Consider the following 72,089-nt stretch of genomic DNA (forward strand, 5'->3'; position numbering starts at 1 on the left):
TGGCCCATCGTGTCTGTGCCGGGGTCACGGGTTAGTGCGATAACTATGGCCAGAGGTGGGGAATAAGAACATAAGACGTAGGAGCAGGAGTAGGTCATTTGGCCCCTCGAGCCTGCTCCGCCATTCAATAAGATCATGGCTGATCTTGGCCTCAACTCCACTTTCCCGCCGGCTCCCCATAACCCTTGGCTCCCTTATCATTCAAAAATCTGTCTATCTCCACCTTAAATATATTCAATGACCCAGCCTCCACGGAAGAGAATTCCAAAGATTCACGACCCTCTGAGAAGAAATTCCTCCTCATTTCCAATTTAAGAGTGTCCCCTTATTCTGAAATTATGCCCCCTAGAATGAACGCCAACCCCTGAATTGCTGAATTACACATTTAAGGGGCGATACCAATTGGCCAGGGGTGGGTGGGGGTTCGAAGAGGAGGCCCGGGGAGTTGCATTCTGAATGGCACAAGCCCAATTGACCAGTGATCTTATTCCCATTCCTCAACTCTGCTCCAGTTGTCTATGGCAGGCTGGAATCCGAGCTGCTTTTCATACCCTGTTCCCTTGGCACTTCTCAAAAAAAAGTCTGCCAGTGTGCAAAGAGAATGAGGAAAGACATTCGGCTGCTCCATAAAGATAGAACCTCCATTTACCGCCTGTTCCCTCATTCCTAAATCACCAGGTCCACTGCCGCTGAAATGATTCAGGGTTTTTGCCTCTAACCGAGAACACTTATTAAACATTTATTCCAATATCAGTCAGTAAATCTCCTACTGTCTTTCAAAGGAAGAACGAAGAAGATGTATATAGATAAATATATATTTACACACACACAACTGTAAATATGCAAAAAAAATTATGCATTTAAATCTCAGAATATTTTGGAAAGAGAAAGTTAATTGGCAGGTTTTGCTTGTAATGGATTGCAAGGCCCAGCGCTCAAGACCTGCTTGTTTCTTCAAACAGTGATTTGGGGGGAGCGGATAGCGACAGCTTCCGCCTCTGGTCCCGACTGCCTGCCATTGATGCACTACTCACAGCCTGAGATTTCAGCCATCCATGGGCTAGAGATGAGAGGGAAAAAAATCAGCTAGGGTCCCTGCTGCTGTCTATTCACACATGCGTGTGAACATCCAACTTCTCTGTGCTGCTCACTACAGTTCAATAGCCTGGAAACACTCAATCTTGGCTCACACATGAAGAATGGACACTTGTTTGAGGGGTAGGTGGGTAGCACATGGAGCCTGGAATGAATTTGTGCCTTCGGGACGGGTGGGGGGGAATTAGCAGGGGAACAATTAAGTGTATAGGCTGGGGTCTCGGGCTGAGAGTGGCCCCAGGCTGGGGTGGCCTTCTCCATTATGCTTTAACAAATTCTTAGAATAGTGGATTAGCTCACTAGCAGATTCTACTGGTCAAAATGGAGCACCTGGGGTGGCCTTCTCCATTATGCTTTAACAAATTCTTAGAATAGTGGATTAGCTCACTAGCAGATTCTACTGGTCAAAATGGAGCACTACGCCTGTACCATACTAACTGGAATCTGCGTTTATCTTGGTTCCTGTCCACTTTTACACCATTGGGGCAAACAGCAAATTTTCACTTTGTTTACAGACCTTTGTTAAAAAAATGAATTCAAACTAATCAATGGGGAACTTGAGTAATTCTGAGGGAAAGAAGGGAAAGGGAGAATTTATATAGCATTGGTGATCAATGACCCTGCAATATCCCTATCCCCTCTGCCTGTTGTTAAAATGCTGGTTTATCATGTGTAGATTATCTCTTCCACTGTAATTGTGCTGCTTAACAGTTAAAAGATGATGTAATCAATTTATGTTGCTTGGAAAAAATAAACACATTTATACCGTTCGTTTATAAGAACATAAGTAGGAGCAGGAGTAGGCCATACGGCCCCTCGGGCCTGCTCCGCCATTCAATAGGATCATGGCTGATCCCAACCTAGACTCACGTCCACTTCACTGCCCGCTCCCCGTAACCCCTAATTCCCTTATCAGCTAGGAAACTATCTCCGTTTTAAATTTATTTAATGTCGCAGCTTCCACAGCTCTCTGGGGTAGCAAATTCCATAGATTTACTACCCTCTGAGTGAAGAAGTTTCTCATCTCAGTTTTGAAACGGCAGCTCCTTATTCTAAGATTATGCCCCCTAGTTCTAGTCTCACCCATCAGTGGAAACATCCTCCCCGCATCCACCTGATCAAGCGCCCTCACAATCTTATGTTTCGATAAGATCGCCTCTCATTCTTCTGAATTCCAATGAGTAGAGGCCCAACCTACTCAACCTTTCCTCATAAGTCAACCCCCTCATCTCCGGAATCAACCGAGTGAACCTTCTCTGAACTGCCTCGAGAGCAAGTATATCTTTTCTTAAATATGGAAACCAAAACTGTACACAGTATTCCAGGTGTGGCTTCACCAGTACCCTGTATAACTGAAGCAAGACTTCCCTGCTTTTATACTCCATCCCCCTTGCAATAAAAGCCAAGATTCCATTGGCCTTCCTGATCACCTGCTGTACCTGCATACTAACCTTCTGTGTTTCATGCACCAGGACCCCCAGATCCCTTTGTACTGTAGCACTTTGCAGTTTCTTTCCATTTAGATAATAACTTGCTCTTTGATTTTTTCTGCCAAAGTGCATAACCTCACACTTTCCAACTTTATATTCCATCTGCCAAATTTCTGCCCACTCACTTAGCCTGTCTATGTCCTTTTGCAGGTTTTTTATGTCCTCCTCACTCACTGCTTTCCCTCCCATCTTTGTATCGTCGGCAAACTTGGATACGTTGCACTTGGTCCCCTCTTCCAAATCGTTAATATAGATTGTAAAGAGTTGGGGTCCCAGCACTGACCCCTGCGGAACACCACTAGTTACTGATTGCCAACCCGAGAATGAACCATTTATCCCCACTCTCTGTTTTCTGTTAGATAGCCAATCTTCCACCCATGCCAATATATTACCCCCAATCCTGTGATTTTTTTTTTATCTTGTGCAGTAATCTTTTGTGTGGCACCTTGTCAAATGCCTTTTGGAAGTCCAAATACACCACATCCACTGGTTCCCCTTTATCCACCCTGTTTGTTACGTCCTCAAAGAATTCGAGCAAATTTGTCAAACATGACTTCCCCTTCATAAAACCATGCTGACTCTGTCTGATTAAATTATGCTTATCCAAATGTCCTGTTACTGCTTCCTTAATAATGGACTCCAACATTTTACCAACCACAGATGTTAGGCTAACTGGTCTATAGTTTCCAGCCTTTTGTCTACCTCCCTTTTTAAATAAGGGCGTTACATTAGCAGTTTTCCAATCTGCTGGGACCTTTCCTGAATCCAGGGAGTTTTGGAAAATTACCACCAATGCATCCGCAATCCCTACTGCTACTTCTCTCAAGACCCTAGGATGTAAGCCATCAGGTCCGGGGATTTATCCGCCTTAAGTCCCATTATCTTACCGAGTACCATCTCCTTAGTGATTTTAATTGTGTTTAGCTCCATAATCATCTTCCCTTTCTTAATTAATCTTTTAGTTATTCTTTGCTGGCTTTTAAATGCTTCCCAATCTTCTATCCTCCCACTAGATTTGGCTACTTTATATGCCCTTGTTTTCAGTCGGATACTGTCCTTTATTACTTTACTTAGCCACGGATGGCTGTCTTCTTTTACACCCCTTTTTTCTCAGTGGAATATATTTTTCTTGAAAGTTGTGAAATATCTCCTTGAATGGACACCACTGCTCATGTACCGTCTTACACCTTAATCACTTTAGTCAACTCTGCTCTCATGCCTTCATAGTCTCCTTTATTTAAGCTTAGTACGCTGGTTTGAGATCCAACTCTCTCTCCCTCCAACTGAATTTGGAATTCAACCATGTTATGGTCACTCATTCCAAGGGGATCCTTTACTAGGACATTTTTTATTAATCCTGTCTCATTACACATTAAATGGTTTTATTGATGAGGGCATAAAGCAGAATGTTTTTAAATTGTTTCTTCCTCTCTCCCCGACTGAAAGGGCTGACGTGACAAGTTACTGTTTGATGGCTGTCCATTCCTCATCAACGGATTGAACCATATTGTACCAGTCTGGTGTGGAGGGTAAATGCCAGCAGGGACCGGCTGATTTTACTAGGCCACAGAGGCACTGAGGGGAATCGTCGCACCCCAACTCTTGCCATGTCTGAGTTCAGGATACACGGTACAGGCTGAGGTTTGAATCTACACAGAAATACATAGCAGTTACAACACGGAAACAGGCCATTTGGCCCAACCAGTCCCTGCTGGCAGGCAACGACTATCTCCCACAAGAGAGAGTCTAACCACCAGCCCTTGACATTCAATGGCATTACCATCAGCGAATCCCCCACCATCAACATCTTGGGGGTCACCATTGACCAGAAACTTAAATGAACCAGCCACATAAATACTGTGGCAACAAGAGCAGGTCAGAGGCTGGGTATTCTGCGGCGAGTGTCTCACCTCCTGACTCCCCAAAGCCTTTCCACTATCTACAAGGCACAAGTGTGGAGTGTGATGGAATACTCTCCACTTGCCTGGGTGAGTGCAGCTCCAACAACACTCAAGAAGCTCGACACAAGCCCAAAAAATAAATTAGGAGAGCGAAGAGGGGGCATGAAAAAACACTGGCGGACAAAATAAAGGAAAATCCCAAGGTGTTTTATAAGTATCTTAAGGGCAAGAGGATAACCAGGGAAAGAGTAGGGACCAAAGTGGCAATCTGTGTGTAGAGCCGGAAGATGTAGGTGAGGTTTTAAATGAATATTTTGCATCTGTTCATTATGGAGAAGGACGATGTAGGCATAGAAATCAGGCAGCGGGATTGTGATATACTTGAACAAATTAGTATTGAGGGGGAGGAGCTACTAGCGGTTTTAGCGGGCTTAAAAGTGGATAAATCTCCAGGCCCAGGCGAGATGTATCCCAGGCTGCTGTGTGAGGCAAGGGAGGAGATTGCAAGGGCTCTGACACACATTTTCAGAACCTCTCTGGCCACAGGGGAGGTGCCAGAGGACTGGAGAACAGCTAACGTAGTACCATTATTCAAGAAGGGTAGTAGGGATAAACCAGGGAATTACAGGCCAGTGAGCCTAACATCTGTGGTAGGGAAATTATTAGAAAAAATTTTGAGACAGAATTAGTCTCCACTTGGAGAGGCAAGGATTAATCAAGGATAGTCAGCATAGCTTTGTCAAGGGGAGATCATATCTAACCAATTTGATTGAATTTTTCGAGGGGGTGACTAGGTGTGTGGATGAGGGTAGTGCAGTTGATGTAGTCTAAATGGGCTTCAGTGAGGCTTTTGACAAAGTCCCGCATTGGAGACTGGTCAAGAAGATAAGAGACCATGGGATCCAGGGCAATTTGGAACCTTGGATCCAAAATTGGCTTAGTGGCAGGAGGTTGTTTTTGTGACTGAAAGCCTGTGTCCAGTGGTGTACCGCAGGAATCTGTGCTGGGTCCCTTGTTGTTTGTAGTGTACATTAATGATTTAGATATGAATGTAGGAGGTATGATCAGTAAGTTCGCAGATGACACAAAAATTGGTGGAGTGGTAAATAGCGAGGAGGGAAGCCTCAGGCTACAGGACCATATAGATGGGTTGGTCAGATGGGCAGAACAGTGGCAAATGGAATTTAACCTTGAAAAGTGTGACATGATGCATTTTGGGAGGACTAACAAGGCAAGGGAATACACAATGTATGGTAGGACCCTAGGAAGGACAGGATCGGAGGGACCTTGGTGTGCATGTACATACATCCTTGAAGGCAGCAGGACAGGTAGATAAGGTGGTTAAAAAGGCATATGGGACACTTGCATTCATTAGCTGAGGCATAGAATATAAGAGCAGGGAAGTTATGGTGGAGCTGTACAAAATGCTAGTTCGGCCATAGCTGGAATACTGTGTGCAGTTCTGGTTGCCACACTATAGGAAGGATGTGATTGCATTGGAGAGGGTGCAGAGAAGATTCACCAGGATGTTACCTGGGCTGGAGCGCTTCAGCTTTGAAGTGAGACTGGACAGGCTGGGGTGGTTTTCCTTTAGAGCAGAGAAGGCTGAGGGGGGACCTGATTGAGGTGTACAAAATTATGAGGGGTATAGATAGGGTAGATAGAAAGGAACTTTTTCCCAGTAGCGGGGTCAATAACCAGGGGGCATAGTTTCAAGGTAAGGGGCAGGAGGTTTAGAGTGGATTTGAGGAAAAACTTTTTCACCTTAAAGGTGGTTGGAATCTGGAACTCACTGCTTGAAAGGGTGGTAGAGGCAGGAACCCTCACAACATTCAAGAAGCATTTAGATGAGCACTTGAAACGCCATAGCATACAAGGCTACGGACCAAGTGCTGGGGAAATGGCATTAGAATAGACATGGCTTGATGGCTGGCGCGGACACGATGGGCCAAAGGGCCTCTTTCTGTGCTGTATAACTCAATGACCATACACAACAAAGCAGCCCACTTGATTGGCACCCCCTCTATCACCTTAAACATCCACTCCCTCCACCACCGGCGTACCGTGGCTGCAGTGTGTACCATCTACAAGAGGCACTGCAGCAACTCGCCAAGGCTTCTTCGGCAGCACCTCCCAAGCCCCTGACCTCTTCCGCCTAGAAAGACAAGGGCAGCAGGTGCATGGGAACACCACCAGCTCCAAGTTCCCCTCCGTCACACATCATCCTGACTTAGAAGTATATCGCCGATCCTTCATCGTCGCTGGGTCAAAATCCTGGAACTCCCTAACAGCACTTTGGGAGTACTTTCACCAGACGGACTACAGCGGTTCAAGAAGGCGGCTCACCGCCATCTTCTCCAGGGCAATTGGGGAATAAATGCTGGCCTTGCCAGCGATACCCACATCCCATAAAAACGAATTTAAAAAACCCTGTCAAGCCCTCTAAGAATCTTATACCTTTCAATGAGATCACCTCTCATTCTTCTAAACTCGAGAGTATCGGCCCATTCTACTCAATCTCTCCTCATAGGACAGCCCTCTCATCCCAGGAATCAGTCTGGTGAACCTTCGTTGCACCACCTCTAAGGCAAGTATATCCTTCCTTAGATAAGGAGACCAAAACTGTGCACAGTACTCCAGGTGTAGTCTCACCAAAGCCCTGTACAATTGTAGCAAGACTTCCTTATTCTTGTACTCCAACCCCCTTGATAAGGCTAATGTACAATTTTCCTTCCTAATTGCTTGCTCTACCTGCGTTAACTTTGTGATTCATGTACAAGGACCCCTAAATTCCTCTGAATATCAACATTTACTAGTCTCTCACCTTAATTAAAAAACAAGTTCTGCTTTTTCATTCTTCCTACCAAAGTGGATAATTTCCCACTTCCCTACATTATATTCCATCTTTCACCTTGCCCAATCATTCAACCAGTCTATATCCCTTTGCAGCCTCTTTGCATCCTCCTCACAGCTTACTTTCCCATCTAGCTTTGTATTGTCAGCTAACTTGGATATATTGCACTTGGTCCCCTCATCTAAGTCATTGCTATAGATTGTAAATAGCTGAGGCCCAAGCACTGATTCTTGCAGCACTCCACTAGTTACACCCTACCATCCCGAAAATGAACCGTTTATTCCTACTCTGTTTTCTGTCTGTTAACCAATCCTCAATCCACGCTAATATATTACCCCAAATCCCATGAGCCCTAACCGTATGTAACAACCTCTTGTGTGGCACCTTATCGAATGCCTTCTGAAAATCCAAATAATACGACAGCCACTAGTTTCACCCTAATCTACCCTGCTAGTTACACCCTCAAAAAACTCTTAATAAAACTGTGTTGACTGCCTAATCATATTGTCCAAGTGTCCTGCTCTCGCAGCACAGCCAATTGTTCAGATTACTGAGAGGGTGTGGCAGACTTGCTGAGAGTTAATACTTTCAAGTGCAGTGGGGTGGAAGAAAATGGCAGCTTCAAACTGCCCTAAGGTTGGGGGAATGGGCGGATACGTGGCAGATGCACTATAATGTGGATAAATGCGAGGTTATCCACTTTGGGGGTAAAAACAGGAGGGTAGATTATTATCTAAATGGCAATAGATTGGGAGATGGGGAAGTGCAGAGGGACCTGGGTGTTCTTGTGCACCAGTCACTGAAGGAGAGCATGCAGGTGCAACAGGCGATTAAGAAGGCAAATGGTATGTTGGCCTTCATATCAAGGGGGTTCGAGTATAGGAATAGGGATACCTTACTACAGCTGTACAAGGTGCTGGTGAGACCGCATCTGGAGTATTGTGTACAGTTTTGGTCGCCCCATCTGCGGAAGGATGTTCTTGCCATGGAAAGAGTGCAACGGCGATTCACCAGGCTGATACCTGGAATGGCGGGAATGACCTACGAAGAGAGATTAAATAGTTTGGGCTTGTACTCACTGGAGTTTAGAAGATTGAGAGGGGATCTCATCGAAACATATAAAATTATGGCAGGCCTGGACAGGCTGAATTCAGAGAGAATGTTTCCAATGGCCGGGGAGCACAGAACCAGGGGCCACAGTCTAAAAATAGCGGGCAAATCATTTAAAACAGAGATGAGGAAGAATTTCTTCACTCAAAGAGTGGTGAGCCTGTGGAATTCCCTGCCACAGAGGGCTGTGAAGGCTAATTCAATAAATATTTTCAAGAGAGAATTGGATATATTTCTGAAGGCTAAGGGGGTTAAGGGTTACGGAGAAAAGGCGGGGACGGGGTACTGAACTGGTAAGATCAGCTATGATCTCAGACGAAGATCAGCCATGATCTCATTGAATGGCGGAGCAGGCTCGAAGGGCCGAATGGCCTACTCCTGTTCCTATCTCTATGTTTCTATGTTTACAGAGCAGCCCATCGCCATTAGGTGTTTACTGACTGAACCCATGACCGATATTAGCGTCTCCATGGGTTTTAAAGTTGGGGACTGGGGGCAGGGATGGAATTTTTTACTTGTGGTGAAGGATGTTTTTGTATCGTCTAGTAGTATCATCAAGATCTCCCAGGATCGATATACCACAGGTTAACTACAGAGCAAAGCACCCTCTGTATCCCAGTGCCCTGTGACTGCAGTATCTACAGGATGCACAGCACCAACTCCTGCAACCTCTAGCCCTGAGATGCATTGCCTTAGGAACACCAAGTCACACACCATCCTCACTTGGACATACATCACCATTCCTTCATCGTTGCTGGAGCAGTATCTTGAAATGCCTGGTGTAGCACTTCAAAGGAGCACCATCACCACAAGGACTGCAGCTGTTGAAGGAGAAGGCCCCCCACCACCATCACCATCTCAGGACAATTAGGGACGGATAATATAGGTAGCCTTGCCGGCCTGGCTCACATCCTGAGAATAAAAGAAATGTTGGCATTTCTCACTTTTAACCTTGGGTTACATTCCTCATTGTACTGAATAAGGGGGCGTGACCAGTAGGAACTATTTTCAACTTGTACCAAATTCATTTCAAGCATCCCTTACAGTCAGCAGAGTGGAGAATCATTCCATCAACGTGGGTATCAGCTGTGAGAAGTCCCAGAGGGGAAAGGCCAGTAGGTGACCCACTGCACCACCCAGTCCCAGAGGGTTTTATGAAAGGGAAATCATGTTTGACAAATTTGCTGGTGTTCTTTGAGGCTGTAATGAGCAGGGTGGATAAAGGGGAACCAGTAGATGTGTATTTGGATTTCCAGAAGGCATTCGATAAGGTGCCACACAAAGGTTACTACACAAGATAAAAGATCATGGGGTTGGGGTTGATATATTCGCATGGATAGAGGATTGGCTAGCTAACAGAAAACAAGAGTCGGGATAAATGGGTCAATATCAGGTTGGCAAACGGTAACTAGTGGGGTGCCGCAGGGATCAGTGCTGGGCCTCAGCTATTTACAATCTATATTAATGACTTGGATGAAGGGACCGAGTGTAACGTAGCCAAATTTGCTGATGATACAAAGATAGGTGGGAAAGCAAATTGTGTGGAGGACACAAAGAATCTCCAAAGGGATATAGACAGGCTAAGTGAGTGGGCAAAAATCTGGCAGATGGAGTTTAATGTGGGAAAATGCGAAGTTATCCACTTTGGTAGGAAAAATAAAAAAGCAAATTATTATTTAAATGGGGAGAGATTACAAAATGCTGAGGTACAGAGGGATCTGGGGGTCCTTGTACATGAATCACAAAAAGTTAGTATGCAGGTACAGCAAGTAATCAGGAAGGCAAATGGAATGTTGGCCTTTATTGCAAAGGGAATGGAGTATAAAAGTAGGGCAGTCCTGTTACAATTGTACAGGGCGCTGGTGAGACTACATCTGGAGTACTGCGTACAGTTTTGGTCTCCTTATTTAAGGAAGGATATATTTGCATTGGAGGCAGTTCAGAGAAGATTCATGAGATTGATTCCTGAGATGAAAGGGTTGTCTTATGACGAAAGGTTGAGCAGGTTGGGCCTATACTCACTGGAGTTTAGAAGAATGAGAGGGGATCTTATTGAAACATATTAGATTCTGAAGGGGCTTGACAGGGTAGATGCAGAGAGGATGTTTCCCCTCGTGGGGGAATCTAGAACTAGGGGGCATAAGTTCAGAATAAGGGGGCACCCATTTAAAATGTAAATGAGGAGGAATTTCTTCTCTCAGAGGGTCTTTGGAACTCTCTTCCCCAGAGAGCAGTGGAGGCTGGGTCATTGAATATATTTAAGGTGGAGATAGATAGATTTTTGAAAGGTGAGGGAGTAAACGGTTATGGGGAGCGGGAAGGGAAGTGGAGTTGAGGCCAAGATCAGATCAGCCATGAGCTTATTGAATGACAGAGCAGGCTCGAGGGGCCAAGTGATCTACTCCTGCTCCTACGTCTTTTGTTCTTATGACAGTGTGTGACCCAGTGTATCACCCGGTCCCAGAGGAGAAAGGACAGTGTGTGACCCACTGTACCACCTGGTCCTGATGGGAAAGGACAGTGTGTGACCCACTGTATCACCCGGTCCCAGAGGAGAAAGGACAGTGTGTGACCCATTGTATCACCCGGTCCCAAGGGGAAAGGACAGTGTGTGACCCACTGTATCACCCGGTCCCAGAGGAGAAAGGACAGTGTGTGACCCACTGTACCACCCGGTCCCAGAGGGGAAAGGACAGTGTGTGACCCACTGTATCACCCGGTCCCAGAGCAGAAAGGACAGTGTGTGACCCACTGTATCACCCGGTCCCAGAGGGGAAAGGACAGTGTGACCCACTGTATCACCCGGTCCCAGAGCAGAAAGGACAGTGTGTGACCCACTGTATCACCCGGTCCCGGAGGGGAAAGGACAGTGTGTGACCCACTGTATCACCCGGTCCCGGAGGGGAAAGGACAGTGTGTGACCCACTGTACCACCTGGTCCTGATGGGAAAGGACAGTGTGTGACCCACTGTACCACCCGGTCCCAGAGGGGAAAGGACAGTGTGTGACCCACTGTACCACCCCGTCCCAGAGGGGAAAGGACAGTGTGTGACCCACTGTATCAACCGGTCACAGAGGATGAAGGACATTGTGTGAGCCACTGTACCATCCGGTCCCAGAGGGGAAAGGACAGTGTGTGACCCACTGTACCACCTGGTCCTGAGGGGAAAGGACAGTGTGTGACCTACTGTACCGCCCGGTCCCAGAGGGGAAAGGACAGTGTGTGACCCACTGTACCACCCCGTCCCAGAGGGGAAAGGACAGTGTGTGACCCACTGTATCAACCGGTCGCAGAGGATGAAGGACATTGTGTGAGCCACTGTACCATCCGGTCCCAGAGGGGCAAAGACAGTGTGTGACCCACTGAACCACCCGGTCCCAGAGGGGAAAGGACAGTGTGTGACCCACTGTACCACCTGGTCCTGAGGGGAAAGGACAGTGTGTGACCTACTGTATCACCCGGTCTCAGAGGAGGAAGGACACTGTACCGCCCGGTCCCAGAGGGGAAAGGACAGTGTGTGACCCACTGTACCACCCGGTCCCAGAGGGGAAAGGACAGTGTGTGACCCACTGTACCACCTGGTCCCAGAGGGGAAAGGACAGTGTGTGACCCACTGTACCACCTGGTCCCAGAGGGGAAAGGACAGTGTGTGACCCACTGTACCACCCGGTCCCAGAGGGGAAAGGACAGTGTGTGACCCACTGTACCACCCGGTCCCAAAGGGGAAAGGACAGTGTGTGACCCAGTGTACCACCCGGTCCCAGAGGGGAAAGGACAGTGTGTGACCCACTGTACCACCCGGTCCCAGAGGGGAAAGGACAGTGTGTGACCCAGTGTACCACCCGGTCCCAGAGGGGAAAGGACAGTGTGTGACCCACTGTACCACCCGGTCCCAGAGGGGAAAGGACAGTGTGTGACCCACTGTACCACCCGGTCCCAGAGGGGAAATGACAGTGTTTGACCCACTGTACCACCCGGTCCCAGAGGGGAAAGGACAGTGTGTGACCCACTGTACCACCCGGTCCCAGAGGGGAAAGGACAGTGTGTGACCCACTGTACCACCCGGTCCCAAGGGGGAAAGGACAGTGTGTGACCCACTGTACCATACGGTCCCAGAGGGGAAAGGACAGTGTGTGACCCACTGTACCACCCGGTCCCAGAGGGGAAAGGACAGTGTGTGACCCACTGTACCACCCGGTCCCACAGGGGAAAGGACAGTGTGTGAGCCAGTGCTCCACCCGGTCCCACAGGGGAAAGGACAGTGTGTGACCCACTGTACCACCCGGTCCCAGAGGGGAAAGGACAGTGTGTGACCCACTGTACCACCCGGTCCCAGAGGAGAAAGGACAGTGTGTGACCCACTGTACCACCCGGTCCCAGAGGGGAAAGGACAGTGTGTGACCCACTGTACCACCCGGTCCCAGAGGGGAAAGGACAGTGTGTGACCCACTGTACCACCCGGTCCCAAAGGGGAAAGGACAGTGTGTGACCCAGTGTACCACCCGGTCCCAGAGGGGAAAGGACAGTGTGTAACCCACTGTACCACCCGGTCCCAGAGGGGAAAGGACAGTGTGTGACCCAGTGTACCACCCGGTCCCAGAGGGGAAAGGACAGTGTGTGACCCACTGTACCACCCGGTCCCAGAGGGGAAAGGACAGTGTGTGACCCACTGTACCACCCGGTTCCAGAGGGGAAAGGACAGTGTGTGACCCACTGTACCACCTGGTCCCAGAGGGGAAAGGACAGTGTGTGACCCACTGTACCACCCGGTCCCAAAGGGGAAAGGACAGTGTGTGACCCAGTGTACCACCCGGTCCCAGAGGGGAAAGGACAGTGTGTGACCCACTGTACCACCCGGTCCCAGAGGGGAAAGGACAGTGTGTGACCCAGTGTACCACCCGGTCCCAGAGGGGAAATGACAGTGTGTGACCCACTGTACCACCCAGTCCCAGAGGGGAAAGGACAGTGTGTGACCCACTGTACCACCCGGTCCCAGAGGGGAAAGGACAGTGTTTGACCCACTGTACCATCTGGTCCCAGAGGGGAAAGGACAGTATTTTACCATTCCAGAACTGGTTATTTTTGTTTCAGTGTTTTCTCCTGGAGTCTCTCTGTCGCTGATGTACAGTTCTGTGTCCCTGCATTACTTTGTTGAAGTGAGACTAAACAGTAGCAGGAGACTATTCAACTGTGCACGACATCACGGACAAGTCTGATCCCGTCGTCAGCCAACACCTACTCTCCAGAACGAGCCCTGGCTGTTCTCCCACCCCCGGGCCAGGGCACTGAGGCCAATAGCCCTACCCTGATGGGCGTGATAAACTCTCGCGCACACACCCACGCAGGGCAGGTGCTGGAGCCGGCGAGCAGCTCAGAAGGAGATGAGATCCAGTTTCTTCCATCTCACCTGCGAGGGAGAGGTGTGAGGGTGGGAGAGGGAGAGGTGTGTGGGAGGGAGAGGGAGAGGTGTGAGGGTGGGAGAGGAGAGGTGTGAGGGTGGGAGAGGGAGAGGTGAGAGGGAGAGGTGTGAGTGGGAGAGGTGGGTGGGAGAGGTGTGAGGGTGGGAGAGGGAGAGGTGTGTGGGTGTGCGAGGGAGAGGTGGGAGAGGTGTGAGGGTGGGAGAGGGAGAGGTGGGAGAGGGAGAGGTGTGTGGGTGGGCGAGGGAGAGGTGGGAGAGGTGTGAGGGTGGGAGAGGGAGAGGTGGGAGAGGGAGAGGTGTGTGGGTGGGCGAGCGAGTGGAGAGGTGTGAGGGTGGGAGAGGGAGAGGTGGGAGAGGGAGAGGTGTGTGGGTGGGCGAGGGAGTGGAGAGGTGTGAGGGTGGGAGAGGGAGAGGTGGGAGAGGTGTGAGGGTGGGAGAGGGAGAGGTGGGAGAGGGAGAGGTGTGTGGGTGGGCGAGCGAGTGGAGAGGTGTGAGGGTGGGAGAGGGAGAGGTGGGAGGAGAGGTGTGAGGGTGGGAGAGGGAGAGGTGGGAGAGGTGTGTGGGTGGGAGAGGGGTGGGTGGGCGAGGGAGTGGAGAGGTGTGAGGGTGGGAGAGGGAGAGGTGGGAGAGGGAGAGGTGTGTGGGTGGGCGAGGGAGTGGAGAGGTGTGAGGGTGGGAGAGGGAGAGGTGGGAGAGGTGTGAGGGTGGGAGAGGGAGAGGTGGGAGAGGGAGAGGTGTGTGGGTGGGCGAGCGAGTGGAGAGGTGTGAGGGTGGGAGAGGGAGAGGTGGGAGGAGAGGTGTGAGGGTGGGAGAGGGAGAGGTGGGAGAGGTGTGTGGGTGGGCGAGGGAGAGGAGAGGTGTGAGGGTGGGAGAGGTGGGTGGGAGAGGTGTGTGGGTGGGCGAGAGAGAGGAGAGGTGTGAGGGTGGGCGAGGGAGAGGAGAGGTGTGAGGGTTGGACAGGGAGAGGTGTGTGGGTGGGAGAGGTGTGAGGGTGGGAGAGGGAGAGGTGGCAGAGGGAGAGGTGTGAGGGTGGGAGAGGTGTGCGGGAGGGAGAGGGAGGTGTGAGGGTGGGAGAGGGAGAGGTGTGAGAATGGGCGAGGGAGAGGTGTGGGAGGGAGAGGGAGAGGTGTGAGGGTGGGAGAGGGAGAGGTGTGCGAAAGGGGGAGGTGTGAGGGTGTGAGAGGGAGAGAGGTGTGAGGGTGGGAGAGGGAGAGGTGTGCGAGAGGGAGAGATGTGCGGGAGGGAGAGGTGTGCGAGAGGGAGAGGTGTGTGGGAGGGAGAGGTGTGCGGGTGGGAGAGGGAGTGGTGTGTGGGTGGGAGAGGGAGAGACAGAGGTGTGCGAGTGGGAGAGGTGTGCGGGTGGGAGAGGTGTGCGGGTGGGAGAGGTGTGCGGGTGGGAGAGGTGTGTGGGTGAGAGAGGAAGAGGTGTGCGGGTGGGATAGGTGTGAGGGTGGGAGAGGGAGGGGAGTGCGGGTGGGAGAGGGAGAGGTGTGTGGGTAGGAGAGGGGTGCGGGTGCGAGAGGGAGAGATGTGCAGGTGGGAGAGGGTGAGGGGTGCGGGTGGGAGAGGGAGAGGTGTGTGAGTGGGAGAGAGGGGTGCGGGTCAGTGTGCTGTTTCTTGCATAGACTTGCAGTGATTGCTGTCCTTTCCCAGAGGGATGGGTCAGAGTGTGGTCCTTTCCCATAGGGTCAGGGTCAGAGTGCGGCCCTTTCCCATAGGGTCAGGGTCAGAGTGCGGCCCTTTCCCATAGGATCAGGGTCAGAGTGCGGCCCATTCCCATAGGGTTAGGGTCAGAGTGCGGCCCATCCCCATTAGGTGTTTACTGACTGAACCCATGACCGATATTGGCGTCTCCATGGGTTTTAAAGTTGGGGAGTGGGGGCAGGGATGGAATTTTTTACTTATGGTGAAGGATGTTTTTGTATCGTCTAGTAGTATCATCAAGAACTCCCAGGATCGATATACCACAGGTTAACTACAGAGTAAAGCACCCTCTGTATCCCAGTGCCCTGTGACTGCAGTATCTACAGGATGCACAGCACCAACTCCTGTAACCTCTAGCCCTGAGATGCATTGCCTTAGGAACACCAAGTCACACACCATCCTCACTTGGACATACATCACCATTCCTTCATCGTTGCTGGAGCAGTATCTTGAAATGCCTGGTGTAGCACTTCAAAGGAGCACCATCACCACAAGGACTGCAGCTGTTGAAGGAGAAGGCCCCCACCACCATCACCATCTCAGGACAATTAGGGATGGATAATATAGGTAGCCTTGCCGGCCTGGCTCACATCCTGAGAATAAAAGAAATGTTGGCATTTCTCACTTTTAACCTCGGGTTACATTCCTCATTGTACTGAATAAGGGGGCGTGACCAGTAGGAACTATTTTCAACTTGTACCAAACTTGTGCCACACCTGGAGTACTGCGTACAGTTTCGGTCTCCTTATTTAAGGAAGGATATACTTGCATTGGAGGCAGTTCAGAGAAGGTTCACGAGGTTGATTCCGGAGATGAAGGAGTTGTCTTATGACGAAAGGTTGAGCAGGTTGGGCCTATACTCATTGGAGTTTAGAAGAATGAGAGGGGATCTTATTGAAACATAAGATTCTGAAGGGGGTTGACAGGGTAGATGCAGAGAGGACGTTTCCCCTCGTGGGGGAATCTAGGACTAGGGGGCATAATTTCAGAATAAAGGGCACCCATTTAATCTGAAATGAGGAATTTCTTCTCTCAGAGGGCCGTGAATCTTTGGAATTCTCTTCCCCAGAGAGCTGTGGAGGCTGGGTCATTGAATATATTTAAGGTGGAGATAGACAGATTTTTGAAAGGTAAGGGAGTAAACGGTTATGGGGAGCGGGAAGGGAAGTGGAGTTGAGGCCAAGATCAGATTAGCCATGACCTTATTGAATGGCGGAGCAGGCTCGAGGGGCCAAGTGATCTACTCCTGCTCCTATGTCTTATGTTCTTATGACAGTGTGTGACCCACTGTACCTCCCAGTCTCAGAGGTGAAAGGACAGTGTGTGACCCAGTGTATCACCCAGTCCCAGAGGGGAAAGGACAGTGTGTGACCCAGTGTACCTCCCAGTCCCAGAGGTGAAAGGACAGTGTGTGACCCAGTGTACCTCCCAGTCTCAGAGGTGAAAGGACAGTGTGTGACCCAGTGTACCTCCCAGTCCCAGAGGTGAAAGGACAGTGTGTGACCCACTGTACCTCCCAGTCTCAGAGGTGAAAGGACAGTGTGTGACCCACTGTACCTCCCAGTCCCAGAGGTGAAAGGACAGTGTGTGACCCACTGTACCACCCGGTCCCAGAGGGGAAAGGACAGTGTGTGACCCACTGTACCACCCGGTCCCAGAGGTGAAAGGACAGTGTGTGACCCACTGTACCACCCAGTCTCAGAGGGGAAAGGACAGTGTGTGACCCACTGTACCACCCGGTCCCAGAGGGGAAAGGACAGTGTGTGACCCACTGTACTACCCGGTCCCAGAGGGGAAAGGACAGTGTGTGACCCACTGTACCACCCGGTCCCAGAGGTGAAAGGACAGTGTGTGACCCACTGTACCACCCAGTCCCAGGGGGGAAAGGACAGTGTGTGACCCACTGTACCACCCGGTCCCAGAGGGGAAAGGACAGTGTGTGACCCACTGTAGCACCCGGTCCCAGAGGGGAAAGGACAGTGTTTGACCCACTGTATCAACCGGTCCCAGAGGGGAAAGGACAGTGTGTGACCCACTGTACCACCCGGTCCCAGAGGGGAAAGGACAGTGTGTGACCCACTGTAGCACCCGGTCCCAGAGGGGAAAGGACAGTGTGTGACCCACTGTACCAGCCGGTCCCAGAGGGGAAAGGACAGTGTGTGACCCACTGTACCACCTGGTCCCAGAGGGGAAAGGACAGTGTGTGACCCACTGTACCACCCGGTCCCAGAGGGGAAAGGACAATGTGTGACCCACTGTACCACCCGGTCCCAGAGGGGAAAGGACAGTGTGTGACCCACTGTACCTCCCAGTCTCAGAGGTGAAAGGACAGTGTGTGACCCACTGTACCACCCGGTCCCAGAGGGGAAAGGACAGTGTGTGACCCACTGTACCACCTGGTCCCAGAGGGGAAAGGACAGTGTGTGACCCACTGTACCACCCGGTCCCAGAGGGGAAAGGACAGTGTGTGACCCACTGTACCACCCGGTCCCAGAGGGGAAAGGACAGTGTGTGACCCACTGCAGCACCCGGTCCTAGAGGGGAAAGGACAGTGTGTGACCCACTGTACCACCTGGTCCCAGAGGGGAAAGGACAGTGTGTGACCCACTGTACCACCTGGTCCCAGAGGGGAAAGGACAGTGTGTGACCCACTGTACTACCCGGTCCCAGAGGGTAAAGGACGGTGTGTGACCCACTGTACCTCCCAGTCTCAGAGGGGAAAGGACAGTGTGTGACCCACTGTACCACCCGGTCCCAGAGGGGAAAGGACAGTGTGTGACCCACTGTACCACCCGGTCCCAGAGGGGAAAGGACAGTGTGTGACCCACTGTGCCACCTGGTCCCAGAGGGGAAAGGACAGTGTGTGACCCACTGTACTACCCGGTCCCAGAGGGGAAAGGACAGTGTGTGACCCACTGTACCACCTGGTCCCAGAGGGGAAAGGACAGTGTGTGACCCACTGTAGCACCCGGTCCCAGAGGGGAAAGGACAGTGTGTGACCCACTGTACCAGCCGGTCCCAGAGGGGAAAGGACAGTGTGTGACCCACTGTACCATCCGGTCCCAGAGGGGAAAGGACAATGTGTGACCCACTGTACCACCCGGTCCCAGAGGGGAAAGGACAGTGTGTGACCCACTGTACCTCCCAGTCTCAGAGGTGAAAGGACAGTGTGTGACCCACTGTACCACCCGGTCCCAGAAGGGAAAGGACAGTGTGTGACCCACTGTATCACCCGGTCCCAGAGGGGAATGGACAGTGTGTAACCCAGTGTACCACCTGGTCCCAGAGGGGAAAGGACAGTGTGTGACCCACTGTACCACCTGGTCCCAGAGGGGAAAGGACAGTGTGTGACCCACTGTACCACCCGGTCCCAGAGGGGAAAGGACAGTGTGTGACCCACTGTACCTCCCAGTCTCAGAGGTGAAAGGACAGTGTGTGACCCACTGTACCACCCGGTCCCAGAGGGGAAAGGACAGTGTGTGACCCACTGTATCACCCGGTCCCAGAGGGGAATGGACAGTGTGTAACCCAGTGTACCACCTGGTCCCAGAGGGGAAAGGACAGTGTGTGACCCACTGTACCACCTGGTCCCAGAGGGGAAAGGACAGTGTGTGACCCACTGTACCACCCGGTCCCAGAGGGGAAAGGACAGTGTGTGACCCACTGTACCACCCGGTCCCAGAGGGGAAAGGTCAGTGTGTGACCCACTGTACCACCCGGTCCCAGAGGGGAAAGGACAGTGTGTGACCCACTGTACCACCCGGTCGCAGAGGGGAAAGGACAGTGTGTGACCCACGGTACCACCCGGTCCCAGAGGAGAAAGGAAAGTGTGTGACCCACTGTACCTCCTGGTCCCAGAGGGGAAAGGACAGTGTGTGACCCACTGTACCACCCGGTCCCAGAGGGGAAAGGACAGTGTGTGACCCACTGTACCACCCGGTCCCAGGGGGGAAAGGACAGTGTGTGACTCACTGTACCACCCGGTCCCAGAGGGGAAAGGACAGTGTGTGACCCACTGTACCAACCGGTCCCAGAGGGGAAAGGACAGTGTGTGACCCACTGTACCAACCGGTCCCAGAGGGGAAAGGACAGTGTGTGACCCACTGTACCACCCGGTCACAGAGGGGAAAGGACAGTGTGTGACCCACTGTACCACCCGGTCCCAGGGGGGAAAGGACAGTGTGTGACTCACTGTACCACCCGGTCCCAGAGGGGAAAGGACAGTGTGTGACCCACTGTACCACCCGGTCCCTGAGAGGAAAGGAGAGAGTGTGACCCACTGTACCACCTGGTCCCAGAGGGGAAAGGACAGTGTGTGACCCACTGTACCTCCCGGTCCCAGAGGGGAAAGGACAGTGTGTGACCCACTGTACCACCCGGTCCCAGAGGGGAAAGGACAGTGTGTGACCCACTGTACCACCTGGTCCCAGAGGGGAAAGGACAGTGTGTGACCCACTGTACCTCCCGGTCCCAGAGGGGAAAGGACAGTGTGTGACCCACTGTACCACCCGGTCCCAGAGGGGAAAGGACCGTGTGTGACCCACTCTATCACCCCGTCCCAGAGGGGAAAGGACAGTGTGTCACCCACTGTACCACCCGGTCCGAGAGGGGAAAGGACAGTGTGTGACCCAGTGTACCACCCGGTCCCAGAGGGGAAAGGTCAGTGTGTGACCCACTGTACCACCCGGTCCCAGAGGGGAAAGGACAGTGTGTGACCCACTGTACCACCCGGTCCCAGAGGGGAAAGGACAGTGTGTGACCCACTGTACCACCCGGTCGCAGAGGGGAAAGGACAGTGTGTGACCCACGGTACCACCCGGTCCCAGAGGGGAAAGGAAAGTGTGTGACCCACTGTAGCACCAGGTCCCAGGGAGGAAAGGACAGTGTGTGACCCACTGTACCAACCGGTCCCAGAGGGGAAAGGACAGTGTGTGACCCACTGTACCACCCGGTCCCAGAAGGGAAACGACAGTGTGTGACTCACTGTACCACCCGCTCCCAGAGGGGAAAGGACAGTGTGTGACCCACTGTACCACCCGGTCCCAGAGGGGAAAGGACAGTGTGTGACCCACTGTATCACCCGGTCCCGGAGGGGAATGGACAGTGTGTGACCCACTGTACCACCTGGTCCCAGAGGGGAAAGGACAGTGTGTGACCCACTGTACCACCCGGTCCCAGAGGGGAAAGGACAGTGTGTGACCCACTGTACCACCCGGGCACAGAGGGGGAAAGGACAGTGTGTGACCCACTGTACCGCCCGGTCCCAGGGGGGAAAGGACAGTGTGTGACTCACTGTACCACCCGGTCCCAGAGGGGAAAGGACAGTGTGTGACCCACTGTTCCACCCGGTCCCTGAGAGGAAAGGACAGTGTGTGACCCACTGTACCACCCGGTCCCAGAGGGGAAAGGACAGTGTGTGACCCACTGCACCACCCGGTCCCAGAGGGGAAAGAACAGTGTGTGACTCACTGTACCGCCCGGTCCCAGAGGGGAAAGAACAGTGTGTGACCCACTGTACCACCCGGTCCCAGAGGAGGAAGGACAGTGTGTGACCCACTGTACCACCCGGTCTCAGAGGAGGAAGGACAGTGTGTGACCCACTGTACCACCCGGTCTCAGAGGAGGAAGGACAGTGTGTGACCCACTGTACCACCCGGTCCCAGAGGAGAAGGGACAGTGTGTGACCCACTGTACCACCCGGTCCCAGAGGGGAAAGGACAGTGTTTGACCCACTGTACCACCCGGTCCCAGAGGAGAATGGACAGTGCGTGACCCACTGTACCACCCGGTCGCAGAGTGGAAAGGACAGTGTGTGACCCACTGTACCACCCGGTCCCAGAGGGGAAAGGACAGTGTGTGACCCACTGTACCACCCGGTCCCTGAGGGGAAAGGACAGTTTGTGACCCACTGTACCACCCGGTGCAAGAGGGGAAAGGACAGTGTGTGACCCACTGTACCACCCGGTCCCAGAGGAGAAGGGACAGTGTGTGACCCACCGTACCACCCGGTCCCAGAGGGGAAAGGACAGTGTTTGACCCAGTGTACCACCCGGTCCCAGAGGAGAATGGACAGTGTGTGACCCACTGTACCACCCGGTCCCAGAGGGGAAAGGACAGTGTGTGACCTACTGTACCACCCGGTCCCAGAGGGGAAAGGACAGTGTGTGACCCACTGTACCACCTGGTCCCAGAGGAGAATGGACAGTGTGTGACCCACTGTACCACCCGGTCCCAGAGGGGAAAGGACAGTGTGTGACCTACTGTACCACCCGGTCCCAGAGGGGAAAGGACAGTGTGTGACCCACTGTACCACCCGGTCCCAGAGGGGAAAGGACAGTGTGTGACCTACTGTACCACTCGGTCCCAGAGGGGAAAGGACAGTGTGTGACCCACTGTACCACCCGGTCCCACAGGGGAAAGGACAGTGTGTGACCCACTGTACCACCCGGTCCCAGAGGGGAAAGGACAGTGTATGACCCACTGTACCACCCGGTCCCAGAGGAGTAAAGGACAGTGTGTGACCCACTGTAACACCCGGTCCCAGAGGGAAAAGAACAGTGTGTGACCCACTGTACCACCTGGTCCCGGAGGCGAAAGGACAGTGTGTGACCCACTGTACCACCCGGTCCCAGAGGGGAAAGGACAGTGTGTGACCCACTGTACCACCTGGTCCCGGAGGCGAAAGGACAGTGTGTGACCCACTGTACCACCCGGTCCCAGAGGGGAAAGGACAGTGTGTGACCCATTGTACGACCTGGTCCCAGAAGAACAAGGTCAGTGTGTGACCCACTGTAAGACCCGGTCCCACAGGTGAAATGACAGTGTGTGACCCAGTGCACCACCCGGTCCCAGAGGGGAAAGGACAGTGTGTGACCCACTGTACCACCCAGTCCCACAGGGGAAAGGACAGTGTGTGACCCACTGTACCACCTGGTCCCAGAGGAGAAAGGACAGTGTGTGACCCACTGTACCACCCAGTCCCAGAGGAGAAAGGACAGTGTGTGACCCACTGCACCACCTGGTCCCAGAGGGGAAAGGACAGTGTGTGACCCACTGTACCACCTGGTCCCAGAGGGGAAAGGACAGTGTGTGACCCACTGTACCTCCCGGTCCCAGAGGGGAAAGGACAGTGAGTGACCCACTGTACCGCCTGGTCACAGAGGGGAAAGGACAGTGTGTGACCCACTGTACCGCCCGGTCCCAGAGGGGAAAGGACAGTGTGTGACCCACTGTACCGCCCGGTCCCAAAGGGGAAAGGACAGTGTTTGACCCATTGTGCCACCCGGTCCCAGAGGGGAAAGGACAGTGTGTGACCCACTGTACCACCTGGTCCCAGAGAGGAAAGGGCAGTGTGTGACCCACTGTACCACCCGGTCCCAGAGGGGAAAGGAGTTTGTGACCCACTGTACCACCTGGTCCCAGAGGGGAAAGGACAGTGTGTGAGCCACTTTATCACCCGGTCCCAGAGGGTAAAGGACAGTGTCTGACCCACTGTACCAACCGGTCCCAGAGGGGAAAGGACAGTGTGTGACCCACTGTACCACCTGGTCCCAGAGGGGAAAGGACAGTGTGTGACCCACTGTACCATCCGGTCCCAGAGAGGAAAGGACAGTGTGTGACCCACTGTACCACCCGGTCCCAGACGGGAAAGGACAGTGTGTGACCCACTGTACCACCCGGTCCCAGAGGGGAAAGGACGGTGTGTGATGCACTGTACCACCCGGCCCCGGAGGGGAAAGGGCAGTGTGTGAACCACTGAACCACCCGGTCCCAGAGGGGAAAGGACAGTGTGTCACCCACTGTACCACCCTGTCCCAGAGGAAAAACGACAGTGTGTGACCCACTGTACCACCCGGTCCCAGAGGGGAAAGGACAGTGTGTGACCCACTGTATCACCCTGTCCCAGAGGGGAAAGGACAGTGTGTGACCCACTGTACCACCCGGTCCCAGAGGGGAAAGGTCAGTTTGTGACCCACTGTACTACCCGGTCCCAGAGGGGAAAGGACAGTGTGTGACCCACTGTACCACCCGGTTCCAGAGGGGAAAGGACAGTGTGTGACCCACTGTACCACCCGATCCCAGGGGGGAAAGGACAGTGTGTGACTCACTGTACCACCCGGTCCCAGAGGAGAAAGGACATTGTGTGACCCACTGTACCACCCGGTCCCAGAGGGGAAAGGACAGTGAGTGACCCACTGTACCACCTGGTCCCAGAGGGGAAAGGAGAGTGTGTGACCCACTGTACCACCCGGTCCCAGAGGGGAAAGGACAGTGTGTGACCCACTGTACCACCCGGTCGCAGAGGGGAAAGGACAGTGTGTGACCCACGGTACCACCCGGTCCCAGAGGGGAAAGGACAGTGTGTGACCCACTGTACCACCCGGTCCCTGAGAGGAAAGGACAGTGTGTGACCCACTGTACCACCCGGTCCCAGAGGGGAAAGGACAGTGTGTGACCCACTGCACCACCCGGTCCCAGAGGGGAAAGAACAGTGTGTGACTCACTGTACCGCCCGGTCCCAGAGGGGAAAGAACAGTGTGTGACCCACTGTACCACCCGGTCCCAGAGGAGGAAGGACAGTGTGTGACCCACTGTACCACCCGGTCCCAGAGGAGAAGGGACAGTGTGTGACCCACTGTACCACCCGGTCCCAGAGGGGAAAGGACAGTGTTTGACCCACTGTACCACCCGGTCCCAGAGGAGAATGGACAGTGCGTGACCCACTGTACCACCCGGTCCCAGAGTGGAAAGGACAGTGTGTGACCCACTGTACCACCCGGTCCCAGAGGGGAAAGGACAGTGTGTGACCCACTGTACCACCCGGTCCCTGAGGGGAAAGGACAGTTTGTGACCCACTGTACCACCCGGTCCAAGAGGGGAAAGGACAGTGTGTGACCCACTGTACCACCCGGTCCCAGAGGAGAAGGGACAGTGTGTGACCCACCGTACCACCCGGTCCCAGAGGGGAAAGGACAGTGTTTGACCCACTGTACCACCCGGTCCCAGAGGAGAATGGACAGTGTGTGACCCACTGTACCACCCGGTCCCAGAGGGGAAAGGACAGTGTGTGACCTACTGTACCACCCGGTCCCAGAGGGGAAAGGACAGTGTGTGACCCACTGTACCACCCGGTCCCAGAGGAGAATGGACAGTGTGTGACCCACTGTACCACCCGGTCCCAGAGGGGAAAGGACAGTGTGTGACCTACTGTACCACCCGGTCCCAGAGGGGAAAGGACAGCGTGTGACCCACTGTACCACCCGGTCCCACAGGGGAAAGGACAGTGTGTGACCCACTGTACCACCCGGTCCCAGAGGGGAAAGGACAGTGTATGACCCACTGTACCACCCGGTCCCAGAGGAGTAAAGGACAGTGTGTGACCCACGGTACCACCCGGTCCCAGAGGGGAAAGGACAGTGTGTGACCCACTGTACCACCCGGTCCCTGAGAGGAAAGGACAGTGTGTGACCCACTGTACCACCCGGTCCCAGAGGGGAAAGGACAGTGTGTGACCCACTGCACCACCCGGTCCCAGAGGGGAAAGAACAGTGTGTGACTCACTGTACCGCCCGGTCCCAGAGGGGAAAGAACAGTGTGTGACCCACTGTACCACCCGGTCCCAGAGGAGGAAGGACAGTGTGTGACCCACTGTACCACCCGGTCTCAGAGGAGGAAGGACAGTGTGTGACCCACTGTACCACCCGGTCCCACAGGGGAAAGGACAGTGTGTGACCCACTGTACCACCCGGTCTCAGAGGAGGAAGGACAGTGTGTGACCCACTGTACCACGCGGTCCCAGAGGAGAAGGGACAGTGTGTGACCCACTGTACCACCCGGTCCCAGAGGGGAAAGGACAGTGTTTGACCCACTGTACCACCCGGTCCCAGAGGAGAATGGACAGTGCGTGACCCACTGTACCACCCGGTCCCAGAGGGGAAAGGACAGTGTGTGACCCACTGTACCACCCGGTCCCTGAGGGGAAAGGACAGTTTGTGACCCACTGTACCACCCGGTCCAAGAGGGGAAAGGACAGTGTGTGACCCACTGTACCACCCGGTCCCAGAGGAGAAGGGACAGTGTGTGACCCACTGTACCACCCGGTCCCAGAGGGGAAAGGACAGTGTTTGACCCACTGTACCACCCGGTCCCAGAGGAGAATGGACAGTGTGTGACCCACTGTACCACCCGGTCCCAGAGGGGAAAGGACAGTGTGTGACCTACTGTACCACCCGGTCCCAGAGGGGAAAGGACAGTGTGTGACCCACTGTACCACCCGGTCCCAGAGGAGAATGGACAGTGTGTGACCCACTGTACCACCCGGTCCCAGAGGGGAAAGGACAGTGTGTGACCTACTGTACCACCCGGTCCCAGAGGGGAAAGGACAGTGTGTGACCCACTGTACCACCCGGTCCCACAGGGGAAAGGACAGTGTGTGACCCACTGTACCACCCGGTCCCAGAGGGGAAAGGAAAGTGTATGACCCACTGTACCACCCGGTCCCAGAGGAGTAAAGGACAGTGTGTGACCCACTGTAACACCCGGTCCCAGAGGGAAAAGAACAGTGTGTGACCCACTGTACCACCTGGTCCCGGAGGCGAAAGGACAGTGTGTGACCCACTGTACCACCCGGTCCCAGAGGGGAAAGGACAGTGTGTGACCCACTGTACCACCTGGTCCCGGAGGCGAAAGGACAGTGTGTGACCCACTGTACCACCCGGTCCCAGAGGGGAAAGGACAGTGTGTGACCCATTGTACGACCTGGTCCCAGAAGAACAAGGTCAGTGTGTGACCCACTGTAAGACCCGGTCCCACAGGTGAAATGACAGTGTGTGACCCAGTGCACCACCCGGTCCCAGAGGGGAAAGGACAGTGTGTGACCCACTCTACCACCCAGTCCCACAGGGGAAAGGACAGTGTGTGACCCAGTGCACCACCCGGTCCCAGAGGGGAAAGGACAGTGTGTGACCCACCGTACCCCCCGGTCCCACAGGGGAAAGGACCGTGTGTGACCCACTGTACCACCCGGTCCCAGAGGAGAAAGGACAGTGTGTGACCCACTGTACCACCCGGTCCCAGAGGGGAAAGGACAGTGTTTGACCCACTGTACCACCTGGTCCCAGAGGGGAAAGGACAGTGTGTGACCCACTGTACCACCTGGTCCCAGAGGAGAAAGGACAGTGTGTGACCCACTGTACCACCCAGTCCCAGAGGAGAAAGGACAGTGTGTGACCCACTGCACCACCTGGTCCCAGAGGGGAAAGGACAGTGTGTGACCCACTGTACCACCTGGTCCCAGAGGGGAAAGGACAGTGTGTGACCCACTGTACCTCCCGGTCCCAGAGGGGAAAGGACAGTGTGTGACCCACTGTACCGCCTGGTCACAGAGGGGAAAGGACAGTGTGTGACCCACTGTACCGCCCGGTCCCAGAGGGGAAAGGACAGTGTGTGACCCACTGTACCGCCCAGTCCCAAAGGGGAAAGGACAGTGTGTGACCTACTGTACCACCCGGTCCCAGAGGGGAAAGGACAGTGTGTGACCCACTGTACCACCCGGTCCCACAGGGGAAAGGACAGTGTGTGACCCACTGTACCACCCGGTCCCAGAGGGGAAAGGACAGTGTATGACCCACTGTACCACCCGGTCCCAGAGGAGTAAAGGACAGTGTGTGACCCACTGTAACACCCGGTCCCAGAGGGAAAAGAACAGTGTGTGACCCACTGTACCACCTGGTCCCGGAGGCGAAAGGACAGTGTGTGACCCACTGTACCACCCGGTCCCAGAGGGGAAAGGACAGTGTGTGACCCACTGTACCACCTGGTCCCGGAGGCGAAAGGACAGTGTGTGACCCACTGTACCACCCGGTCCCAGAGGGGAAAGGACAGTGTGTGACCCATTGTACGACCTGGTCCCAGAAGAACAAGGTCAGTGTGTGACCCACTGTAAGACCCGGTCCCACAGGTGAAATGACAGTGTGTGACCCAGTGCACCACCCGGTCCCAGAGGGGAAAGGACAGTGTGTGACCCACTGTACCACCCAGTCCCACAGGGGAAAGGACAGTGTGTGACCCAGTGCACCACCCGGTCCCAGAGGGGAAAGGACAGTGTGTGACCCACCGTACCCCCCGGTCCCACAGGGGAAAGGACCGTGTGTGACCCACTGTACCACCCGGTCCCAGAGGAGAAAGGACAGTGTGTGACCCACTGTACCACCCGGTCCCAGAGGGGAAAGGACAGTGTTTGACCCACTGTACCACCTGGTCCCAGAGGGGAAAGGACAGTGTGTGACCCACTGTACCACCTGGTCCCAGAGGAGAAAGGACAGTGTGTGACCCACTGTACCACCCAGTCCCAGAGGAGAAAGGACAGTGTGTGACCCACTGCACCACCTGGTCCCAGAGGGGAAAGGACAGTGTGTGACCCACTGTACCACCTGGTCCCAGAGGGGAAAGGACAGTGTGTGACCCACTGTACCTCCCGGTCCCAGAGGGGAAAGGACAGTGTGTGACCCACTGTACCGCCTGGTCACAGAGGGGAAAGGACAGTGTGTGACCCACTGTACCGCCCGGTCCCAGAGGGGAAAGGACAGTGTGTGACCCACTGTACCGCCCGGTCCCAAAGGGGAAAGGACAGTGTTTGACCCATTGTGCCACCCGGTCCCAGAGGGGAAAGGACAGTGTGTGACCCACTGTACCACCTGGTCCCAGAGAGGAAAGGGCAGTGTGTGACCCACTGTACCACCCGGTCCCAGAGGGGAAAGGAGTGTGTGACCCACTGTACCACCTGGTCCCAGAGGGGAAAGGACAGTGTGTGAGCCACTGTATCACCCGGTCCCAGAGGGTAAAGGACAGTGTGTGACCCACTGTACCAACCGGTCCCAGAGGGGAAAGGACAGTGTGTGACCCACTGTACCACCTGGTCCCAGAGGGGAAAGGACAGTGTGTGACCCACTGTACCATCCGGTCCCAGAGAGGAAAGGACAGTGTGTGACCCACTGTACCACCCGGTCCCAGACGGGAAAGGACAGTGTGTGACCCACTGTACCACCCGGTCCCAGAGGGGAAAGGACGGTGTGTGATGCACTGTACCACCCGGCCCCGGAGGGGAAAGGGCAGTGTGTGAACCACTGAACCACCCGGTCCCAGAGGGGAAATGACAGTGTGTCACCCACTGTACCACCCTGTCCCAGAGGAAAAACGACAGTGTGTGACCCACTGTACCACCCGGTCCCAGAGGGGAAAGGACAGTGTGTGACCCACTGTATCACCCTGTCCCAGAGGGGAAAGGACAGTGTGTGACCCACTGTACCACCCGGTCCCAGAGGGGAAAGGTCAGTTTGTGACCCACTGTACTACCCGGTCCCAGAGGGGAAAGGACAGTGTGTGACCCACTGTACCACCCGGTTCCAGAGGGGAAAGGACAGTGTGTGACCCACTGTACCACCCGATCCCAGGGGGGAAAGGACAGTGTGTGACTCACTGTACCACCCGGTCCCAGAGGAGAAAGGACATTGTGTGACCCACTGTACCACCCGGTCCCAGAGGGGAAAGGACAGTGAGTGACCCACTGTACCACCTGGTCCCAGAGGGGAAAGGAGAGTGTGTGACCCACTGTACCACCCGGTCCCAGAGGGGAAAGGACAGTGTGTGACCCACTGTACCACCCGGTCGCAGAGGGGAAAGGACAGTGTGTGACCCACGGTACCACCCGGTCCCAGAGGGGAAAGGACAGTGTGTGACCCACTCTACCACCCGGTCCCAGAGGGGAAAGGACAGTGAGTGACCCACTGTACCACCTGGTCCCAGAGGGGAAAGGACAGTGTGTGACCCACTGTACCACCCGGTCCCTGAGAGGAAAGGACAGTGTGTGACCCACTGTACCACCCGGTCCCAGAGGGGAAAGGACAGTGTGTGACCCACTGCACCATCCGGTCCCAGAGGGGAAAGAACAGTGTGTGACTCACTGTACCGCCCGGTCCCAGAGGGGAAAGAACAGTGTGTGACCCACTGTACCACCCGGTCCCAGAGGAGGAAGGACAGTGTGTGACCCACTGTACCACCCGGTCTCAGAGGAGGAAGGACAGTGTGTGACCCACTGTACCACCTGGTCCCGGAGGCGAAAGGACAGTGTGTGACCCACTGTACCACCCGGTCCCAGAGGAGGAAGGACAGTGTGTGACCCACTGTACCACCCGGTCTCAGAGGAGGAAGGACAGTGTGTGACCCACTGTACCACCCGGTCCCAGAGGAGAAGGGACAGTGTGTGACCCACTGTACCACCCGGTCCCAGAGGGGAAAGGACAGTGTTTGACCCACTGTACCACCCGGTCCCAGAGGAGAATGGACAGTGCGTGACCCACTGTACCACCCGGTCCCAGAGTGGAAAGGACAGTGTGTGACCCACTGTACCACCCGGTCCCAGAGGGGAAAGGACAGTGTGTGACCCACTGTACCACCCGGTCCAAGAGGGGAAAGGACAGTGTGTGACCCACTGTACCACCCGGTCCCAGAGGAGAAGGGACAGTGTGTGACCCACTGTACCACCCGGTCCCAGAGGGGAAAGGACAGTGTTTGACCCACTGTACCACCCGGTCCCAGAGGAGAATGGACAGTGTGTGACCCACTGTACCACCCGGTCCCAGAGGGGAAAGGACAGTGTGTGACCTACTGTACCACCCGGTCCCAGAGGGGAAAGGACAGTGTGTGACCCACTGTACCACCCGGTCCCAGAGGAGAATGGACAGTGTGTGACCCACTGTACCACCCGGTCCCAGAGGGGAAAGGACAGTGTGTGACCTACTGTACCACCCGGTCCCAGAGGGGAAAGGACAGTGTGTGACCCACTGTACCACCCGGTCCCACAGGGGAAAGGACAGTGTGTGACCCACTGTACCACCCGGTCCCACAGGGGAAAGGACAGTGTGTGACCCACTGTACCACCCGGTCCCAGAGGGGAAAGGACAGTGTATGACCCACTGTACCACCCGGTCCCAGAGGAGTAAAGGACAGTGTGTGACCCACTGTACCACCTGGTCCCGGAGGCGAAAGGACAGTGTGTGACCCACTGTACCACCCGGTCCCAGAGGGGAAAGGACAGTGTGTGACCCACTGTACCACCTGGTCCCGGAGGCGAAAGGACAGTGTGTGACCCACTGTACCACCCGGTCCCAGAGGGGAAAGGACAGTGTGTGACCCATTGTACGACCTGGTCCCAGAAGAACAAGGTCAGTGTGTGACCCACTGTAAGACCCGGTCCCACAGGTGAAATGACAGTGTGTGACCCAGTGCACCACCCGGTCCCAGAGGGGAAAGGACAGTGTGTGACCCACTGTACCACCCAGTCCCACAGGGGAAAGGACAGTGTGTGACCCAGTGCACCACCCGGTCCCAGAGGGGAAAGGACAGTGTGTGACCCACCGTACCCCCCGGTCCCACAGGGGAAAGGACCGTGTGTGACCCACTGTACCACCCGGTCCCAGAGGAGAAAGGACAGTGTGTGACCCACTGTACCACCTGGTCCCAGAGGGGAAAGGACAGTGTGTGACCCACTGTACCACCTGGTCCCAGAGGAGAAAGGACAGTGTGTGACCCACTGTACCACCCAGTCCCAGAGGGGAAAGGACAGTGTGTCACCCACTGTACCACCCGGTCCCAGAGGGGAAAGGACAGTGTTTGACCCACTGTACCACCTGGTCCCAGAGGGGAAAGGACAGTGTGTGACCCACTGTACCACCTGGTCCCAGAGGAGAAAGGACAGTGTGTGACCCACTGTACCACCCAGTCCCAGAGGAGAAAGGACAGTGTGTGACCCACTGCACCACCTGGTCCCAGAGGGGAAAGGACAGTGTGTGACCCACTGTACCACCTGGTCCCAGAGGGGAAAGGACAGTGTGTGACCCACTGTACCTCCCGGTCCCAGAGGGGAAAGGACAGTGTGTGACCCACTGTACCGCCTGGTCACAGAGGGGAAAGGACAGTGTGTGACCCACTGTACCGCCCGGTCCCAGAGGGGAAAGGACAGTGTGTGACCCACTGTACCGCCCGGTCCCAAAGGGGAAAGGACAGTGTTTGACCCATTGTGCCACCCGGTCCCAGAGGGGAAAGGACAGTGTGTGACCCACTGTACCACCTGGTCCCAGAGAGGAAAGGGCAGTGTGTGACCCACTGTACCACCCGGTCCCAGAGGGGAAAGGAGTGTGTGACCCACTGTACCACCTGGTCCCAGAGGGGAAAGGACAGTGTGTGAGCCACTGTATCACCCGGTCCCAGAGGGTAAAGGACAGTGTGTGACCCACTGTACCAACCGGTCCCAGAGGGGAAAGGACAGTGTGTGACCCACTGTACCACCTGGTCCCAGAGGGGAAAGGACAGTGTGTGACCCACTGTACCATCCGGTCCCAGAGAGGAAAGGACAGTGTGTGACCCACTGTACCACCCGGTCCCAGACGGGAAAGGACAGTGTGTGACCCACTGTACCACCCGGTCCCAGAGGGGAAAGGACGGTGTGTGATGCACTGTACCACCCGGCCCCGGAGGGGAAAGGGCAGTGTGTGAACCACTGAACCACCCGGTCCCAGAGGGGAAAGGACAGTGTGTCACCCACTGTACCACCCTGTCCCAGAGGAAAAACGACAGTGTGTGACCCACTGTACCACCCGGTCCCAGAGGGGAAAGGACAGTGTGTGACCCACTGTATCACCCTGTCCCAGAGGGGAAAGGACAGTGTGTGACCCACTGTACCACCCGGTCCCAGAGGGGAAAGGTCAGTTTGTGACCCACTGTACTACCCGGTCCCAGAGGGGAAAGGACAGTGTGTGACCCACTGTACCACCCGGTTCCAGAGGGGAAAGGACAGTGTGTGACCCACTGTACCACCCGATCCCAGGGGGGAAAGGACAGTGTGTGACTCACTGTACCACCCGGTCCCAGAGGAGAAAGGACATTGTGTGACCCACTGTACCACCCGGTCCCAGAGGGGAAAGGACAGTGAGTGACCCACTGTACCACCTGGTCCCAGAGGGGAAAGGAGAGTGTGTGACCCACTGTACCACCCGGTCCCAGAGGGGAAAGGACAGTGTGTGACCCACTGTACCACCCGGTCCCAGAGGGGAAAGGACAGTGTGTGACCCACGGTACCACCCGGTCCCAGAGGAGTAAAGGACAGTGTGTGACCCACTGTACCACCCGGTCCCAGAGGGGAAAGGACAGTGTGTGACCCACTGTACCACCCGGTCCCAGAGGGGAAAGGACAGTGTGTGACCCACTGTACCACCCGGTCGCAGAGGGGAAAGGACAGTGTGTGACCCACGGTACCACCCGGTCCCAGAGGGGAAAGGACAGTGTGTGACCCACTCTACCACCCGGTCCCAGAGGGGAAAGGACAGTGAGTGACCCACTGTACCACCTGGTCCCAGAGGGGAAAGGACAGTGTGTGACCCACTGTACCACCCGGTCGCAGAGGGGAAAGGACAGTGTGTGACCCACTGTACCACCCGGTCCCAGAGGGGAAAGGACGGTGTGTGATGCACTGTACCACCCGGCCCCGGAGGGGAAAGGGCAGTGTGTGAACCACTGAACCACCCGGTCCCAGAGGGGAAAGGACAGTGTGTCACCCACTGTACCACCCTGTCCCAGAGGAAAAACGACAGTGTGTGACCCACTGTACCACCCGGTCCCAGAGGGGAAAGGACAGTGTGTGACCCACTGTATCACCCTGTCCCAGAGGGGAAAGGACAGTGTGTGACCCACTGTACCACCCGGTCCCAGAGGGGAAAGGTCAGTTTGTGACCCACTGTACTACCCGGTCCCAGAGGGGAAAGGACAGTGTGTGACCCACTGTACCACCCGGTTCCAGAGGGGAAAGGACAGTGTGTGACCCACTGTACCACCCGATCCCAGGGGGGAAAGGACAGTGTGTGACTCACTGTACCACCCGGTCCCAGAGGAGAAAGGACATTGTGTGACCCACTGTACCACCCGGTCCCAGAGGGGAAAGGACAGTGAGTGACCCACTGTACCACCTGGTCCCAGAGGGGAAAGGAGAGTGTGTGACCCACTGTACCACCCGGTCCCAGAGGGGAAAGGACAGTGTGTGACCCACTGTACCACCCGGTCCCAGAGGGGAAAGGACAGTGTGTGACCCACGGTACCACCCGGTCCCAGAGGAGTAAAGGACAGTGTGTGACCCACTGTACCACCCGGTCCCAGAGGGGAAAGGACAGTGTGTGACCCACTGTACCACCCGGTCCCAGAGGGGAAAGGACAGTGTGTGACCCACTGTACCACCCGGTCGCAGAGGGGAAAGGACAGTGTGTGACCCACGGTACCACCCGGTCCCAGAGGGGAAAGGACAGTGTGTGACCCACTCTACCACCCGGTCCCAGAGGGGAAAGGACAGTGAGTGACCCACTGTACCACCTGGTCCCAGAGGGGAAAGGACAGTGTGTGACCCACTGTACCACCCGGTCGCAGAGGGGAAAGGACAGTGTGTGACCCACGGTACCACCCGGTCCCAGAGCGGAAAGGACAGTGTGTGACCCACTGTACCACCCGGTCCCAGAGGGGAAAGGACAGTGTGTGACCCACTGTACCACCCGGTCCCAGAGGGGAAAGGTCAGTGTGTGACCCACTGTACCACCCGGTCCCAGAGGGGAAAGGACAGTGTGTGACCCACTGTACCACCCGGTCCCAGAGGAACAAGCATAGTGTGTGACCCACTGTACCACCCGGTCCCAGAGGGGAAAGGACAGTGTGTGACCCACTGTACCACCCGGTCGCAGCGGGGAAAGGACAGTGTGTGACCCACTGTACCACCCGGTCCCAGGGGGGAAAGGACAGTGTGTGACCCACTGTACCACCTGGTCCCAGAGGGGAAAGGACAGTGTGTGACCCACTGTACCACTCGGTCCCACAGGGGAAAGGACAGTGTGTGACCCACTGTACCACCCTGTCCCAGAGGAGTAAAGGACAGTGTGTGACCCACTGTAACACCCGGTCCCAGAGGGAAAAGAACAGTGTGTGACCCACTGTACCACCTGGTCCCGGAGGCGAAAGGACAGTGTGTGACCCACTGTACGACCTGGTCCCAGAAGAACAAGGTCAGTGTGTGACCCACTGTACCACCCGGTCCCACAGGTGAAAGGACAGTGTGTGACCCAGTGCACCACCCGGTCCCAGAGGGGAAAGGACAGTGTGTGACCCACTGTACCACCCGGTCCCACAGGGGAAAGGACAGTGTGTGACCCAGTGCACCACCCGGTCCCAGAGGGGAAAGGACAGTGTGTGACCCACCGTACCACCCGGTCCCACAGGGGAAAGGACCGTGTGTGACCCACTGTACCACCCGGTCCCAGAGGGGAAAGGACAGTGTGTGACCCAGTGTACTACCCGGTCCCAGAGGAGAAAGGACAGTGTGTGACCCACTGTACCACCCGGTCCCAGAGGGGAAAGGACAGTGTTTGACCCACTGTAACACCTGGTCCCAGAGGGGAAAGGACAGTCTGTGACCCACTCTACCACCCGGTCCCAGAGGTGAAAGGACAGTGTGTGACCCACTGTAGCACCCGATCCCAGGGAGGAAAAGAGAGTGTGTGACCCACTGTACCAACCGGTCCCAGAGGGGAAAGGACAGTGTGTGACCCACTGTACCACCTGGTCCCAGAGGGGAAAGGACAGTGTGTGACCCACTGTACCACCCGGTCCCAGAGGGGATAGGACAGTGTATGACCCACTGTACCACCCGGTCCCAGAGGGGAAAGGACAGTGTGTGACCCACTGTACCACCTGGTCCCAGAGGGGAAAGGACAGTGTGTGACCCACTGTACCTCCCGGTCCCAGAGGGGAAAGGACAGTGTGTGACCCACTGTACCACCCGGTCCCAGAGGGGAAAGGACCGTGTGTGCCCCACTCTACCACCCCGTCCCAGAGGGGAAAGGACAATGTGTGACCCACTGTATCACCCGGTCCCAGAGGGGAAAGGACAGTGTATCACCCACTGTACCACCCGGTCCCAGAGGGGAAAGGACAGTGTGTGACCCACTGTACCACCCGGTCCCAGAGGGGAAAGGTCAGTGTGTGACCCACTGTACCACCCGGTCCCAGAGGGGAAAGGACAGTGTGTGACCCACTGTACCACCCGGTCGCAGAGGGGAAAGGACAGTGTGTGACCCACGGTACCACCCGGTCCCAGAGGGGAAAGGAAAGTGTGTGACCCACTGTAGCACCACGTCCCAGGGAGGAAAGGACAGTGTGTGACCCACTGTACCAAGCGGTCCCAGAGGGGAAAGGACAGTGTGTGACCCACTGTACCACCTGGTCCCAGAGGGGAAAGGACAGTGTGTGACCCACTGTACCACTCGGTCCCAGAAGGGAAACGACAGTGTGTGACTCACTGTACCACCCGGTCCCAGAGGGGAAAGGACAGTGTGTGACCCACTGTACCACCCGGTCCCAGAGAGGAAAGGACAGTTTGTGACCCACTGTACCACCTGGTCCCAGAAGAACAAGGTCAGTGTGTGACCCACTGTACCACCCGGTCCCAGAGGAGAAGGGACAGTGTTTGACCCACTGTACCACCCGGTCCCAGAGGAGAATGGACAGTGTGTGACCCACTGTATCACCCGGTCCCAGAAGGGAAAGGACAGTGTGTGACCCACTGTACCACCCGGTCCCTGAGGGGAGAGGACAGTGTGTGACCCACTGTACCACCCGGTCCCAGAGGAGTAAAGGACAGTGTGTGACCCACTGTACCACCCGGTCCCAGAGGGGAAAGGACAGTGTGTGACCCACTGTACCACCCGGTCCCAGAGGGGAAAGGACAGTGTGTGACCCACTGTACGACCTGGTCCCAGAAGAACAAGGTCAGTGTGTGACCCACTGTACCACCCGGTCCCAGAGGAGAAGGGACAGTGTGTGACCCACTGTACCACCCGGTCCCAGAGGGGAAAGGACAGTGTTTGACCCACTGTACCACCCGGTCCCAGAGGAGAATGGACAGTGTGTGACCCACTGTATCACCCGGTCCCAGAAGGGAAAGAACAGTGTGTGACCCACTGTACCACCCGATCCCTGAGGGGAAAGGACAGTTTGTGACCCACTGTACCACCCGGTCCCAGAGGGGAAAGGACAGTGTGTGACCCACTGTACCACCCGGTCCCAGAGGGGAAAGGACAGTGTGTGACCCACTGTACCACCCGGTCCCAGAGCGGAAAGGACAGTGTGTGACCTACTGTACCACCCGGTCCCAGAGGGGAAAGGACAGTGTGTGACCCACTGTTCCACCCGGTCCCAGAGGGGAAAGGACAGTGTGTGACCCACTGTACCACCCGGTCCCAGAGGAGTAAAGGACAGTGTGTGACCCACTGTAACACCCGGTCCCAGAGGGGAAAGGACAGTGTGTGACCCACTGTACCACCTGGTCCCAGAGGGGAAAGGACAGTGTGTGACCCACTGTATCACCCGGTCCCAGAGGGGAATGGACAGTCTGTAACCCACTGTACCACCTGGTCCCAGAGGGGAAAGATCAGTGTGTGACCCACTGTACAACCCGGTCCCAGAGGGGAAAGGACAGTGTGTGACCCACTGTACCACCCGGTCACAGAGGGGAAAGGACAGTGTGTGACCCACTGTACCACCCGGTCCCAGGGGGGAAAGGACAGTGTGTGACTCACTGTACCACCCGGTCCCAGAGGGGAAAGGACAGTGTGTGACCCACTGTACCACCCGGTCCCTGAGAGGAAAGGACAGTGTGTGACCCACTGTACCACCCGGTCCCAGAGGGGAAAGGACAGTGTGTGACCCACTGCACCACCCGGTCCCAGAGGGGAAAGAACAGTGTGTGACTCAGTGTACCGCCCGGTCCCAGAGGGGAAAGAACAGTGTGTGACCCACTGTACCACCCGGTCCCAGAGGAGGAAGGACAGTGTGTGACCCACTGTACCACCCGGTCTCAGAGGAGGAAGGACAGTGTGTGACCCACTGTACCACCCGGTCCCAGAGGAGAAGGGACAGTGTGTCACCCACTGTACCACCCGGTCCCAGAGGGGAAAGGACAGTGTGTGACCCACTGTACCACCTGGTCCCAGAGGGGAAAGGACAGTGTGTGACCCACTGTACCTCCCGGTCCCAGAGGGGAAAGGACAGTGTGTGACCCACTGTACCGCCTGGTCACAGAGGGGAAAGGACAGTGTGTGACCCACTGTACCGCCCGGTCCCAGAGGGGAAAGGACAGTGTGTGACCCACTGTACCGCCCGGTCCAAAAGGGGAAAGGACAGTGTTTGACCCATTGTGCCACCCGGTCCCAGAGGGGAAAGGACAGTGTGTGACCCACTGTACCACCTGGTCCCAGAGAGGAAAGGGCAGTGTGTGACCCACTGTACCACCCGGTCCCAGAGGGGAAAGGAGTGTGTGACCCACTGTACCACCTGGTCCCAGAGGGGAAAGGACAGTGTGTGAGCCACTGTATCACCCGGTCCCAGAGGGTAAAGGACAGTGTGTGACCCACTGTACCACCCAGTCCCAGAGGGGAAAGGACAGTGTGTGACCCACTGTACCACCTGGTCCCAGAGGGGAAAGGACAGTGTGTGACCCACTGTACCATCCGGTCCCAGAGAGGAAAGGACAGTGTGTGACCCACTGTACCACCCGGTCCCAGACGGGAAAGGACAGTGTGTGACCCACTGTACCACCCGGTCCCAAAGGGGAAAGGACGGTGTGTGACGCACTGTACCACCCGGCCCCGGAGGGGAAAGGGCAGTGTGTGAACCACTGAACCACCCGGTCCCAGAGGGGAAAGGACAGTGTGTGACCCACTGTACCACCCTGTCCCAGAGGAAAAACGACAGTGTGTGACCCACTGTACCACCCGGTCCCAGAGGGGAAAGGACAATGTGTGACCCACTGTATCACCCGGTCCCAGAGGGGAAAGGGCAGTGTGTGACCCACTGTACCACCCAGTCCCAGAGGGGAAAGGACAGTGTGTGACCCACTGTACCACCCGGTCCCAGAGGGGAAAGGTCAGTTTGTGACCCACTGTACCACCCGGTCCCAGAGGAACAAGTACAGTGTGTGACCCACTGTACTACCCGGTCCCAGAGGGGAAAGGACAGTGTGTGACCCACTGTACCACCCGGTTCCAGAGGGGAAAGGACAGTGTGTGACCCACTGTACCACCCGATCCCAGGGGGGAAAGGACAGTGTGTGACTCACTGTACCACCCGGTCCCAGAGGAGAAAGGACATTGTGTGACCCACTGTACCACCCGGTCCCAGAGGGGAAAGGACAGTGAGTGACCCACTGTACCACCTGGTCCCAGAGGGGAAAGGAGAGTGTGTGACCCACTGTACCACCCGGTCCCAGAGGGGAAAGGACAGTGTGTGACCCACTGTACCAACCGGTCCGAGAGGGGAAAGGACAGTGTGTGACCCACTGTACCACCTGGTCCCAGAGGGGAAAGGTCAGTGTGTGACCCACTGTACCACCCGGTCCCAGAGGGGAAAGGACAGTGTGTGACCCACTGTACCACCCGGTCCCAGAGGAACAAGTACAGTGTGTGACCCACTGTACCACCTGGTCCCAGAGGGGAAAGAACAGTGTGTGACCCACTGTACTACCCGGTCCCAGAGGGGAAAGGACAGTGTGTGACCCACTGTGCCATACGGTCCCAGAGGGGAAAGAACAGTGTGTGACCCACTGTACCACCCGGTCCCAGAGGGGAAAGGACAGTGTGTGACCCACTGTACCTCCCAGTCTCAGAGGGGAAAGGACAGTGTGTGACCCACTGTGCCATACGGTCCCAGAGGGGAAAGAACAGTGTGTGACCCACTGTACCACCCGGTCCCAGAGGGGAAAGGACAGTGTGTGACCCACTGTACCACCTGGTCCCAGAGGGGAAAGGACAGTGTGTGACCCACTGTACCTCCCGGTCCCAGAGGGGAAAGGACAGTGTGTGACCCACTGTACCACCCGGTCCCAGAGGGGAAAGGACCGTGTGTGACCCACTCTACCACCCCGTCCCAGAGGGGAAAGGACAATGTGTGACCCACTGTATCACCCGGTCCCAGAGGGGAAAGGACAGTGTATCACCCACTGTACCACCCGGTCCCAGAGGGGAAAGGACAGTGTGTGACCCACTGTACCACCCGGTCCCAGAGGGGAAAGGTCAGTGTGTGACCCACTGTACCACCCGGTCCCAGAGGGGAAAGGACAGTGTGTGACCCACTGTACCACCCGGTCGCAGAGGGGAAAGGACAGTGTGTGACCCACGGTACCACCCGGTCCCAGAGGGGAAAGGAAAGTGTGTGACCCACTGTACCACTCGGTCCCACAGGGGAAAGGACAGTGTGTGACCCACTGTACCACTCGGTCCCACAGGGGAAAGGACAGTGTGTGACCCACTGTACCACCCGGTCCCAGAGGAGTAAAGGACAGTGTGTGACCCACTGGAGCACCCGGTCCCAGAGGGAAAAGAACAGTGTGTGACCCACTGTACCACCTGGTCCCGGAGGCGAAAGGACAGTGTGTGACCCACTGTACGACCTGGTCCCAGAAGAACAAGGTCAGTGTGTGACCCACTGTACCAACCGGTCCCACAGGTGAAAGGACAGTGTGTGACCCAGTGCACCACCCGGTCCCAGAGGGGAAAGGACCGTGTGTGACCCAGTGCACCACCCGGTCCCAGAGGGGAAAGGACAGTGTGTGACCCACCGTACCACCCGGTCCCACAGGGGAAAGGACCGTGTGTGACCCACTGTACCACCCGGTCCCAGAGGGGAAAGGACAGTGTGTGACCCAGTGTACCACCCGGTCCCAGAGGAGAAAGGACAGTGTGTGACCCACTGTACCACCCGGTCCCAGAGGGGAAAGGACAGTGTTTGACCCACTGTAACACCTGGTCCCAGAGGGGAAAGGACAGTGTGTGACCCACTGTACCACCCGGTCCCAGAGGTGAAAGGACAGTGTGTGACCCACTGTAGCACCCGATCCCAGGGAGGAAAAGAGAGTGTGTGACCCACTGTACCAACCGGTCCCAGAGGGGAAAGGACAGTGTGTGACCCACTGTACCACCTGGTCCCAGAGGAGAATGGACAGTGTGTGACCCACTGTACCACTCAGTCCCAGAGGTGAAAGGACAGTGTGTGACCCACTGTACCACCCGGTCCCAGAGGGGAAAGGACAGTGTATGACCCACTGTACCACCCGGTCCCAGAGGGGAAAGGACAGTGTGTGACCCACTGTACCACCTGGTCCCAGAGGGGAAAGGACAGTGTGTGACCCACTGTACCTCCCGGTCCCAGAGGGGAAAGGACAGTGTGTGACCCACTGTACCACCCGGTCCCAGAGGCGAAAGGACCGTGTGTGACCCACTCTACCACCCCGTCCCAGAGGGGAAAGGACAATGTGTGACCCACTGTATCACCCGGTCCCAGAGGGGAAAGGACAGTGTATCACCCACTGTACCACCCGGTCCCAGAGGGGAAAGGACAGTGTGTGACCCACTGTACCACCCGGTCCCAGAGGGGAAAGGTCAGTGTGTGACCCACTGTACCACCCGGTCCCAGAGGGGAAAGGACAGTGTGTGACCCACTGTACCACCCGGTCGCAGAGGGGAAAGGACAGTGTGTGACCCACGGTACCACCCGGTCCCAGAGGGGAAAGGAAAGTGTGTGACCCACTGTAGCACCAGGTCCCAGGGAGGAAAGGACAGTGTGTGACCCACTGTACCAAGCGGTCCCAGAGGGGAAAGGACAGTGTGTGACCCACTGTACCACCTGGTCCCAGAGGGGAAAGGACAGTGTGTGACCCACTGTACCACCCGGTCCCAGAAGGGAAACGACAGTGTGTGACTCACTGTACCACCCGCTCCCAGAGGGGAAAGAACAGTGTGTGACCCACTGTCCCACCCGGTCCCAGAGGAGGAAGGACAGTGTGTGACACACTGTACCACCCGGTCTCAGAGGAGGAAGGACAGTGTGTGACACACTGTACCACCCGTTCCCAGAGGGGAAAGGACAGTGTTTGACCCACTGTACCACCCGGTCCCAGAGGAGAATGGACAGTGTGTGACCCACTGTATCACCCGGTCCCAGAAGGGAAAGGACAGTGTGTGACCCACTGTACCACCCGGTCCCAGAGGGGAAAGGACAGTGTGTGACCCACTGTACCACCCGGTCCCAGAGGGGAAAGGACAGTGTGTGACCCACTGTACCACCCGGTCCCAGAGGGGAAAGGACAGTGTGTGACCTACTGTACCACCCGGTCCAGAGGGGAAAGGACAGTGTGTGACCCACTGTACCACCCGGTCCCAGAGGGGAAAGGACAGTGTGTGACCCACTGTACCACCCGGTCCCAGAGGAGTAAAGGACAGTGTGTGACCCACTGTAACACCCGGTCCCAGAGGGGAAAGGACAGTGTGTGACCCACTGTACCACCCGGTCCCACAGGGGAAAGGACAGTGTGTGACCCACTGTACCACCCGGTCCCACAGGGGAAAGGACAGTGTGTGACCCACTGTACCACCCGGTCCCAGAGGGGAAAGGACAGTGTGTGACCCACTGTACCACCCGGTCCCAGAGGAGTAAAGGACAGTGTGTGATCCACTGTAACACCCGGTCCCAGAGGGGAAAGGACAGTGTGTGACCCACTGTACCACCTGGTCCCAGAGGAGGAAGGACAGTGTGTGACCCACGGTACCACCCGGTCCCAGAGGGGAAAGGACAGTGTGTGACCCACTCTACCACCTGGTCCCGGAGGCGAAAGGACAGTGTGTGACCCACTGTACCACCCGGTCCCAGAGGGGAAAGGACAGTGTGTGACCCACTGTACCACCCGGTCCCAGAGGGGAAAGGACAGTGTGTGACCCACTGTACGACCTGGTCCCAGAAGAACAAGGTCAGTGTGTGACCCATTGTACCACTCGGTCCCAGAGGTGAAAGGACAGTGTGTGACCCACTGTACCACCCGGTCCCAGAGGGGAAAGAACACTGTGTGACCCACTCTACCACCCGGTCCCAGAGGAGGAAGGACAGTGTGTGACCCACTGTACCACCCGGTCTCAGAGGAGGAAGGACAGTGTGTGACCCACTGTACCACCCGGTCCCAGAGGAGAATGGACAGTGTGTGACCCACTGTACCACCCGGTCCCAGAGGGGAAAGGACAGTGTTTGACCCACTGTACCACTCGGTCCCAGCGGAGAATGGACAGTGTGTGACCCACTGTACCACCCGGTCCCAGAGGGGAATGGACAGTGTGTGACCCACTCTACCACCCAGTCCCTGAGGGGAAAGGACAGTTTGTGACCCACTGTACCACCCGGTCCCAGAGGGGAAAGGACAGTGTGTGACCCACTGTACCACCCGGTCCCAGAGGGGAAAGGACAGTGTGTGACCTACTGTACCACCCGGTCCCAGAGGGGAAAGGACAGTGTGTGACCCACTGTACCACTCGGTCCCACAGGGGAAAGGACAGTGTGTGACCCACTGTAACACCCTGTCCCAGAGGGAAAGGAACAGTGTGTGACCCACTGTACCACCTGGTCCCGGAGGTGAAAGGACAGTGTGTGACCCACTGTACGACCTGGTCCCAGAAGAACAAGGTCAGTGTGTGACCCACTGTACCACCCGGTCCCACAGGTGAAAGGACAGTGTGTGACCCAGTGCACCACCCGGTCCCAGAGGGCAAAGGACAGTGTGTGACCCACCGTACCACCCGGTCCCACAGGGGAAAGGACCGTGTGTGACCCACTGTACCACCCGGTCCCAGAGGGGAAAGGACAGTGTGTGACCCAGTGTACCACCCGGTCCCAGAGGAGAAAGGACAGTGTGTGACCCACTGTACCACCGGGTCCCAGAGGGGAAAGGACAGTGTTTGACCCACTGTAACACCTGGTCCCAGAGGGGAAAGGACAGTGTGTGACCCACTCTACCACCCGGGCCCAGAGGTGAAAGGACAGTGTGTGACCCACTGTAGCACCCGATCCCAGGGAGGAAAAGAGAGTGTGTGACCCACTGTACCAACCGGTCCCAGAGGGGAAAGGACAGTGTGTGACCCACTGTACCACCTGGTCCCAGAGGGGAAAGGACAGTGTGTGACCCACTGTACCACCCGGTCCCAGAGGGGAAAGGACAGTGTGTGACCCACTGTACCACCCGGTCCCACAGGGGAAAGGACAGTGTGTGACCCACTGTACCTCCCGGTCCCAGAGGGGAAAGGACAGTGTGTGACCCACTGTACCACCCGGTCCCAGAGGGGAAAGGACCGTGTGTGACCCACTCCACCACCCCTTCCCAGAGGGGAAAGGACAATGTGTGACCCACTGTATCACCCGGTCCCAGAGGGGAAAGGACAGTGTGTCACCCACTGTACCACCCGGTCCCAGAGGGGAAAGGACAGTGTGTGACCCAGTGTACCACCCGGCCCCAGAGGGGAAAGGACAGTGTGTGACCCACTGTACCACCCGGTCGCAGAGGGGAAAGGACAGTGTGTGACCCACGGTACCACCCGGTCCCAGAGGGGAAAGGAAAGTGTGTGACCCACTGTAGCACCAGGTCCCAGGGAGGAAAGGACAGTGTGTGACCCACTGTACCAACCGGTCCCAGAGGGGAAAGGACAGTGTGTGACCCACTGTACCACCTGGTCCCAGAGGGGAAAGGACAGTGTGTGACCCACTGTATCACCCGGTCCCAGAAGGGAAACGACAGTGTGTGACTCACTGTACCACCAGCTCCCAGAGGGGAAAGGACAGTGTGTGACCCACTGTACCACCCGGTCCCAGAGGGGAAAGGACAGTGTGTGACCCACTGTATCACCCGGTCCCAGAGGGGAATGGACAGTGTGTGACCCACTGTACCACCTGGTCCCAGAGGGGAAAGGAGAGTGTGTGACCCACTGTACCACCCGGTCACAGAGGGGAAAGGACAGTGTGTGACCCACTGTACCACCTGGTCCCAGAGGGGAAAGGAGAGTGTGTGACCCACTGTACCACCCGGTCCCAGGGGGGAAAGGACAGTGTGTGACCCACTGTACCACCCGGTCCCAGAGGGGAAAGGACAGTGTGTGACCCACTGTACCACCCGGTCACAGAGGGGAAAGGACAGTGTGTGACCCACTGTACCACCCGGTCCCAGGGGGGAAAGGACAGTGTGTGACTCACTGTACCACCCGGTCCCAGAGGGGAAAGGACAGTGTGTGACCCACTGTACCACCCGGTCCCTGAGAGGAAAGGACAGTGTGTGACCCACTGTACCACCCGGTCCCAGAGGGGAAAGGACACTGTGTGACCCACTGCACCACCCGGTCCCAGAGGGGAAAGAACAGTGTGTGACTCACTGTACCGCCCGGTCCCAGAGGGGAAAGAACAGTGTGTGACCCACTGTACCACCCGGTCCCAGAGGAGGAAGGACAGTGTGTGACCCACTGTACCACCCGGTCCCAGAGGAGGAAGGACAGTGTGTGACCCACTGTACCACCCGGTCTCAGAGGAGGAAGGACAGTGTGTGACCCACTGTACCACCCGGTCCCAGAGGAGAAGGGACAGTGTGTGACCCACTGCACCACCCGGTCCCAGAGGGGAAAGGACAGTGTTTGACCCACTGTACCACCCGGTCCCAGAGGAGAATGGACAGTGTGTGACCCACTGTACCACCCGGTCCCAGAGGGGAAAGGACAGTGTGTGACCCACTGTACCACCCAGGCGCACAGGAGAATGGACAGTGTGTGACCCACTGTACCACCCGGTCCCAGAGGGGAAAGGACAGTGTGTGATCTACTGTACCACCCGGTCCCAGAGGGGAAAGGACAGTGTGTGACCCACTGTACCACCCGGTCCCACAGGGGAAAGGACAGTGTGTGACCCACTGTACCACCCGGTCCCAGAGGGGAAAGGACAGTGTATGACCCACTGTACCACCTGGTCCCAGAGGGGAAAGGACAGTGTGTGACCCACTGTACCTCCCGGTCCCAGAGGGGAAAGGACAGTGTGTGACCCACTGTACCATCCGGTCCCAGAGGGGAAAGGACCGTGTGTGACCCACTCTCCCACCCCGTCCCAGAGGGGAAAGGACAATGTGTGACCCACTGTATCACCCGGTCCCAGAGGGGAAAGGACAGTGTGTCACCCACTGTACCACCCGGTCCCAAAGGGGAAAGGACAGTGTGTGACCCACTGTACCACCCGGTCCCAGAGGGGAAAGGTCAGTGTGTGACCCACTGTACCACCCGGTCCCAGAGGAGAATGGACAGTGTGTGACCCACTGTACCACCCGGTCCCAGAGTGGAAAGGACAGTGTGTGACCCACTGTACCACCCGGTCCCAGAGGGGAAAGGACAGTGTGTGACCCACTGTACCACCCGGTCCCAGAGGAGAAGGGACAGTGTGTGACCCACCGGACCACCCGGTCCCAGAGGGGAAAGGACAGTGTTTGACCCACTGTACCACCCGGTCCCAGAGGAGAATGGACAGTGTGTGACCCACTGTACCACCCGGTCCCAGAGGGGAAAGGACAGTGTGTGACCTACTGTACCACCCGGTCCCAGAAGAACAAGGTCAGTGTGTGACCCACTGTGAGACCCGGTCCCACAGGTGAAAGGACAGTGTGTGACCCAGTGCACCACCCGGTCCCAGAGGGGAAAGGACAGTGTGTGACCCACTGTACCACCCAGTCCCACAGGGGAAAGGACAGTGTGTGACCCACTGACCCACCCGGTCCCAGAGGGGAAAGGACAGTGTGTGACCCACTGTACCACCCGGTCCCAGAGGGGAAAGGACCGTGTCTGACCCACTCTACCACCCCGTCCCAGAGGGGAAAGGTCAGTGTGTGACCCACTGTACCACCCGGTCCCAGAGGGGAAAGGACAGTGTGTGACCCACTGTACCACCCGGTTCCAGAGGGGAAAGGACCGTGTCTGACCCACTGTACCACCCGATCCCAGGGGGGAAAGGACAGTGTGTGACTCACTGTACCACCCGGTCCCAGAGGAGAAAGGACATTGTGTGACCCACTGTACCACCCGGTCCCAGAGGGGAAAGGACAGTGAGTGACCCACTGTACCACCTGGTCCCAGAGGGGAAAGGAGAGTGTGTGACCCACTGTACCACCCGGTCCCAGAGGGGAAAGGACAGTGTGTGACCCACTGTACCACCCGGTCGCAGAGGGGAAAGGACAGTGTGTGACCCACGGTACCACCCGGTCCCAGAGGGGAAAGGACAGTGTGTGACCCACTCTACCACCCGGTCCCAGAGGGGAAAGGACAGTGAGTGACCCACTGTACCACCTGGTCCCAGAGGGGAAAGGACAGTGTGTGACCCACTGTACCACCCGGTCGCAGAGGGGAAAGGACAGTGTGTGACCCACGGTACCACTCGGTCCCAGAGGGGAAAGGACAGTGTGTGACCCACTGTAGCACCCGATCCCAGGGAGGAAAAGACAGTGTGTGACCCACTGTACCAACCGGTCCGAGAGGGGAAAGGACAGTGTGTGACCCACTGTACCACCTGGTCCCAGAGGGGAAAGGTCAGTGTGTGACCCACTGTACCACCCGGTCCCAGAGGGGAAAGGACAGTGTGTGACCCACTGTACCACCCGGTCCCAGAGGAACAAGTACAGTGTGTGACCCACTGTACCACCTGGTCCCAGAGGGGAAAGAACAGTGTGTGACCCACTGTACTACCCGGTCCCAGAGGGGAAAGGACAGTGTGTGACCCACTGTGCCATACGGTCCCAGAGGGGAAAGAACAGTGTGTGACCCACTGTACCACCCGGTCCCAGAGGGGAAAGGACAGTGTGTGACCCACTGTACCTCCCAGTCTCAGAGGGGAAAGGACAGTGTGTGACCCACTGTGCCATACGGTCCCAGAGGGGAAAGAACAGTGTGTGACCCACTGTACCACCCGGTCCCAGAGGGGAAAGGACAGTGTGTGACCCACTGTACCACCTGGTCCCAGAGGGGAAAGGACAGTGTGTGACCCACTGTACCTCCCGGTCCCAGAGGGGAAAGGACAGTGTGTGACCCACTGTACCACCCGGTCCCAGAGGGGAAAGGACCGTGTGTGACCCACTCTACCACCCCGTCCCAGAGGGGAAAGGACAATGTGTGACCCACTGTATCACCCGGTCCCAGAGGGGAAAGGTCAGTGTGTGACCCACGGTACCACCCGGTCCCAGAGGGGAAAGGAAAGTGTGTGACCCACTGTACCACCCGGTCCCAGAGGGGAAAGGACAGTGTGTGACCCACTGTACCACTCGGTCCCACAGGGGAAAGGACAGTGTGTGACCCACTGTACCACCCGGTCCCAGAGGAGTAAAGGACAGTGTGTGACCCACTGGAGCACCCGGTCCCAGAGGGAAAAGAACAGTGTGTGACCCACTGTACCACCTGGTCCCGGAGGCGAAAGGACAGTGTGTGACCCACTGTACGACCTGGTCCCAGAAGAACAAGGTCAGTGTGTGACCCACTGTACCAACCGGTCCCACAGGTGAAAGGACAGTGTGTGACCCAGTGCACCACCCGGTCCCAGAGGGGAAAGGACCGTGTGTGACCCAGTGCACCACCCGGTCCCAGAGGGGAAAGGACAGTGTGTGACCCACCGTACCACCCGGTCCCACAGGGGAAAGGACCGTGTGTGACCCACTGTACCACCCGGTCCCAGAGGGGAAAGGACAGTGTGTGACCCAGTGTACCACCCGGTCCCAGAGGAGAAAGGACAGTGTGTGACCCACTGTACCACCCGGTCCCAGAGGGGAAAGGACAGTGTTTGACCCACTGTAACACCTGGTCCCAGAGGGGAAAGGACAGTGTGTGACCCACTCTACCACCCGGTCCCAGAGGTGAAAGGACAGTGTGTGACCCACTGTACCACCCGGTCCCAGAGGGGAAAGGACCGTGTGTGACCCACTCTACCACCCCGTCCCAGAGGGGAAAGGACAATGTGTGACCCACTGTATCACCCGGTCCCAGAGGGGAAAGGACAGTGTATCACCCACTGTACCACCCGGTCCCAGAGGGGAAAGGACAGTGTGTGACCCACTCTACCACCCCGTCCCAGAGGGGAAAGGACAATGTGTGACCCACTGTATCACCCGGTCCCAGAGGGGAAAGGACAGTGTATCACCCACTGTACCACCCGGTCCCAGAGGGGAAAGGACAGTGTGTGACCCACTGGACCACCCGGTCCCAGAGGGGAAAGGTCAGTGTGTGACCCACTGTACCACCCGGTCCCAGAGGGGAAAGGACAGTGTGTGACCCACTGTACCACCCGGTCGCAGAGGGGAAAGGACAGTGTGTGACCCACGGTACCACCCGGTCCCAGAGGGGAAAGGAAAGTGTGTGACCCACTGTAGCACCAGGTCCCAGGGAGGAAAGGACAGTGTGTGACCCACTGTACCAAGCGGTCCCAGAGGGGAAAGGACAGTGTGTGACTCACTGTACCACCCGCTCCCAGAGGGGAAAGGACAGTGTGTGACCCACTGTACCACCCGGTCCCAGGTGGGAAAGGACAGTATGTGACTCAGTGTACCACCCGGTCCCAGAGGGTAAAGGACAGTGTGTGACCCACTGTACCACCCGGTCCCAGAGAGGAAAGGACAGTTTGTGACCCACTGTACCACCTGGTCCCAGAGGGGAAAGGACAGTGTGTGACCCACTGTACCGCCCGGTCCCAGAGGCGAAAGAACAGTGTGTGACCCACTGTCCCACCCGGTCCCAGAGGAGGAAGGACAGTGTGTGACACACTGTACCACCCGGTCTCAGAGGAGGAAGGACAGTGTGTGACCCACTGTACCACCCGGTCCCAGAGGAGAAGGGACAGTGTGTGACCCACTGTACCACCCGGTCCCAGAGGGGAAAGGACAGTGTTTGACCCACTGTACCACCCGGTCCCAGAGGAGAATGGACAGTGTGTGACCCACTGTATCACCCGGTCCCAGAAGGGAAAGGACAGTGTGTGACCCACTGTACCACCCGGTCCCAGAGGGGAAAGGACAGTGTTTGACCCACTGTACCACCCGGTCCCAGAGGAGAATGGACAGTGTGTGACCCACTGTACCACCCGGTCCCAGAGGGGAAAGGACAGTGTGTGACCCACTGTACCACCCGGTCCCAGAGGAGTAAAGGACAGTGTGTGACCCACTGTAACACCCGGTCCCAGAGGGGAAAGGACAGTGTGTGACCCACTGTACCACCTGGTCCCAGAGGCGAAAGGACAGTGTGTGACCCACTGTACCACCCGGTCCCAGAGGGGAAAGGACAGTGTGTGACCCACTGTACGACCTGGTCCCAGAAGAACAAGGTCAGTGTGTGACCCACTGTACCATCCGGTCCCAGAGGAGAAGGGACAGTGTGTGACCCACTGTACCACCCGGTCCCAGAGGGGAAAGGACAGTGTTTGACCCACTGTACCACCCGGTCCCAGAGGAGAATGGACAGTGTGTGACCCACTGTATCACCCGGTCCCAGAAGGGAAAGAACAGTGTGTGACCCACTGTACCACCCGGTCCCAGAGGGGAAAGGACAGTGTGTGACCCACTGTACCACCCGGTCCCAGAGCGGAAAGGACAGTGTGTGACCTACTGTACCACCCGGTCCCAGAGGGGAAAGGACAGTGTGTGACCCACTGTTCCACCCGGTCCCAGAGGGGAAAGGACAGTGTGTGACCCACTGTACCACCCGGTCCCAGAGGAGTAAAGGACAGTGTGTGACCCACTGTAACACCCGGTCCCAGAGGGGAAAGGACAGTGTGTGACCCACTGTACCACCCGGTCCCACAGGGGAAAGGACAGTGTGTGACCCACTGTACCACCCGGTCCCAGAGGGGAAAGGACAGTGTGTGACCCACTGTACCACCCGGTCCCAGAGGAGTAAAGGACAGTGTGTGATCCACTGTAACACCCGGTCCCAGAGGGGAAAGGACAGTGTGTGACCCACTGTACCACCTGGTCTCAGAGGAGGAAGGACAGTGTGTGACCCACGGTACCACCCGGTCCCAGAGGGGAAAGGACAGTGTGTGACCCACTCTACCACCTGGTCCCGGAGGCGAAAGGACAGTGTGTGACCCACTGTACCACCCGGTCCCAGAGGGGAAAGGACAGTGTGTGACCCACTGTACCACCCGGTCCCAGAGGGGAAAGGACAGTGTGTGACCCACTGTACGACCTGGTCCCAGAAGAACAAGGTCAGTGTGTGACCCATTGTACCACTCGGTCCCAGAGGTGAAAGGACAGTGTGTGACCCACTGTACCACCCGGTCCCAGAGGGGAAAGAACACTGTGTGACCCACTCTACCACCCGGTCCCAGAGGAGGAAGGACAGTGTGTGACCCACTGTACCACCCGGTCTCAGAGGAGGAAGGACAGTGTGTGACCCACTGTACCACCCGGTCCCAGAGGAGAATGGACAGTGTGTGACCCACTGTACCACCCGGTCCCAGAGGGGAAAGGACAGTGTTTGACCCACTGTACCACCCGGTCCCAGCGGAGAATGGACAGTGTGTGACCCACTGTACCACCCGGTCCCAGAGGGGAATGGACAGTGTGTGACCCACTCTACCACCCAGTCCCTGAGGGGAAAGGACAGTTTGTGACCCACTGTACCACCCGGTCCCAGAGGGGAAAGGACAGTGTGTGACCCACTGTACCACCCGGTCCCAGAGGGGAAAGGACAGTGTGTGACCTACTGTACCACCCGGTCCCAGAGGGGAAAGGACAGTGTGTGACCCACTGTACCACTCGGTCCCACAGGGGAAAGGACAGTGTGTGACCCACTGTACCACCCGGTCCCAGAGGAGTAAAGGACAGTGTGTGACCCACTGTAACACCCTGTCCCAGAGGGAAAAGAACAGTGTGTGACCCACTGTACCACCTGGTCCCGGAGGTGAAAGGACAGTGTGTGACCCACTGTACGACCTGGTCCCAGAAGAACAAGGTCAGTGTGTGACCCACTGTACCACCCGGTCCCACAGGTGAAAGGACAGTGTGTGACCCAGTGCACCACCCGGTCCCAGAGGGCAAAGGACAGTGTGTGACCCACCGTACCACCCGGTCCCACAGGGGAAAGGACCGTGTGTGACCCACTGTAACACCCGGTCCCAGAGGGGAAAGGACAGTTTGTGACCCAGTGTACCACCCGGTCCCAGAGGAGAAAGGACAGTGTGTGACCCACTGTACCACCGGGTCCCAGAGGGGAAAGGACAGTGTTTGACCCACTGTAACACCTGGTCCCAGAGGGGAAAGGACAGTGTGTGACCCACTCTACCACCCGGGCCCAGAGGTGAAAGGACAGTGTGTGACCCACTGTAGCACCCGATCCCAGGGAGGAAAAGAGAGTGTGTGACCCACTGTACCACCCGGTCCCAGAGGAGAAGGGACAGTGTGTGACCCACTGTACCACCCGGTCCCAGAGGGGAAAGGACAGTGTTTGACCCACTGTACCACCCGGTCCCAGAGGAGAATGGACAGTGTGTGACCCACTGTATCACCCGGTCCCAGAAGGGAAAGGACAGTGTGTGACCCACTGTACCACCCGGTCCCAGAGGGGAAAGGACAGTGTTTGACCCACTGTACCACCCGGTCCCAGAGGAGAATGGACAGTGTGTGACCCACTGTACCACCCGGTCCCAGAGGGGAAAGGACAGTGTGTGACCCACTGTACCACCCGGTCCCAGAGGAGTAAAGGACAGTGTGTGACCCACTGTAACACCCGGTCCCAGAGGGGAAAGGACAGTGTGTGACCCACTGTACCACCTGGTCCCAGAGGCGAAAGGACAGTGTGTGACCCACTGTACCACCCGGTCCCAGAGGGGAAAGGACAGTGTGTGACCCACTGTACGACCTGGTCCCAGAAGAACAAGGTCAGTGTGTGACCCACTGTACCATCCGGTCCCAGAGGAGAAGGGACAGTGTGTGACCCACTGTACCACCCGGTCCCAGAGGGGAAAGGACAGTGTTTGACCCACTGTACCACCCGGTCCCAGAGGAGAATGGACAGTGTGTGACCCACTGTATCACCCGGTCCCAGAAGGGAAAGAACAGTGTGTGACCCACTGTACCACCCGGTCCCAGAGGGGAAAGGACAGTGTGTGACCCACTGTACCACCCGGTCCCAGAGCGGAAAGGACAGTGTGTGACCTACTGTACCACCCGGTCCCAGAGGGGAAAGGACAGTGTGTGACCCACTGTTCCACCCGGTCCCAGAGGGGAAAGGACAGTGTGTGACCCACTGTACCACCCGGTCCCAGAGGAGTAAAGGACAGTGTGTGACCCACTGTAACACCCGGTCCCAGAGGGGAAAGGACAGTGTGTGACCCACTGTACCACCCGGTCCCACAGGGGAAAGGACAGTGTGTGACCCACTGTACCACCCGGTCCCAGAGGGGAAAGGACAGTGTGTGACCCACTGTACCACCCGGTCCCAGAGGAGTAAAGGACAGTGTGTGATCCACTGTAACACCCGGTCCCAGAGGGGAAAGGACAGTGTGTGACCCACTGTACCACCTGGTCTCAGAGGAGGAAGGACAGTGTGTGACCCACGGTACCACCCGGTCCCAGAGGGGAAAGGACAGTGTGTGACCCACTCTACCACCTGGTCCCGGAGGCGAAAGGACAGTGTGTGACCCACTGTACCACCCGGTCCCAGAGGGGAAAGGACAGTGTGTGACCCACTGTACCACCCGGTCCCAGAGGGGAAAGGACAGTGTGTGACCCACTGTACGACCTGGTCCCAGAAGAACAAGGTCAGTGTGTGACCCATTGTACCACTCGGTCCCAGAGGTGAAAGGACAGTGTGTGACCCACTGTACCACCCGGTCCCAGAGGGGAAAGAACACTGTGTGACCCACTCTACCACCCGGTCCCAGAGGAGGAAGGACAGTGTGTGACCCACTGTACCACCCGGTCTCAGAGGAGGAAGGACAGTGTGTGACCCACTGTACCACCCGGTCCCAGAGGAGAATGGACAGTGTGTGACCCACTGTACCACCCGGTCCCAGAGGGGAAAGGACAGTGTTTGACCCACTGTACCACCCGGTCCCAGCGGAGAATGGACAGTGTGTGACCCACTGTACCACCCGGTCCCAGAGGGGAATGGACAGTGTGTGACCCACTCTACCACCCAGTCCCTGAGGGGAAAGGACAGTTTGTGACCCACTGTACCACCCGGTCCCAGAGGGGAAAGGACAGTGTGTGACCCACTGTACCACCCGGTCCCAGAGGGGAAAGGACAGTGTGTGACCTACTGTACCACCCGGTCCCAGAGGGGAAAGGACAGTGTGTGACCCACTGTACCACTCGGTCCCACAGGGGAAAGGACAGTGTGTGACCCACTGTACCACCCGGTCCCAGAGGAGTAAAGGACAGTGTGTGACCCACTGTAACACCCTGTCCCAGAGGGAAAAGAACAGTGTGTGACCCACTGTACCACCTGGTCCCGGAGGTGAAAGGACAGTGTGTGACCCACTGTACGACCTGGTCCCAGAAGAACAAGGTCAGTGTGTGACCCACTGTACCACCCGGTCCCACAGGTGAAAGGACAGTGTGTGACCCAGTGCACCACCCGGTCCCAGAGGGCAAAGGACAGTGTGTGACCCACCGTACCACCCGGTCCCACAGGGGAAAGGACCGTGTGTGACCCACTGTAACACCCGGTCCCAGAGGGGAAAGGACAGTTTGTGACCCAGTGTACCACCCGGTCCCAGAGGAGAAAGGACAGTGTGTGACCCACTGTACCACCGGGTCCCAGAGGGGAAAGGACAGTGTTTGACCCACTGTAACACCTGGTCCCAGAGGGGAAAGGACAGTGTGTGACCCACTCTACCACCCGGGCCCAGAGGTGAAAGGACAGTGTGTGACCCACTGTAGCACCCGATCCCAGGGAGGAAAAGAGAGTGTGTGACCCACTGTACCAACCGGTCCCAGAGGGGAAAGGACAGTGTGTGACCCACTGTACCACCTGGTCCCAGAGGGGAAAGGACAGTGTGTGACCCACTGTACCACCCGGTCCCAGAGGGGAAAGGACAGTGTGTGACCCACTGTACCACCCGGTCCGACAGGGGAAAGGACAGTGTGTGACCCACTGTACCTCCCGGTCCCAGAGGGGAAAGGACAGTGTGTGACCCACAGTACCACCCGGTCCCAGAGGGGAAAGGACCGTGTGTGACCCACTCCACCACCCCTTCCCAGAGGGGAAAGGACAATGTGTGACCCACTGTATCACCTGGTCCCAGAGGGGAAAGGACAGTGTGTCACCCACTGTACCACCCGGTCCCAGAGGGGAAAGGACAGTGTGTGACCCAGTGTACCACCCGGCCCCAGAGGGGAAAGGACAGTGTGTGACCCACTGTACCACCCGGTCGCAGAGGGGAAAGGACAGTGTGTGACCCACGGTACCACCCGGTCCCAGAGGGGAAAGGAAAGTGTGTGACCCACTGTAGCACCAGGTCCCAGGGAGGAAAGGACAGTGTGTGACCCACTGTACCAACCGGTCCCAGAGGGGAAAGGACAGTGTGTGACCCACTGTACCACCTGGTCCCAGAGGGGAAAGGACAGTGTGTGACCCACTGTATCACCCGGTCCCAGAAGGGAAACGACAGTGTGTGACTCACTGTACCACCAGCTCCCAGAGGGGAAAGGACAGTGTGTGACCCACTGTACCACCCGGTCCCAGAGGGGAAAGGACAGTGTGTGACCCACTGTATCACCCGGTCCCAGAGGGGAATGGACAGTGTGTGACCCACTGTACCACCTGGTCCCAGAGGGGAAAGGAGAGTGCGTGACCCACTGTACCACCCGGTCCCAGAGGGGAAAGGACAGTGTGTGACCCACTGTACCACCCGGTCACAGAGGGGAAAGGACAGTGTGTGACCCACTGTACCACCCGGTCCCAGGGGGGAAAGGACAGTGTGTGACTCACTGTACCACCCGGTCCCAGAGGGGAAAGGACAGTGTGTGACCCACTGTACCACCCGGTCCCTGAGAGGAAAGGACAGTGTGTGACCCACTGTACCACCCGTTCCCAGAGGGGAAAGGACACTGTGTGACCCACTGCACCACCCGGTCCCAGAGGGGAAAGAACAGTGTGTGACTCACTGTACCGCCCGGTCCCAGAGGGGAAAGAACAGTGTGTGACCCACTGTACCACCCGGTCCCAGAGGAGGAAGGACAGTGTGTGACCCACTGTACCACCCGGTCTCAGAGGAGGAAGGACAGTGTGTGACCCACTGTACCACCCGGTCCCAGAGGAGAAGGGACAGTGTGTGACCCACTGCACCACCCGGTCCCAGAGGGGAAAGGACAGTGTTTGACCCACTGTACCACCCGGTCCCAGAGGAGAATGGACAGTGTGTGACCCACTGTACCACCCGGTCCCAGAGGGGAAAGGACAGTGTGTGACCCACTGTACCACCCAGGCGCACAGGAGAATGGACAGTGTGTGACCCACTGTACCACCCGGTCCCAGAGGGGAAAGGACAGTGTGTGATCTACTGTACCACCCGGTCCCAGAGGGGAAAGGACAGTGTGTGACCCACTGTACCACCCGGTCCCACAGGGGAAAGGACTGTGTGTGACCCACTGTACCACCCGGTCCCAGAGGGGAAAGGACAGTGTATGACCCACTGTACCACCTGGTCCCAGAGGGGAAAGGACAGTGTGTGACCCACTGTACCTCCCGGTCCCAGAGGGGAAAGGACAGTGTGTGACCCACTGTACCACCCGGTCCCAGAGGGGAAAGGACCGTGTGTGACCCACTCTCCCACCCCGTCCCAGAGGGGAAAGGACAATGTGTGACCCACTGTATCACCCGGTCCCAGAGGGGAAAGGACAGTGTGTCACCCACTGTACCACCCGGTCCCAAAGGGGAAAGGACAGTGTGTGACCCACTGTACCACCCGGTCCCAGAGGGGAAAGGTCAGTGTGTGACCCACTGTACCACCCGGTCCCAGAGGAGAATGGACAGTGTGTGACCCACTGTACCACCCGGTCCCAGAGTGGAAAGGAGAGTGTGTGACCCACTGTACCACCCGGTCCCAGAGGGGAAAGGACAGTGTGTGACCCACTGTACCACCCGGTCCCAGAGGAGAAGGGACAGTGTGTGACCCACCGGACCACCCGGTCCCAGAGGGGAAAGGACAGTGTTTGACCCACTGTACCACCCGGTCCCAGAGGAGAATGGACAGTGTGTGACCCACTGTACCACCCGGTCCCAGAGGGGAAAGGACAGTGTGTGACCTACTGTACCACCCGGTCCCAGAGGGGAAAGGACAGTGTTTGACCCATTGTACGACCTGGTCCCAGAAGAACAAGGTCAGTGTGTGACCCACTGTGAGACCCGGTCCCACAGGTGAAAGGACAGTGTGTGACCCAGTGCACCACCCGGTCCCAGAGGGGAAAGGACAGTGTGTGACCCACTGTACCACCCAGTCCCACAGGGGAAAGGACAGTGTGTGACCCAGTGCGCCACCCGGTCCCAGAGGGGAAAGGACAATGTGTGACCCACTGTACCACCCAGTCCCACAGGGGAAAGGACAGTGTGTGACCCACTGTCCCACCCGGTCCCAGAGGGGAAAGGACAGTGTGTGACCCACTGTACCACCCGGTCCCAGAGGGGAAAGGACTGTGTCTGACCCACTCTACCACCCCGTCCCAGAGGGGAAAGGTCAGTGTGTGACCCACTGTACCACCCGGTCCCAGAGGGGAAAGGACAGTGTGTGACCCACTGTACCACCCGGTCCCAGAGGAACAAGTACAGTGTGTGACCCACTGTACCACCCGGTCCCAGAGGGGAAAGGACAGTGTGTGACCCACTGTACCACCCGGTCCCAGCGGGGAAAGGACAGTGTGTGACCGACTGTACCACCCGGTCCCAGAGGGGAAAGGACAGTGTGTGACCCACTGTACAACCCGGTCCCAGGGGGGAAAGGACAGTGTGTGACCCACTGTACCACCCGGTCCAGAGGGGAAAGAACAGTGTGTGACCCACTGTACTACCCGGTCCCAGAGGGGAAAGGACAGTGTGTGACCCACTGTACCATACGGTCCCAGGGGGGAAAGGACAGTGTGTGACCCACTGTACCACCCGGTCCCAGAGGAGAAAGGACAGTGTGTGACCCACTGTACCACCTGGTCCCAGAGGGGAAAGGACAGTGTGTAACCCACTGTACCACCCGGTCCCAGAGGGGAAAGGACAGTGCGTGACCCACTGTACCACCCGGTTCCAGAGGGGAAAGGACAGTGTGTGACCCACTGTACCACCCGGTCCCTGAGGGGAAAGGACAGTGTGTGACTCACTGTACCACCCGGTCCCAGAGGAGAAAGGACATTGTGTGACCCACTGTACCACCCGGTCCCAGAGGGGAAAGGACAGTGTGTGACCCACTGTACCACCCGGTTCCAGAGGGGAAAGGACAGTGTGTGACCCACTGTACCACCCGGTCCCAGGGGGGAAAGGACAATGTGTGACTCACTGTACCACCCGGTCCCAGAGGAGAAAGGACATTGTGTGACCCACTGTACCACCCGGTCCCAGAGGGGAAAGGACAGTGAGTGACCCACTGTACCACCTGGTCCCAGAGGGGAAAGGAGAGTGTGTGACCCACTGTACCACCCGGTCGCAGAAGGGAAAGGACAGTGTGTGACCCACGGTACCACCCGGTCCCAGAGGGGAAAGGACAGTGTGTGACCCACTGTACCACCCGGTCCCAGAGGGGAAAGGACAGTGAGTGACCCACTGTACCACCTGGTCCCAGAGGGGAAAGGACAGTGTGTGACCCACTGTACCACCCGGTCGCAGAGGGGAAAGGACAGTGTGTGACCCACGGTACCACCCGGTCCCAGAGGGGAAAGGACAGTGTGTGACCCACTCTACCACCCGGTCCCAGAGGTGAAAGGACAGTGTGTGACCCACTGTAGCACCCGATCCCAGGGAGGAAAAGACAGTGTGTGACCCACTGTACCAACCGGTCCGAGAGGGGAAAGGACAGTGTGTGACCCACTGTACCACCTGGTCCCAGAGGGGAAAGGACAGTGTGTGACCCACTGTACCACCCGGTCCCAGAGGGGAAAGGACAGTGTGTGACCCACTGTACCACCCGGTCCCAGAGGGGAAAGGTCAGTGTGTGACCCACTGTACCACCTGGTCCCAGAGGGGAAGGAACAGTGTGTGACCCACTGTACTACCCGGTCCCAGAGGGGAAAGGACAGTGTGTGACCCACTGTGCCATACGGTCCCAGAGGGGAAAGAACAGTGTGTGACCCACTGTACCACCTGGTCCCAGAGGGGAAAGGACAGTGTGTGACCCACTGTACCACTCGGTCCCAGAGGAGAAAGGACAGTGTGTGACCCACTGTACCACCTGGTCCCAGAGGGGAAAGGACAGTGTGTGACTCACTGTACCACCCGGTCCCAGAGGAGAAAGGACATTGTGTGACCCACTGTACCACCCGGTCCCAGAGGGGAAAGGACAGTGTGTGACCCACTGTACCACCCAGTCCCACAGGAGAATGGACAGTGTGTGACCCACTCTACCACCCGGTCCCTGAGGGGAAAGGACAGTTTGTGACCCACTGTAACACCCGGTCCCAGAGGGGAAAGGACAGTGTGTGACCCACTGTACCACCCGGTCCCAGAGGTGAAAGGACAGTGTGTGACCCACTGTACCACCCGGTCCCACAGGGGAAAGGACAGTCTGTGACCCATTGTACGACCTGGTCCCAGAAGAACAAGGTCAGTGTGTGACCCACTGTACCACCCGGTCCCACAGGTGAAAGGACAGTGTGTGACCCACTGCACCACCCGGTCCCAGAGGGGAAAGGACAGTGTGTGACCCACTGTACCACCCGGTCCCACAGGGGAAAGGACAGTGTGTGACCCAGTGCACCACCCGGTCCCAGAGGGGAAAGGACAGTGTGTGACCCACCGTACCACCCGGTCCCACAGGGGAAAGGACCGTGTGTGACCCACTGTACCACCCGGTCCCAGAGGGGAAAGGACTGTGTGTGACCCAGTGTACCACCCGGTCCCAGAGGAGAAAGGACAGTGTGTGACCCACTGTACCACCCGGTCCCAGAGGGGAAAGGACAGTGTTTGACCCACTGTACCACCTGGTCCCAGAGGGGAAAGGACAGTGTGTGACCCACTGTACCACCTGGTCCCAGAGGGGAAAGGACAGTGTGTGACACACTGTACCACCCGGTCCCAGAGGGGAAAGGACAGTGTGTGACCCACTGCACCACCTGGTCCCAGAGGGGAAAGGACAGTGTGTGACCCACTGGCCCACCTGGTCCCAGAGGGGAAAGGACAGTGTGTGACCCACTGTACCACCTGGTCCCAGAGGGGAAAGGACAGTGTGTGACCCACTGTACCACCCGGTCCGAGAGGGGAAAGAACAGTGTGTCACCCACTGTACCACCCGGTCCCACAGGTGAAAGGACAGTGTGTGACCCAGTGCACCACCCGGTCCCAGAGGGGAAAGGACAGTGTGTGACCCACTGTACCACCCAGTCCCACAGGGGAAAGGACAGTGTGTGACCCAGTGCACCACCCGGTCCCAGAGGGGAAAGGACAGTGTGTGACCCACTGTACCACCCAGTCCCACAGGGGAAAGGACAGTGTGTGACCCACTGTCCCACCCGGTCCCAGAGGGGAAAGGACAGTGTGTGACCCACTGTACCACCCGGTCCCAGAGGGGAAAGGACCGTGTCTGACCCACTCTACCACCCCGTCCCAGAGGGGAAAGGTCAGTGTGTGACCCACTGTACCACCCGGTCCCAGAGGGGAAAGGACAGTGTGTGACCCACTGTACCACCCGGTCCCAGAGGAACAAGTACAGTGTGTGACCCACTGTACCACCCGGTCCCAGAGGGGAAAGGACAGTGTGTGACCCACTGTACCACCCGGTCCCAGCGGGGAAAGGACAGTGTGTGACCGACTGTACCACCCGGTCCCAGAGGGGAAAGGACAGTGTGTGACCCACTGTACAACCCGGTCCCAGGGGGGAAAGGACAGTGTGTGACCCACTGTACCACCCGGTCCAGAGGGGAAAGAACAGTGTGTGACCCACTGTACTACCCGGTCCCAGAGGGGAAAGGACAGTGTGTGACCCACTGTACCATACGGTCCCAGGGGGGAAAGGACAGTGTGTGACCCACTGTACCACCCGGTCCCAGAGGAGAAAGGACAGTGTGTGACCCACTGTACCACCTGGTCCCAGAGGGGAAAGGACAGTGTGTAACCCACTGTACCACCCGGTCCCAGAGGGGAAAGGACAGTGCGTGACCCACTGTACCACCCGGTTCCAGAGGGGAAAGGACAGTGTGTGACCCACTGTACCACCCGGTCCCTGAGGGGAAAGGACAGTGTGTGACTCACTGTACCACCCGGTCCCAGAGGAGAAAGGACATTGTGTGACCCACTGTACCACCCGGTCCCAGAGGGGAAAGGACAGTGTGTGACCCACTGTACCACCCGGTTCCAGAGGGGAAAGGACAGTGTGTGACCCACTGTACCACCCGGTCCCAGGGGGGAAAGGACAATGTGTGACTCACTGTACCACCCGGTCCCAGAGGAGAAAGGACATTGTGTGACCCACTGTACCACCCGGTCCCAGAGGGGAAAGGACAGTGAGTGACCCACTGTACCACCTGGTCCCAGAGGGGAAAGGAGAGTGTGTGACCCACTGTACCACCCGGTCGCAGAAGGGAAAGGACAGTGTGTGACCCACGGTACCACCCGGTCCCAGAGGGGAAAGGACAGTGTGTGACCCACGGTACCACCCGGTCCCAGAGGGGAAAGGACAGTGTGTGACCCACTCTACCACCCGGTCCCAGAGGTGAAAGGACAGTGTGTGACCCACTGTAGCACCCGATCCCAGGGAGGAAAAGACAGTGTGTGACCCACTGTACCAACCGGTCCGAGAGGGGAAAGGACAGTGTGTGACCCACTGTACCACCTGGTCCCAGAGGGGAAAGGACAGTGTGTGACCCACTGTACCACCCGGTCCCAGAGGGGAAAGGACAGTGTGTGACCCACTGTACCACCCGGTCCCAGAGGGGAAAGGTCAGTGTGTGACCCACTGTACCACCTGGTCCCAGAGGGGAAGGAACAGTGTGTGACCCACTGTACTACCCGGTCCCAGAGGGGAAAGGACAGTGTGTGACCCACTGTGCCATACGGTCCCAGAGGGGAAAGAACAGTGTGTGACCCACTGTACCACCTGGTCCCAGAGGGGAAAGGACAGTGTGTGACCCACTGTACCACTCGGTCCCAGAGGAGAAAGGACAGTGTGTGACCCACTGTACCACCTGGTCCCAGAGGGGAAAGGACAGTGTGTGACTCACTGTACCACCCGGTCCCAGAGGAGAAAGGACATTGTGTGACCCACTGTACCACCCGGTCCCAGAGGGGAAAGGACAGTGTGTGACCCACTGTACCACCCAGTCCCACAGGAGAATGGACAGTGTGTGACCCACTCTACCACCCGGTCCCTGAGGGGAAAGGACAGTTTGTGACCCACTGTAACACCCGGTCCCAGAGGGGAAAGGACAGTGTGTGACCCACTGTACCACCCGGTCCCAGAGGTGAAAGGACAGTGTGTGACCCACTGTACCACCCGGTCCCACAGGGGAAAGGACAGTCTGTGACCCATTGTACGACCTGGTCCCAGAAGAACAAGGTCAGTGTGTGACCCACTGTACCACCCGGTCCCACAGGTGAAAGGACAGTGTGTGACCCACTGCACCACCCGGTCCCAGAGGGGAAAGGACAGTGTGTGACCCACTGTACCACCCGGTCCCACAGGGGAAAGGACAGTGTGTGACCCAGTGCACCACCCGGTCCCAGAGGGGAAAGGACAGTGTGTGACCCACCGTACCACCCGGTCCCACAGGGGAAAGGACCGTGTGTGACCCACTGTACCACCCGGTCCCAGAGGGGAAAGGACTGTGTGTGACCCAGTGTACCACCCGGTCCCAGAGGAGAAAGGACAGTGTGTGACCCACTGTACCACCCGGTCCCAGAGGGGAAAGGACAGTGTTTGACCCACTGTACCACCTGGTCCCAGAGGGGAAAGGACAGTGTGTGACCCACTGTACCACCTGGTATCAGAGGGGAAAGGACAGTGTGTGACACACTGTACCACCCGGTCCCAGAGGGGAAAGGACAGTGTGTGACCCACTGCACCACCTGGTCCCAGAGGGGAAAGGACAGTGTGTGACCCACTGGCCCACCTGGTCCCAGAGGGGAAAGGACAGTGTGTGACCCACTGTACCACCTGGTCCCAGAGGGGAAAGGACAGTGTGTGACCCACTGTACCACCCGGTCCGAGAGGGGAAAGAACAGTGTGTCACCCACTGTACCACCCGGTCCCACAGGTGAAAGGACAGTGTGTGACCCAGTGCACCACCCGGTCCCAGAGGGGAAAGGACAGTGTGTGACCCACTGTACCACCCAGTCCCACAGGGGAAAGGACAGTGTGTGACCCAGTGCACCACCCGGTCCCAGAGGGGAAAGGACAGTGTGTGACCCACTGTACCACCCAGTCCCACAGGGGAAAGGACAGTGTGTGACCCACTGTCCCACCCGGTCCCAGAGGGGAAAGGACAGTGTGTGACCCACTGTACCACCCGGTCCCAGAGGGGAAAGGACCGTGTCTGACCCACTCTACCACCCCGTCCCAGAGGGGAAAGGTCAGTGTGTGACCCACTGTACCACCCGGTCCCAGAGGGGAAAGGACAGTGTGTGACCCACTGTACCACCCGGTCCCAGAGGAACAAGTACAGTGTGTGACCCACTGTACCACCCGGTCCCAGAGGGGAAAGGACAGTGTGTGACCGACTGTACCACCCGGTCCCAGAGGGGAAAGGACAGTGTGTGACCCACTGTACAACCCGGTCCCAGGGGGGAAAGGACAGTGTGTGACCCACTGTACCACCCGGTCCAGAGGGGAAAGAACAGTGTGTGACCCACTGTACTACCCGGTCCCAGAGGGGAAAGGACAGTGTGTGACCCACTGTACCATACGGTCCCAGGGGGGAAAGGACAGTGTGTGACCCACTGTACCACCCGGTCCCAGAGGAGAAAGGACAGTGTGTGACCCACTGTACCACCTGGTCCCAGAGGGGAAAGGACAGTGTGTAACCCACTGTACCACCCGGTCCCAGAGGGGAAAGGACAGTGCGTGACCCACTGTACCACCCGGTTCCAGAGGGGAAAGGACAGTGTGTGACCCACTGTACCACCCGGTCCCTGAGGGGAAAGGACAGTGTGTGACTCACTGTACCACCCGGTCCCAGAGGAGAAAGGACATTGTGTGACCCACTGTACCACCCGGTCCCAGAGGGGAAAGGACAGTGTGTGACCCACTGTACCACCCGGTTCCAGAGGGGAAAGGACAGTGTGTGACCCACTGTACCACCCGGTCCCAGGGGGGAAAGGACAATGTGTGACTCACTGTACCACCCGGTCCCAGAGGAGAAAGGACATTGTGTGACCCACTGTACCACCCGGTCCCAGAGGGGAAAGGACAGTGAGTGACCCACTGTACCACCTGGTCCCAGAGGGGAAAGGAGAGTGTGTGACCCACTGTACCACCCGGTCGCAGAAGGGAAAGGACAGTGTGTGACCCACGGTACCACCCGGTCCCAGAGGGGAAAGGACAGTGTGTGACCCACTGTACCACCCGGTCCCAGAGGGGAAAGGACAGTGAGTGACCCACTGTACCACCTGGTCCCAGAGGGGAAAGGACAGTGTGTGACCCACTGTACCACCCGGTCGCAGAGGGGAAAGGACAGTGTGTGACCCACGGTACCACCCGGTCCCAGAGGGGAAAGGACAGTGTGTGACCCACTCTACCACCCGGTCCCAGAGGTGAAAGGACAGTGTGTGACCCACTGTAGCACCCGATCCCAGGGAGGAAAAGACAGTGTGTGACCCACTGTACCAACCGGTCCGAGAGGGGAAAGGACAGTGTGTGACCCACTGTCCCACCTGGTCCCAGAGGGGAAAGGACAGTGTGTGACCCACTGTACCACCCGGTCCCAGAGGGGAAAGGACAGTGTGTGACCCACTGTACCACCCGGTCCCAGAGGGGAAAGGTCAGTGTGTGACCCACTGTACCACCCGGTCCCAGAGGGGAAAGGACAGTGTGTGACCCACTGTACCACCCGGTCGCAGCGGGGAAAGGACAGTGGGTGACCCACTGTACCACCCGGTCCCAGGGGGGAAAGGACAGTGTGTGACCCACTGTACCACCTGGTCCCAGAGGGGAAGGAACAGTGTGTGACCCACTGTACTACCCGGTCCCAGAGGGGAAAGGACAGTGTGTGACCCACTGTGCCATACGGTCCCAGAGGGGAAAGAACAGTGTGTGACCCACTGTACCACCTGGTCCCAGAGGGGAAAGGACAGTGTGTGACCCACTGTACCACTCGGTCCCAGAGGAGAAAGGACAGTGTGTGACCCACTGTACCACCTGGTCCCAGAGGGGAAAGGACAGTGTGTGACTCACTGTACCACCCGGTCCCAGAGGAGAAAGGACATTGTGTGACCCACTGTACCACCCGGTCCCAGAGGGGAAAGGACAGTGTGTGACCCACTGTACCACCCAGTCCCACAGGAGAATGGACAGTGTGTGACCCACTGTACCACCCGGTCCCTGAGGGGAAAGGACAGTTTGTGACCCACTGTAACACCCGGTCCCAGAGGGGAAAGGACAGTGTGTGACCCACTGTACCACCCGGTCCCAGAGGTGAAAGGACAGTGTGTGACCCACTGTACCACCCGGTCCCACAGGGGAAAGGACAGTCTGTGACCCATTGTACGACCTGGTCCCAGAAGAACAAGGTCAGTGTGTGACCCACTGTACCACCCGGTCCCACAGGTGAAAGGACAGTGTGTGACCCACTGCACCACCCGGTCCCAGAGGGGAAAGGACAGTGTGTGACCCACTGTACCACCCGGTCCCACAGGGGAAAGGACAGTGTGTGACCCAGTGCACCACCCGGTCCCAGAGGGGAAAGGACAGTGTGTGACCCACCGTACCACCCGGTCCCACAGGGGAAAGGACCGTGTGTGACCCACTGTACCACCCGGTCCCAGAGGGGAAAGGACTGTGTGTGACCCAGTGTACCACCCGGTCCCAGAGGAGAAAGGACAGTGTGTGACCCACTGTACCACCCGGTCCCAGAGGGGAAAGGACAGTGTTTGACCCACTGTACCACCTGGTCCCAGAGGGGAAAGGACAGTGTGTGACCCACTGTACCACCTGGTCCCAGAGGGGAAAGGACAGTGTGTGACACACTGTACCACCCGGTCCCAGAGGGGAAAGGACAGTGTGTGACCCACTGCACCACCTGGTCCCAGAGGGGAAAGGACAGTGTGTGACCCACTGGCCCACCTGGTCCCAGAGGGGAAAGGACAGTGTGTGACCCACTGTACCACCTGGTCCCAGAGGGGAAAGGACAGTGTGTGACCCACTGTACCACCCGGTCCGAGAGGGGAAAGAACAGTGTGTCACCCACTGTACCACCCGGTCCCAGAGGGGAAAGGACAGTGTGTGACCCACTGTACCACCAGGTCCCAGGGGGGAAAGGACAGTATGTGACTCAGTGTACCACCCGGTCCCAGAGGGGAAAGGACAGTGTGTGACCCACTGTACCACCCGGTCCCAGAGAGGAAAGGACAGTTTGTGACCCACTGTACCACCTGGTCCCAGAGGGGAAAGGACAGTGTGTGACCCACTGTACCGCCCGGTCCCAGAGGCGAAAGAACAGTGTGTGACCCACTGTCCCACCCGCTCCCAGAGGAGGAAGGACAGTGTGTGACCCACTGTACCACCCGGTCTCAGAGGAGGAAGGACAGTGTGTGACCCACTGTACCACCCGGTCCCAGAGAGGAAAGGACAGTGTGTGACCCACTGTACCACCCGGTCTCAGAGGAGGAAGGACAGTGTGTGACCCACTGTACCACCCGGTCTCAGAGGAGGAAGGACAGTGTGTGACCCACTGTACCACCCGGTCTCAGAGGAGGAAGGGACAGTGTTTGACCCACTGTACCACCCGGTCCCAGAGGGGAAAGGACAGTGTGTGACCCACTGTATCACCCGGTCCCAGAGGGGAAAGGACAGTGTGTGACCCACTGTACCACCCGGTCCCGGAGGCGAAAGGACAGTGTGTGACCCACTGTACCACCCGGTCTCAGAGGAGGAAGGACAGTGTGTGACCCACTGTACCACCCGGTCTCAGAGGGGAAAGGACAGTGTGTGACCCACTGTACCGCCCGGTCCCAGAGGAGAAGGGACAGTGTGTGACCCACTGTACCACCCGGTCTCAGAGGAGGAAGGACAGTGTGTGACCCACTGTACCACCCGGTCTCAGAGGGGAAAGGACAGTGTGTGACCCACTGTACCACCCGGTCCCAGAGGAGAAGGGACAGTGTGTGACCCACTGTACCACCCGGTCCCAGAGGGGAAAGGACAGTGTTTGACCCACTGTACCACCCGGTCCCAGAGGAGAATGGACAGTGTGTGACCCACTGTATCACCCGGTCCCAGAAGGGAAAGGACAGTGTGTGACCCACTGTACCACCCGGTCCCAGAGGGGAAAGGACAGTTTGTGACCCACTGTACCACCCGGTCCCTGAGGGGAAAGGACAGTTTGTGACCCACTGTACCACCCGGTCCCTGAGGGGAAAGGACAGTTTGTGACCCACTGTACCACCCGGTCCCAGAGGGGAAAGGACAGTGTGTGACCCACTGTACCACCCGGTCCCAGAGGGGAAAGGACAGTGTGTGACCCACTGTACCACCCGGTCCCAGAGGGGAAAGGACAGTGTGTGACCCACTGTACCACCCGGTCCCAGAGGGGAAAGGACAGTGTGTGACCCACTGTACCACCCGGTCCCAGAGGGGAAAGGACAGTGTGTGACTCACTGTACCACCCGGTCCCAGAGGGGAAAGGACAGTGTGTGACCCACTGTACCACCCGGTCCCAGAGGGGAAAGGACAGTGTGTGACCCACTGTACCACCCGGTCCCAGAGGAGTAAAGGACAGTGTGTGACCCACTGTAACACCCGTTCCCAGAGGGGAAAGGACAGTGTGTGACCCACTGTACCACCTGGTCCCAGAGGGGAAAGGACAGTGTGTGACCCACTGTACCACCCGGTCTCAGAGGAGGAAGGACAGTGTGTGACCCACTGCACCACCCGGTCCCAGAGGGGAAAGGACAGTGTGTGACCCACTGTACCACCTTGTCCCGGAGGCGAAAGGATAGTGTGTGACCCACTGTACCACCCGGTCCCAGAGGGGAAAGGACAGTGTGTGACCCACTGTACCACCCGGTCCCAGAGGGGAAAGGACAGTGTGTGACCCACTGTACCACCCGGTCCCAGAGGAGAAGGGACAGTGTGTGACCCACTGTACCACCCGGTCCCAGAGGAGAAGGGACAGTGTGTGACCCACTGTACCACCCGGTCCCAGAGGGGAAAGGACAGTGTTTGACCCACTGTACCACCCGGTCCCAGAGGAGAATGGACAGTGTGTGACCCACTGTATCACCCGGTCCCAGAAGGGAAAGAACAGTGTGTGACCCACTGTACCACCCGGTCCCTGAGGGGAAAGGACAGTTTGTGACCCACTGTACCACCCGGTCCCAGAGGGGAAAGGACAGTGTGTGACCCACTGTACCATCCGGTCCCAGAGGGGAAAGGACAGTGTGTGACCCACTGTACCACCCGGTCCCAGAGCGGAAAGGACAGTGTGTGACCTACTGTACCACCCGGTCCCAGAGGGGAATGGACAGTGTGTGACCCACTGTACGACCTGGAACCAGAAGAACAAGGTCAGTGTGTGACCCACTGTACCACTCGGTCCCAGAGGTGAAAGGACAGTGTGTGACCCACTGTACCACCCGGTCCCAGAGGGGAAAGAACAGTGTGTGACCCACTGTACCACCCAGTCCCAGAGGAGGAAGGACAGTGTGTGACCCACTGTACCACCCGGTCCCAGAGGGGAAAGAACAGTGTGTGACCCACTGTACCACCCGGTCCCAGAGGGGAAAGGACAGTGTGTGACCCACTGTACCACCCGGTCCTAGAGGAGAAGGGACAGTGTGTGACCCACTGTACCACCCGGTCTCAGAGGAGGAAGGACAGTGTGTGACCCACTGTACCACCCGGTCTCAGAGGAGGAAGGACAGTGTGTGACCCACTGTACCACCCGGTCCCAGAGGAGAAGGGACAGTGTGTGACCCACTGTACCACCCGGTCCCAGAGGGGAAAGGACAGTGTTTGACCCACTGTACCACCCGGTCCCAGCGGAGAATGGACAGTGTGTGACCCACTGTACCACCCGGTCCCAGAGGGGAAAGGTCAGTGTGTGACCCACTGTACCACCTGGTCCCAGAGGAACAAGTACAGTGTGTGACCCACTGTACCACCCAGTCCCTGAGGGGAAAGGACAGTTTGTGACCCACTGTACCACCCGGTCCCAGAGGGGAAAGGACAGTGTGTGACCCACTGTACCACCCGGTCCCAGAGGGGAAAGGACAGTGTGTGACCCACTGTACCACCCAGTCCCTGAGGGGAAAGGACAGTGTGTGACCCACTGTACCACCCGGTCCCAGAGGGGAAAGGACAGTGTGTGACCCACTGTACCACCCGGTCCCAGAGGAGTAAAGGACAGTGTGTGACCCACTGTACCACCCGGTCCCAGAGGGGAAAGGACAGTGTGTGACCCACTGCACCACCCGGTCCCAGAGGGGAAAGGACAGTGTGTGACCCACTGTACCACCTTGTCCCGGAGGCGAAAGGATAGTGTGTGACCCACTGTACCACCCGGTCCCAGAGGGGAAAGGACAGTGTGTGACCCACTGTACCACCCGGTCCCAGAGGGGAAAGGACAGTGTGTGACCCACTGTACGACCTGGTCCCAGAAGAACAAGGTCAGTGTGTGACCCACTGTACCACCCGGTCCCAGAGGAGAAGGGACAGTGTGTGACCCACTGTACCACCCGGTCCCAGAGGGGAAAGGACAGTGTTTGACCCACTGTACCACCCGGTCCCAGAGGAGAATGGACAGTGTGTGACCCACTGTATCACCCGGTCCCAGAAGGGAAAGAACAGTGTGTGACCCACTGTACCACCCGGTCCCTGAGGGGAAAGGACAGTTTGTGACCCACTGTACCACCCGGTCCCAGAGGGGAAAGGACAGTGTGTGACCCACTGTACCATCCGGTCCCAGAGGGGAAAGAACAGTGTGTGACCCACTGTACGACCTGGAACCAGAAGAACAAGGTCAGTGTGTGACCCACTGTACCACTCGGTCCCAGAGGTGAAAGGACAGTGTGTGACCCACTGTACCACCCGGTCCCAGAGGGGAAAGAACAGTGTGTGACCCACTGTACCACCCAGTCCCAGAGGAGGAAGGACAGTGTGTGACCCACTGTACCACCCGGTCTCAGAGGAGGAAGGACAGTGTGTGACCCACTGTACCACCCAGTCCCAGAGGAGGAAGGACAGTGTGTGACCCACTGTACCACCCGGTCTCAGAGGAGGAAGGACAGTGTGTGACCCACTGTACCACCCGGTCCCAGAGGAGAATGGACAGTGTGTGACCCACTGTACCACCCGGTCCCAGAGGAGGAAGGACAGTGTTTGACCCACTGTACCACCCGGTCCCAGCGGAGAATGGACAGTTTGTGACCCACTGTACCACCCGGTCCCAGAGGGGAAAGGACAGTGTGTGACCCACTGTACCACCCGGTCCCAGAGGGGAAAGGACAGTGTGTGACCCACTGTACCACCCGGTCCCAGAGGGGAAAGGACAGTGTGTGACCTACTGTACCACCCGGTCCCTGAGGGGAAAGGACAGTGTGTGACCCACTGTACCACCCGGTCCCAGAGGGGAAAGGACAGTGTGTGACCTACTGTACCACCCGGTCCCAGAGGGGAAAGGACAGTGTGTGACCCACTGTACCACCCGGTCCCTGAGGGGAAAGGACAGTGTGTGACCCACTGTACCACCCGGTCCCAGAGGGGAAAGGACAGTGTGTGACCTACTGTACCACCCGGTCCCAGAGGGGAAAGGACAGTGTGTGACCCACTGTACCACCCGGTCCCAGAGGGGAAAGGACAGTGTGTGACCCAGTGTACCACCCGGTCCCAGAGGAGAAAGGACAGTGTGTGACCCACTGTACCACTCGGTCCCACAGGGGAAAGGACAGTGTGTGACCCACTGTAACACCCGGTCCCAGAGGGAAAAGAACAGTGTGTGACCCACTGTACCACCTGGTCCCGGAGGCGAAAGGACAGTGTGTGACCCAGTGCACCACCCGGTCCCAGAGGGGAAAGGGCAGTGTGTGACCCACTGTACGACCTGGTCCCAGAAGAACAAGGTCAGTGTGTGACCCACTGTACCACCCGGTCCCACAGGTGAAAGGACAGTGTGTGACCCAGTGCACCACCCGGTCCCAGAGGGGAAAGGACAGTGTGTGACCCACTGTACCACCCGGTCCCAGAGGGGAAAGGACAGTGCGTGACCCACCGTACCACCCGGTCCCAGAGGAGAAAGGACAGTGTGTGACCCACTGTAACACCTGGTCCCAGAGGGGAAAGGACCGTGTGTGACCCACTGTACCACCCGGTCCCAGAGGGGAAAGGACAGTGTGTGACCCAGTGTACCACCCGGTCCCAGAGGAGAAAGGACAGTGTGTGACCCACTGTACCACCCGGTCCCAGAGGGGAAAGGACAGTGTTTGACCCACTGTACCACTCGGTCCCAGAGGGGAAAGGACAGTGTGTGACCCACTGTAACACCTGGTCCCAGAGGGGAAAGGACAGTGTGTGACCCACTGTACCGCCCGGTCCCAGAGGGGAAAGGACAGTGTGTGACCCACTGTACCACCCGGTCCCAGAGGGGAAAGGACAGTGTGTGACGCACTGTACCACCCGGTCCCAGAGGAGTAAAGGACAGTGTGTGACCCACTGTAACACCCGGTCCCAGAGGGGAAAAGACAGTGTGTGACCCACTGTACCACCCGGTCCCAGAGGGGAAAGGACAGTGTGTGACCCACTGTACCACCCGGTCCCAGAGGAGTAAAGGACAGTGTGTGACCCACTGTAACACCCGGTCCCAGAGGGGAAAAGACAGTGTGTGACCCACTGTACCACCTGGTCCCAGAGGGGAAAGGACAGTGTGTGACCCACTGTACCACCCGGTCTCAGAGGAGGAAGGACAGTGTGTGACCCACTGTACCACCCGGTCCCAGAGGGGAAAGGACAGTGTGTGACCCACTGTACCACCTTGTCCCGGAGGCGAAAGGATAGTGTGTGACCCACTGTACCACCCGGTCCCAGAGGGGAAAGGATAGTGTGTGACCCACTGTACCACCCGGTCCCAGAGGGGAAAGGACAGTGTGTGACCCACTGTACGACCTGGTCCCAGAAGAACAAGGTCAGTGTGTGACCCACTGTACCACCCGGTCCCAGAGGAGAAGGGACAGTGTGTGACCCACTGTCCCACCCGGTCCCAGAGGGGAAAGGACAGTGT

At 57.4% G+C, this 72,089-nt stretch overlaps 1 protein-coding gene across 1 annotated transcript in view; it reads left to right on the forward strand.

Moving 5' to 3' along the window:
• Nucleotides 1-866, forward strand: part of brox (BRO1 domain and CAAX motif containing) — a 31,480-nt gene extending 30,614 nt beyond the window's left edge. Inside the window, exon 7 of the mRNA XM_085998032.1 lies at nucleotides 1-866. This exon is cut by the window's left edge and continues 743 nt beyond it. The gene's annotated coding sequence lies outside the window, so the exon portion shown is untranslated.
• The last annotated feature ends 71,223 nt before the right edge of the window (nucleotides 867-72,089 follow it).

Source organism: Somniosus microcephalus, chromosome 9 (genome assembly GCF_052327205.1).
Source record: "Somniosus microcephalus isolate GS21.2 chromosome 9, FLI_Smic_1.0, whole genome shotgun sequence".
NCBI lineage: Eukaryota > Metazoa > Chordata > Chondrichthyes > Squaliformes > Somniosidae > Somniosus > Somniosus microcephalus.